The sequence below is a fragment of the Pongo abelii genome, chromosome 10 (genome assembly GCF_028885655.2).
Source record: "Pongo abelii isolate AG06213 chromosome 10, NHGRI_mPonAbe1-v2.0_pri, whole genome shotgun sequence".
Taxonomy (NCBI): Eukaryota; Metazoa; Chordata; class Mammalia; order Primates; family Hominidae; genus Pongo; species Pongo abelii.
Window position 1 is genome coordinate 95778656 of NC_071995.2, and position 72089 is coordinate 95850744.

The 72089-nt window shown below is 40.3% G+C and overlaps 1 long non-coding RNA gene across 3 annotated transcripts; it reads right to left on the reverse strand.

Annotated features, from left to right (window-relative positions):
- Positions 1 to 10586: 10586 nt before the first annotated feature.
- Positions 10587 to 25056, reverse strand: LOC129049200 (uncharacterized). 3 transcript variants are annotated; one of them, XR_008512066.2, is made up of 7 exons: positions 24174 to 25056; positions 23263 to 23683; positions 22648 to 22898; positions 20880 to 20985; positions 18169 to 18473; positions 11704 to 11980; positions 10587 to 11069 (listed from the first exon to the last, which is right to left on the reverse strand). It is a non-coding gene; the product is annotated as an uncharacterized LOC129049200 (long non-coding RNA). The 3 variants fall into 3 exon arrangements; XR_008512065.2 differs by lacking the exon at positions 18169 to 18473 and having other exon boundaries at positions 10587 to 11980; XR_008512067.1 differs by lacking the exons at positions 10587 to 11069; positions 11704 to 11980; positions 18169 to 18473 and adding an exon at positions 18543 to 19035.
- Between the last annotated feature and the right edge of the window lie 47033 nt (positions 25057 to 72089).

Consider the following 72089-nt stretch of genomic DNA (forward strand, 5'->3'; position numbering starts at 1 on the left):
CAATTCAGTCAGCTTGACAAGGAAGTCTTCTCTACTTTAACCTTTACAAGGAAAGCCACTTTGAAACAACAAATCCACTTATTGTTTTTTGTTCCTGCTTTCCTCAGTCCTTCTCAGTTTCTAAAACCAAACTCCTCTGCTCAGCTCATTATGTTCATTTGTTCTATTTTATAGGTGAGGTTTTGTCCAATTCTGGAACACAAAAGCCAATTAAGATCTTTAAATTTCTTGTAATGTTGTCTTTTGACGCTTGGTATTTCTCTTATATTCCAAACTCAAGCATGAGGAAATGAGTCCATTTATACATGCATCAAATGAGGGTTTCATTGAGACTTTCTATATGATGACATCTATATGACCCTGTCTATATGATAAATATCTGTATTGATCTAGGGGAAAGAAAAAGATGTGGTTTATGAGAACCACTTCTTTTACTTCACTAAGAAGCAGAGTTACAGAGAGGGGTGTGTGTGTGTGTGTGTGTGTGTTTGTTGGGAATGGGGGAGGAGGAACAGAGACCAAAGCCTTATAGAGACATTGGCCAGTTTGTCTCTTCATTATAAAAATATTTGTTTTAAGTATTGAAGAAATGATGGTGACAGGGTCTCTGCTGTCATTCTGATTTTATTGAGTTGACAGTGTGAAAAGATAATAAATCTTGAGACCCCAAAATCACTAAGCTAAAGGGAAAAGTCAAGCTGAGAACTGCTTAGGGCAAACTTCCATTCTATTCTGTAATCATCCCTCTGCTCATTGAGATAAATGCATATGTGATTGCTTCCTTTGGAAAGGCTAATCAGAAACTCAAAAGAATTCCATTGTTTGTCTTTTGTCTACCTATGACCTGGAAGCCCCCTCCCCACTTCGAGTTGTCCCCGCTTTCCAGACAGAACCATTGTACATCTTACATACATTGCTTGATGTCTCATGTCTCCATAAAATGTATAAAACCAAGCTATGCCCCTACCACTTTAGGCACATGTTATCAGGACCTCCTGAGTCTGTGTCACACGCACATCCTTAACTTTGGCAAAATAAACTTGCTAAATTGACTGAGACCTGTCTCATATATTTTGAGTTCACGATAGATAGTTTGGAAAATTCTACTTTAGAACATTTATTTAGGTTCTTTCAGTGGAGTTCTCGTACTTGATAAGTAATGGAGGTTCTTACAGGTCTTGGATGTCTTGGAGACCAGGGAAGAGGGGAGAAAGAAGTAAAGGCTAATTTATCTTATGCCTCCTGTATGCAAGGACCCTGCCAGGTGCCTTCACTGCTGTCATCTGAGGGCTTCCACAACTATGCAGGGTAGGTTGGATTCTCCATGTTTTAGTGACAAGACATCCTCAGAAAAGTAATTTAGCTTCTATGAAAGAGGAAGAAAAAGAAAGAGGAACTACCCGCATCCCAAAAGGTATGTCATAATTAACAAGTGCTTTTGAATCTTGGCTGCATGTTAGAGTCACATGGAGAAACTTTAAAAATCCTTGATGTCCAGCTGCACCCAGACCAATTAATTCAGACTCTGAGGGTGGAGCCCACCGTCAGTAGTTTCTAAAGCTTCCCAGATGATTGCAATTGCAGCTAATGTTAATAATGACTGAATTAGTAATATTTAAGGTAAATTACAGTGTATATGCTTGCTTCAAGATTCAGAATCAAGGAATGCTAGGGCAGGAAAGAACCCTGAAGTCACTTAATCTAATTGCTTAATTATACAAAGGAAGATACTATAGGTGAGATAAGTAAGGTGACTGACAAAATTCATATAGGTTAATCAGGACCAGAGCTGGGTGTCCTCCTTTAAATTTGACTTGTTTGACTCCTCAAGAAAGGCTCGAATACAAGAACATCCATAGAGTTAATGCAAGCAGTTGCTTTTGGGGCTTTATTACAAATTGCTCTTGAATTTTCTTTTTTACTTGTGGGAACTATTCCTAAACACACCCCTATGTATTAATACCGTATTTTAGTATTTTAGTATCAGTTTTGATAGGATTTTGGGGGGTCGCTGTTGTTATTGTGATCTTTTCCACCCAAACAAAGAATATCCAGAAGGCTATGGCTAGAAAAGTAATTTAAATTTTATCAAGTTTTTGCATAACTGGTGTATCTTTGCTGTCTCAGACAAGGACTAGGGAATCAGAGGTCAACTTGAAGCTCCTCATTTATATGATAATTACCAGTAAGCGGTGGCCACTGATTCATGATACAAATCATTTGTACCTCTGGGACTTGTATGTTTACTGGGCAGGAAGTATGTGATTATGTCGTACTAATTAGTTTCTAGGTGACAGAGAGAATGTAGCACAATTGAGACTAAGTTTGGTAATTTTGTGCTGTTTAGTTTCTTTATTTACTTGTTATGGCAGAGTTTTTAATTTAATTTTTAATCCATAGGAAGTCTCACAGTGAATACACACCTGAATGACTGGATACTAACCTTCATATTATCACTTTCATAGTTTATAACATGCTTTAATATGCTAATCTTATGTAATCTTAGCACCAGTCCTCTGAGGCACATATGATTATTATTATAAAACTCCCTTTACATGCTAACAAACTGAAGGCAGAGACATTGCAGTAATACTTGAAGATTCTACAGCTAGAAATGTAGCACCTCACTTGAAATTCACATCTCCTATGATTAATAATGATAAGGAATGGTAATGAACCACTGGAAATGATCACAGTTTAGCTTGATTTTCCTGATTTTCTCAACAACTAAGAAAAAGGCTCTGAAGATAGAAGATAGTGGGAAACTGTTGTTTTAGGGGTGGGAAATAAAAATCATGTAGATCTTGGTGGGAGGAGAATAAATTCAGTGAGGTTATGTTTTCACAACAAAGAAAAAGAGCCTTGGTGGAGAAAAAGCTGAATGAAAAACAATGGAATGTTATTTGTAGTCTGGCAGAAAAGAGGTCTGAGGAAAAGAAAGAGGAGGTCGTAAGAGCAGGCTTTAGAACAAAGCCCCACAAAGAACAATAATAAGGAATAGACAGGGAAGGACCGAAGAAAGTGAAAAATATTAAACAAATGTGGTGAAAAAGAAGTCTGTTGTTAAACCAAGGCAAGATAGGAAATTAGAATTAGATGAATCTTAAGTTTGGTTTTTAGTGATTTTTTAAATGTTCCAGCAGTCCAGAAACACTCATTTAAAGAGTAGACAGAATGTCATTATGATCTGAAATGAAACAAGGAGAATGGATAGGAACCACTTCTACCTACAGCATACTGTTCACTGCATTTGTCTTCCAGGCAAATGCTTCCTGAATATGTATGACAGAGCCTTTCTGACAATAATACAGAGAGTTATATTACCTGAAGTATGGGAGAAACACTAGGTAGCATGGAATCCAAAGGCCCTCAGATATGGGTGATGTCGAAAGAATATTATCTCTGAGACAGCATATTTCACTATGCTTATAAAAAGCCTTGGGCAAAATGTAGATATTACAAGAACCCAAGACTATCATTCCATAGGTGAAGTGTTCCATGATCTGATAGGCAAAATGTTGTTGCCATAGAAGAATAAAATTCACAAACTCTAAGAGCATCAAGTTTGATGTAATGCCTTTTTAAATCTCCAAATACTTTTCTGAAGAACATTTTCATAAATTTGCAGTCAAAAAAGAATTTGGGCCAGAGGTATGCTATGTATGGCTACCTGCCTGCTAGGTCCCTATTAAATAACCTTCCATCATCTTAGGCCCTCAGGTGGCCCATCATGAGAAAATCTGAAATAACTAGTGCATTAGTCATGGCTTTCTGGAGAAACAGAACCAATAGGAAGTATGTGTGTGTATATATATTTTATATATATATATTATATATAGAGAGAGAGAGAGAAAGAGAGAGAGAGATAGTGACTATATATAATATATATATAATATATATACACAGAGAGAGAGAGAAAGAGAGGGAGAGAGAGATTTTTTTTAAGGAATTGGCTTATGCAATTACGGAGGCTGGAAGCTCCCACTGCAGAGTGAGCTAGCAGGCTGGAGACTCAGGAAGAGCCAGTGTTGCAATGAAATCTGAGGGCTGTCCAATGGCAGAATTCCCTCTTTCTCAGAAGAGGCCAGTCTTTTGTTCTATTTAGGTCTCTACCTGATTAAATGTGGCCCACTCACATTGTGGCTCATCCAATCCACTTTGTTCAAATTTACCAGTTGTCCTGTAAATCTCATCTAAAACACCCTCAAAGAAATATCCAGAATAATATTTTATCAAATATCTGAGCACTGTGGCCCAGTCAAGCCGACACATAAAATTAACCATCACAACTACACTGGTGAGATTTTTATATTCATTGACTCTTCCACTACCTGAATTCTCTTAGATTAGCTCTATAAGGGTGGTGAGTGTGTGTGCATGCGTGTATGTGTGTGATCACTTTATTCCCAACAGAAAGAGAGACATTGACTGACAAGATAAATCAAAACTAGAGTTTGACTTTTTACTAGTGTGTCTGGAAGCCCTAGAATGAATATGTGGGGTAGGACACAACTTTTGACAACAGATTCCGGTAGCTTTGGATCATGTTATCTGTAGAAATTACTATGTAAATGTGAAGCATAAAGATGTGCATTTCCATTTCAATGGAACAATCTTCAGGTGTGCATAATTATGGAGAGTTATAAAACTCAAAAGATGTTCCAAAGAATGAGACTTGAGTCAAAAGAAGGGTACATTATCACCATTGGTTTATGAAATAATAATAATAATAATGGCTAAGTGCTTTACATGCTTGCTTTTTATCTAATCCTCAAACAGCCATTCTTACAGATGAGGAAACTGAGACACAGAAAAGCTGACTAATTTGCTCAAAGTCAAACATCAGCAAGTGTTGGGAAAGTTTTTGGGTAAGGAGGGACTTTATCAGTGGTGGGTTGTTCTTGAACCCAGTGCCCAAGTCCTCTTAACAGACCTGGTATATGGCCAACCTGCTTTTGCCCAACACCTACAGAGACTGGTTACTGTTTATATCATTTTTGTAAATCAAGAAAGAACTGCACTGAGATGCTTGTTTGTGAGTGATGACCTACATTTCTAAGTCCTCCAGCTACAGTTAGGCCCACCATGCTACTTGACCATCATGTTTCTCATCTCTGGTTGGGGGCTTTCTCCATTGCCTCAATGGCTATTTCGAACCTTCACCGTGCTTCTTAAGGCACCTTACCATCCCTGGTCAATCAAGGATAATGATTACACTGACTGCCTCACTGATAATCTAGGGGCCAGTGGACATGCCCTCTCAAAACTTACCTCCTCTTCATCCCAAAATCATCCCGAATTTTACCCATTATCCTTCTTTTCATCCCTTAGTCACCTAGGACCTTTACTTCAAGCTGATCAGTTCGGGGCAATCCAGGACGCAGTTATGAATTTCATATGGAGATGAGAGGAGAAATTCTTAGTGAATACTTTCTGTTCAAGCTAATTCTTTATTTTTTAATTTTTATTTTATTTTTTATTTTGTTGATAATAGGCCTTGGCCTCCCAAAGTGTTGAGATTATGGGGGTGAGCCATAGTACCCTGCTAAAGTCTTGAACTTTCCAATATAATCTTTTCAAACTTTACCCACCCTATTTTTGAATTTCTTCATTTAAGACTGTTTATCCTATTTTATACTCATCCTTCAGATTTGATGCACAGGTTTTCATTTTATTATAATTTTTGCTTCTTTCCCAATCATAGTGATGACTTGCCTTCCAGAAATTCTTGTTAGAATATCTAGAATAGAATGTTGGCTACATAATAATAGTTAACACTTACTAAATGTTTACCATATGGCAGATACTATTTTAAGTGCTTTACAGGATCCTCCTCATATAAACATACTTAACCTATTTTCTGTCACTAACTCCTTTGAGAATATGGATCTTTCCCCCCAACCCCCAAAAATATTTGCACTCAGAAGCACCCACATACCCTCCATTTTGTTATCTCTTACTGTGAAACAAACCATCGGATCCAAACCCAAAACAACAACAGTGTTTTGTTTTGCTTTTTCTTAATTTCCCATGATTTTGTGGGTTGACAGGTGATTCTTCTGCTTCATCTGGTTTCAGTGGGAACACTGGGGGAGCTGGAAATTCCAAAATGCCCTCGCTTGTATGGCTGGCAGTTGGTGCTGGCTGCTGGCTCTTGGCCAAGGGCTTCATCTATCTTCCTCATGGGCTGCTCCACGTGGCTGCTTGGATTTCCTAACAGTCTAGTGGTCTCAGAGTAGTTGGAATTTTTACATGGCAGCTGGCTTCCCTCAGTGTATAAAATCTTAAGACTTGAGCCAGAACTGGCACAGAGTCACTTTCTCTGAATTCAGACTCACAGGGAGGAATCTACACAAGGGCATGACTATTGGGAGGCGTGGTTCATTGCAGGCCACCAAAGTTACAGCCTACCGAATACACAGGCAATTTAGTATAATTTCAAGAAGTACACACACCCCATCAATCCATTTAAGGATTTTAAGAAGGATATAAACTTTAGGTTAAAAACTCATGACTGAGGATGAAGCTGGGGGAACCCTTTAGCTCAACGAGCCTAGTGTAGAGAAGAACAGGGACCACCCTCGCTGTAAAGGGAATTGCACATGCACAGGTACATTGATGGGACTGTGCATGGCATGTTCCAGGGACAAAGACAGGTCAGTTATCTACAAGACTAGGAATGAGGACTGGAATTGGATTATGTAATATTTTAAGAGGCAGCCTGTGGAGCTTGAACTTCATTCAGTAGGCACTGGGGAGCAATTGCAAGTTTTCTTTTAAAACAGGAGTAACAAATACAAATGCTGAAATAATTCAGGAGAATTACAGGAATTAAGAAATAAGGAGAATGGTGTAGAGGGAATTATGTTAGGGAGCTTTATGAGGTTGTGAAGTTTTAAAGTCAGGACTAACGAAACCACCCTAATAAAGAATGAAAGCATAAAAATTTACTGTAGAAAAGGGTGTTGTAGTGCATCATGCAACAAATATATAACAATATAGGAAGCATTATATACTAGTATCATTTTGTTTGATTGGAGTAACAAAGAGCTCAGTCAGCCTTTATGGCTTTGGTTGATATGAAAAATTAATCAAGCAGGGAATTTTTGGAGTTACTTTCCACCCAGAGTTAATAGAGTTCTTGAGTATGGCTATAAAGGATAATGAGTCTAGAACTAAGACATTCTCATTTGGGTATCTAAGAATAAACAAGAAGCCTATAGGGTCAGAGCCACTCCTGGATGTTAGCAGGTTACTTCGCATTGAGAGAAAGTGTAAAAACTACAGCAAAAATCCTGGAGGGTGGAAAACCACAGTAGTTGTTCAATTTCTGTTTGTTCTCCCACTTGCCCTAAAATGACAGCTGCAATGGTATTTAGAGGATATATATCAGGGCTTGGGTAGGGGGCACATAAAAGCTCATGTTTATTTCAGGGGTGAATCTGCTTCTTGCTTTCTGAAGCCAACTTTGTTGGTTTTCTTTTGCATTAGGCTTTTGACTCCCTTGTGACCTGGAATGGCTCTGCCAAGTGAAGGGATAAATCATTACTGATCTGTGCACCTTGACGTTGGAGGTTCATTAGGTCTACTGGCCAATATTTGAGGGATTGAACAGGATGGACCTGGGAGTGCCATCTAGGGGTATGGAATTAATCAAAGTCAATGAGGCCACAGGGATTTCTCAATACCAGTGGCTTCTCAAACTTAAGAAAAAAAAAGTACATGCTATCTTACCCCCAGAAATGTTTATTTAATTTACCTGGGATGCAGCCTTGGAATGAGAAATTTTTAAAAACCTGACCAGGTGATTCTAATGAGCAGCTGCTACGAAGAACCACTGCTTGATACCCTTTGCTTGTTAGTATTAGGTTCTTACCTATGATGCTAACCAGCCATGGTTTTTGATTTTATAAGTATTAAAATCACTTGGGATAAACTGTGCTCAAGCACCTATTAGGAAATGAAGGATGGCAATAATAAGTACTGTATCTATGACATCCAAAGTTATGGGCATGGGAAATGTAGATAATACTGGAATATTGTCTTAGAGGATTTTTAGCTTTCTGCTTTCCTAACAGGTTTCTGTGGTGGATGCCACATAAAAACCAACCTGGGAAATTCAGTGGCAATAACACTTGATCCAAGAATGAAAGAAAAAGAAGAAAAAAACCCCACAGTTTTTTGATTTTATACTTAATGTGCCCTAGTGTTGGTGGAGTTTACGTCTTGTCCTCTTGCGCATGCATGATCCAGGGAGTTCCAGCTTCTCTTCTCAGTAGTACATTATCACCTCTGGATTTTCATCCTCTCCTTAGCTGTTTATAATTATCACTTCCTTATTGCAATGCGTAGTTTCTGACCTTCAATCTGCTAATTGTACTTTTAAGCTCTGACTCCATTTTGGCTGTTCTGCACTGAATCTGGCCTTTCACCTCTCAAAATCTGTGTTTTCAACACCCCTCAGCTAGCATTGTAATCAACCAATTTCTCTCTCTCTCAATCCCCACCCCTTGATAATCCCATTTCATCTCTTATTTTCTTCCAGCAACCTAAATGCAGTCTCTCAGGCAAAAGTCACATTCAATAACTTTTTGTTTCTATTTCCTATATTAGGGAACACATTTTTTTCTCCTCTCAACAGCAATAGTCTCTATGCTGACATAGCAAGAAGTTTGTTCTCAATATAGGAAGAGCTACAGATAAATGTGTGTGTCTGTATACATAGACATACTGGGAGAGGGAAAGAGAGAAAGGATTTATCAGCTGAAATATGGACAAAGAGAACAGTCTATGCTGGGCTTGAAAACTAGTTGGACAATCTGTCTTGACTTTGGTTGAAAACTTTTTGTACTGAATTGCCCTCTTAGGGTTTGAATCTATTCAAATTGATCTTTTCTATGAGTAGGCACATCATTTTAGAAATGTTTCTGTGAAGATATGCTGTTTTCATGCTTAGGGAAGCACACTGCGTGCTGAGTGAGACCGAAGGAAATGCCAGATTAATTCATTCTTTCCGTGGCAACTTTCTTTTCCCAGGAAAGGACTGCTTTAATAAGGCAGGTGGCTGTGTGTGCCATGGCGTGCCTGCCTCTGTAGGAAGCTTGGTAATCCTCTCCCAGGAAAACACAGCCCTGGTGTTTGTTGTGTGAGGCTCTTGAATGTAATATTAGTTTACAGTCCCACTCCTGGCCATATTATATAAACAGTGGGAGAAAAATGACAATGGAAATTATGGCAGAGAATGCTTTATTTAAGCCTTTCAAAATGGACATTGTTGCGCATGGCTGTGGGTCTGTTGTCAGCGCCCTGCCTGAATGAGTGAATGGCTGCTGTTTGCAGCCAAAAGCAGGCGACGGTGGGGCCTTTTCAAACGATCAGTGCGACAATGTTATCAAGCGGCTGAGTCCCTGCTTCTCGTCAGTAAGCCATCATTATTCCTCATGAGCCAACTGCAGGAGAGGGCCACTGTGACAAATACGCTATGTTGCATTTTAATGTGTGCCAATCAGCTTAATTCAAGCTCTGACATTCCTCTCAGGTACTGCTCTTTTCCACCACAGCTGCCTGCATGCATCCTTCAGTTACAGTTCCGGAAGTTTCTATAAGCGTAAATAGGCACTGTAAGCAGCCACCTCCAAATAAATAAAAAGGAACTCAGTCTGTGGGATGGTTGAGCTTTTTCCAATTAAGCTTTATGATATATTTCAAAGTACTGTAAACATTGGTGGCTGAACAATTCTCACGTTCACTGATGTATTTGGAGATCCAATACTGAGACATCTATCCAGCCATAATGAAATTCCATTGTCAGAGTTCGCCAAAGAGTCTATTGGTTTTTGGAGACTTTCAGGTCCTTTGAAGGCTTAATTTTGTTCTTTAGGGAGGGATGTAAAATGTGGTTGTGATATTTGCCATCACTTGACATTTTTAGGCGTGGGTTTGGAGCCTCCAGAGATTGGTTATTTCCTCAGAGTCCTCATAACTTAATCTAAGATGGCCACTGCATAGTGGTGTGATCTCTCTGGGTCCCAGCAACCTGCCTTCCTGGGAGAAGATATGTCTGGGTCAGTGATCATAGCAACATTTCTGTCCAAAGCATGACTGTTCTATGGGGGGAATGCAGAAGAATTTCATTAAAATGTCTGAGCCTGATAGTCACTATATTTTTAAAAGTCTGAATGTATACTTCAAAACAAGGCTGTAAGAAACACACAGACTCTGGTAATAGACTCTTATCTTCAGGTAGTGTCACTGATACATCTGGACTTTATAGAGAAACAATTCACCTTGAATTTCCTAAACGAGATAGGACTTCCTTGGGATATTCTAGGCAGTCTTATGTCAAAAGACTTTTAGCTTGTGCTCTACTGGGATGTCCCTTTAGCCCAGGGTTTTCAAATGGTGTGATGAACTACAAAGAAGAGAGAATAATACAGACAACATAGTGAATATTTCTTAAGAATAGCTTTATTGCCGGGCGTGGTGGCTCACACCTGTAATCCCAGCACTTTGGGAGGCCGAGGAGGGCGAATCACGAGGTCAGGAGATCGAGACCATCCTGGCTAACACAGTGAAACCCCGTCTCTAATAAAAATACAAAAAATTAGCCTGGCGCGGTGGCGGGCGCCTGTAGTCCCAGCTACTCAGGAGGCTGAGGCAGGAGAATGGCGTGAACCCAGGAGGTGGAGCTTGCAGTGAGCCGAGATAGCACCACTGCAGTCCGGCCTGGGTGAAAGAGTGAGACTCCGTCTCAAAAAAAAACAAAAAGCTTTATTGAAATTAAAGGTATGTTTTTTAATTTTGAAATTATTATTTTTCTGTTGAGGTTGAATTGTTCTTTCTCTATAAAATAATGATGATAGCATACAGTGATTTTGTTTTTTAGTTTAATGTCCTAGCTTGACAAAATAAAGTTTACTGTCTGTGGCAGTATATTCATTCACCTACCTATTTTTGTTTTTGAATTTCCATTTTTCCTGGTTCTTAACATCCACAAGTCTAGCAGCTACTGTTTCACCAAATGAATCATAAATTCTTAAGAGATTTAAAATGTCTACAGGCTCTTTCAACTGCCAAATAAAAACAAAACAAAACAGTGAGCCAATTAGGTAGTAATACAAGATGTAAACCTATAAAAGAGTCAGATTATTTTTCTTAATTAGCAATCTCTATTTACTGGTTTTTGAATCCCTTCAGTCTTCTCTCTTATTAAGTATCTAGCTAATAGATTTTACCAATTAATATGCATCAAATACAATTCTCACACTTAGGCATGAAATGCTCACCATAGTATTGTATGTAGCTTTAGCAACTCTTAAAATATGTGGGCTTTGACAGAGATATCTGACATAGACCTTAATTCCAAGCCTATTTTAGATTTTAATATTTGAATGCTAGGGCCAAGGTTTTAAACAAAGTTATAATGAGTTTTTTTTAATGATGGTTGTCTATACTTTTAAACTTCTACCAGATGTCACACAAGACATTTTTAATTTCTCCAGCATTATTGCATGAGCTTCCATGGTGAGTGACAGCCCACAATGAACATCTGAATTACAAGGTTAATTCTTTTGATGGTTACATCTTAATGTTAGCTATTGAAAGTCTCATAAAAATACTTCTTTAACATTCTGTGTTTGTTATCCATTGCTGTGTAACAAATAACTACAATGTAGTGGCTGGAGACAATACATATCATCTCACAGTTTCTTTGGGTCAGAAACTTTGCTGGCTTTGCTAGGTCCTCTGCTTCAGGATCTCTCACAGAGCTGCCATCCAGGTTGTCAGTCAGGGCTGGGTCTCATCTGAAGACTCAACAGGAGAAGGATCTGCTTCCAAGTTCATTTGTTTGTTGACAGAACTCCATGTCCACAGGCCTATGGGACTGAGGGCCTCAGCTCCTAGCTTACTGTTGGCTGAAGGCCACCCCAGTTCTTTGCCATGTGGGCCTCTTCAAAATGGCCACTCGCTTTCTCAAAGCCTGCAAGGAGAGAAGACAAAAAAGAGTCAGGAAGCAAGACAGAGTTCCAATCATGTGCAACATAACGATGGAAGTGACATCCCACCCCAATGCCATAGTCTGCTGGTTAGAGGCAGATCACCAGTCCTGTCAACATTCAAGGGACTAGGAGTAAACAAAGGCACGGATATCAAAAGGCAGGGATAATTGGGGGCAGCCTTAGAGTCTGTGTGCTACACATACCCCTAGACTTTGGGAATTTGAAACCTCAAAGTCAAACTTAGTTCTTCACTTCCATCCCTTCTTAGAGAAAAGAAGCCTTTAAGATCATTTGAGGAAAGGTAGTCTGAAATGGTGAAACATTGGAATTGTAGAATAGTATAAAGATGTAATTATGCTGCTTATTTTAGAGAATGTCTTAAAACTAATGCAAATAAAATATTATCAAGGAAAAGTCCTATGTGGCTTTCTTTAGTAACTGCATTATATCCATTTATAATCATCATTTTGTTTTCATTCTAGGCAATAATTGAGGAAGCATGTCTTGTGTTTCCAGTACATGATAAATGTGGTAGGGAATGTAAATTAAGATTAAGACAAGGCTTGTTCTCTTAAGAGGTTTATATGTAGAAGCAAGGGTGGCAAGAGAAGTACAAAACATACACAATTGTAACAGGGAACAAAATAAAATTACACAATGAAGTTCTAACTACATTTAATAACACCCTTAACTGTTACAGGAAAGAGAGAGAGAGAGCAATGTTGGGTGAAGTTACTAAAAGCCTCAGGGGAAGTAGGACTTGAAAGATGAGTGAGGGTAGGATGAGAAGTGAAAAAGAAAGGAGAATATAAACAGAAAATAAAAGAAGAGGAAGAGCCTGGAACTCATAGAAAAGACTGAAGAGGCTGTCTTCAGTGAAGGGAATGGAGAGCAATAAAAAGTAACACTACAGGCTAGACAGTGCAGTGGCTCATGCCTGTAATCCCAGCACTTTGGGAGGCCGAGGCAGGCAGATCACTTGAGGTCGGGAGTTCAAAACCAGCCTAGCCAACATAGTGAAACCCTGTCTCTACTAAAAACACAAAACATTAGCCAGGCGTGGTAGTATGTGTCTGTAGTCCTAGCTACTTGGGAGGCTGATGTAGGAGAATTGCTTGAACCTGGGAGGTGGAGGATGCAGTAAGCTGAGATCACACCACTGCACTCCAGCCTGGGTGACAGAGTGAGACTCTGTCTTGGAAAAAAAAAAAGTAACATTAGATGGATATGGCTTTCGGAGGGTATTGAATGCTGGGCTGAAGATAGTGACTTGATGGGCAATGGAGAACCATTCTCGATTCTTCAGCAAAGGATAAATGTATTTGGGAAGATCTGTTTAGTGGGTATGTGCATGTTAGATAATAAAAAGAGGGCTTAGAAAAGAGTAGCTTGGAGTGACAAAAATCTAGGTTAGGCTGGTAATAGTGGAAATGATACATTGGAAAATATTTATGATGAAGAATCAACGCTGTGGAGAAACTGACTGGATATACTAATAGCAGCAGAGTGTAGGCTCACCCCTTTCTCTCCATTTGAAATGGACAGCAACAAGGTGCCTATTGGTCTAGGTGGGATTCCCATCGATCAGTTGGCTGCACTACCTAGTTGGTATCTCTTGGCTTTAAATATTTAATTCTTGGAATATTTGTTTGTTAATAAAGGCCTCAAAAGTTTAACAGCCTCTAAGAGCTGTTGAGATTTTAGGTATTACAAAAGGGGTCAGAAGGGACCTTTATATATCCCTGAAATCAGCCAGATATGTGATCACATGTAGCTGTAAGTATGCTTTCTAAGGTGCTCCACAAGAGTTCCATAATATTTAACAGGTTTTTTGAAAACAAAACAAAAAAACAAAATTGTATGTATGCTGTGAAAAGGTCCATGGTCAAATAAGTTTTGGGTTAAAAATTTAAAAACTCAAGTTCCAATGTTAGTGAACCACCAAGTGGAGTGTGGGAGGAGCTATAATCAAAAGCATTTTCCAAACTGTTGTACTCTTTTGATGATGAAATCGTGTGTGTGTGTGTGTGTGTGTGTGTGTATTATGCATGCACACCATCTTTAGAACTAGTGTCCTCCCCAATACACTTGGGCAAATACCAGTGTTAACAAGCAACACGTTTTCATTACAGGTCATAGCATATCAGGAACTCATTATTTTGGCTTGTGGATCATCAGTTTTCTTGTCATAACTGTATTTGGTATTTTATAAAACTGCATTTCAAAGCTATTTCCTTTTCAGCAGTACCTGTGTCAGACATTGGGCAAGAAAAAAATGAGAAACACAAATCAGCTCTCTTGCTTGATGTTTCTTGTGTTTTAAGAAAAGGGCATAGGAAGGGAATAATCCAAACTAAGGCTGCTACCTGCCTGGGATATCAAGCTGTCCAACTTCCAAAGTATCTTTGCTTTCTTCCACCTTCCCATACTCAATGGGCAGACCTGGGATTAAATATTGCTTTGATAATTCTCCACTTGTGGGTTCCTGGATAAGTAACTTAACCTCTCAACTCCTTCTATCTTTTTCTATTTTTTTCTCTCCATTAATGTATACTTTTCTACTTTGTGAACTTTGCTTTTTAGAAGACAGGTTCCTTAGAAAGAGCAAATAACCCTGTAAGCCCATAATTTGGAATAATTAGGTATTTATAGCCTTACTAAATTTGGATTCCAGATTATGTTATTAGTTCTATGATGCTATCTATGAGAAACCATTATAAGAAGGGGTCGTTGGTAAATAGATTGATGTTAGCCTAAAGTGCTCAATGGACCTGCTTTAAACATATTTTCATCTGCTTTTGTCATTCAAAATGTACTATTTTGTTTTGCAAGGTCGGTGTCATAGTAAAACATGCTTTTTATGCCTGCATCATGTCATGTTTGTGCTTCATTGCAAGATTTGCAAGGTTTCTAACATGATTTAGGTCATTTAAGTTTTCTGTATGTGTCTAGTTACATACACATACAGAGAGAGAGAAAGAGAGAGAGGAGAAACCGCTACTGGTAGAATACCAAAATATTTGTGACTTATGGTTCTAATTTCTATGTCCTAAGCAAAAACTCAATGAATGCTATATAACAAAATGTATAGCAAAATATAGCTAAAATTAAATTCTCCCTGCAAAACCTACATAATGTGTGTTACCATAGTCATTGGAATTAATTTATTTTCATCATTTGGATGTTCCATAAATCTTTAAAAAAAAAGTAGAGCTCATAAGTTGTGTTCCTATAATAGTTTTGCTTGGGATGTAAGCATTCAGAGGTCATCTACATATATATTGTAGTTAAAACCATGACAAGAATGAAGTTGCCCAAGGAGAGTGTGTACTTGCATATTGAACATAAGTTCTAGAAATGTAAGTTTTCTATGACATTCCTAGTTCAAGATTTTTTACTTAGCCAGATTTATTAACATCCATGAGAGAGCAAACCTGACACAATGAAATCTGAGCTCAAGAGATGATAGCTTTCATTATCATAATTTATTGAGCACCTTCTATATGCAAGGTGATGAGAATGCAACCGAGAACAAAGGCACTAGATACAATAGCACTGGTCTAGGTCAGAGAACAAGACAGGAATGCTGTTTCCTCAAAGACACACACACACCAGATTCTTACTCATCTTTAAAATGCTGACTTTCAAGGCATCTAGCTGCCCTAGGAACTAAGGTTGACTCTACAGGGCTATGTCTTGCCATGTTAGAAATTCTTTAATTATAAACCACTGAAAGGACAGTGTACTTTATCCATTTCTTTTTGAGTGCCCTTTCCTCTCCCAGTTCCTCATGATTGTGGAATTAGCTGCTAATGAGAATTAGCTGCCTATTAAAATTCTCTAGTTTAAGGTTTCTCTGTCCATCCCATTCTGAGCCTTTTAATACTGGTTAAGATGCACCTTAACTTTTACATTTCCAATTGATGGAGTTCAAATTCTATCATTTTATCATACAGCCTGGGTGAAATCTTCACTGACCTCGCACCCACCACAGATGGAGCCAGCCACTCTCTCCCCTGTTCTCTGCCTCTGTTATACCCCTATCACACAAATGGCATTTCATTGTTTAGATGTTGAACTCACAGAACACAGAAGCTGTACATTAATCATCTCTATGTTGCTATCACCTAGCACAGAGTCTAGATCATAAATATTAGTTGAATTGAACTGAACAGGCACCAAAAAATAACACTGCCACGGATCACAGATAGGAATGCGTTTCTGGTCAGCCTTTACCGTGTCTCCAGGGAACCATATTCACAGCTGGGGAGGAAACCAGGTAAGTGAAGCCGCATTCAAGAAATTCCAGTGAGTGTAGCCATGACTATTAGAAGAGAGAACATTCTTTTCTTTCTTCTTTTGGTAAACACTTATGAGAAAACCTTAATAGGCAACAATTTCCAAGGGTTCAACAAAGGTAGGACATTTTAAATACATTTAGTGGCTTGTAAATATTTATTTTTAAAGGACATGAAGACAAAAGTGGAATCTGAATGTGTATGCTGAGGAAGAGGAGAATTTGCCATTCTGACAACCTGCTATAGCTTATAACAATATTTGAAATATTTCGTTGCTAATTAGCCAATTTGATATTTGGCTGCTGCCTTAGGGATTTTACAATGACCTGTCAACAATTTAACACTAGGCCAATTAGGTAAAGACTTCAGCTTCCTGGAAATGCCTAAGTATGTGATAGAAGGAAACAATGGCATCATACTTAGGTAATTAGAGGTTAACCAATCCCACAGAGGGGATCTGCCACTGCTCAGTGTGCATTTACACCCTTCCCTATCTTGCTGGGGGTGATGGTGGAAGAAGGGGAGGAGAGGGGAATGGAAGGGGTGGGCTTAGTTCTTTCTTCTCCCCCTACCCACTCCCACAGCCACTCATGCTGCCATTCCAAACTGCATGCAGTCCAGTTTCTTCCTTGGCTTCTCAAAAAGTCTACTTGTACTTGAGTTTAGTAACTTTATCAAAGAGTCAGGGAATGGGATAGGGAATAAATAAAAGGTTCAGTCATAGGGGATGAGTCTTAGTCTGTTCAGAAAACTATAACAAAATGCCATAATCTGGGTTTCTTATAAACAACAAAAATTTATTTCTCACAGTTATGGAGACTGGGAAGTCCAAGAACAAGACACTAATAAATTTAGCATCTGCTAGAGGCCTCTTTCCTAGTTCACAGATGGAGCCTTCTTGCTGTGTCCTCAGGTGGTGGCTCTCTGGAACTTCTTTGATAAGGGCACTAATCTCATTCATGAGGGCTCCACCCCCATGATCTAATCACCTACAGAAACCCCATCTCCTAATCCCATCACCTTGGGAGTTAGGATTTCCAAATACAAATTTTGGGTGACATGAACATTCAGATCATAGCAAAGTGTGAATATCTGCCTTCTTGTTACCACCCCCTGCCACTTGTCACCCTCTGTTACATCTCCAGTACCACTAAATAGTTCCCTTTCCCTCGTAAAGAAAAGTTCTATCAACATTCAGAACTCATATCTACTCTAAGGTAGCTCATCAAAGTCTCTTCCCAACAAAGATAAGGGTTTTCTGGAAATGAGTTCTAGAACCAGCAGCTGTATTTTTTCCCATATTGTTATTCCTATAGTATTTTTTAAATAAGTTTGTGTTGGTCTACTTTAAAAGTTATACCTTGGATTTTCTTGCACTTGTAGGTGGTTTGGGGTGGGGCTGAGGCAAGGGGAGCCTGGATTACAAAAGTTCTGCAATCAGCATTGCTCTGAGCTACATACTACTCATTGAAGTGTCTTTTTTTTTTTTTTTTTTTTTCCATATTCTTGACAAACCATTTGTGAGCACCACTAGCTGGTGTGTGTCAGTCAGGGCTCAACCAGAGTAGCAGAACCAGTATATATATATATATATATATATATATATATCTTATATATATTTAATAAATCTCCTCATATATATATTAAGAGATTTATTTTAAGGAATTGGCTTACATGAATGTGGGGGCTGGCTAAGCAATCTGAAATCTGTGAAGCTGAAACTCACAGGTATGGGCCAAAGCTTTTATCCACAGACAGACTATCTTCTCTTTTTGGGACAAGCTTCAGCCCTGCTTTTTGAGTCTTCCCACTGATTGAATCAGTCCTACCCATAATATACAAACATAAATCCTGAATTTTTTTAGACTTACCAAATTCAACTGGTTGTGGACTGAATTACATCTGCAAAAGGTCATCACAGAAACAGCTGGATTATCATCTGATTGATCATCTGGGGTCTATAGCCTAGCCAAGTTAACATATCAAAGTCATTGCAGATGGGTGAGTTGAATAAAATCTTTACCAAAGATGATGCTTAGAATGCATTCCAACAAAAGGTTTAATATTTAATGACAGAAAAGGAAATATCATACATACCTAAAAACTTCCTCCCTACTGTATTAAACTCTCTACCAAAGCATTTTCTGAAGGAAACACTTGAAGGTATTGATGACAACTGTATAAATAAAAGAGTTATTCTGATTAGTATTGAGAGATATAATGCTCATTTTATTTATTACATTTGGAGAGCTCTAAATAAGTTTGTAATTATGGCCTGAAAAAGAAAAAAGTGTTAATTTCCTTTTAAATTGACAACTAAGATTTTTTCATAATAGTGAACTCATTAGGCCAAAACATGCATTCATTTTGGGGTTATTTAAATGAATTAATTCATTCAACAGATATATAATTGAAACATAGTATACAGAAGATATTGTGCTAGATTCTGGCAATAAAATATTGAATAAAACCAAGACTGCCCCTCCCCTCAAGAGTTTTATGATTTAGTCATGCAAAAAATACATTAATCAAATATTGACACGAAAAAATTATCACAAACTGTGATAGTTCATGATAGTATAGTTGCAATGAGTCTATGTTCAATGATTCTTGATTTTTTCTGTGTGTTAGAAAGCTTACCTGAGGAGCTGGGATTTAAAGAATGAGCAGAAGATACTTGAGTAAAGAAGACGAAGAGATTTCCAGGCAATGGAAGACACTTACCAAGGCCAGGGAGGCTGGAACACAGAAAGTGACAGGGAACGTGGCAAAAGACTATGCTAAAGCAGTTGGCAGGAGCTAGCACTCTGAAAACAACATTAAGAACTCTCTTTGGTCTTTATCCTAAGAGCAATGGAAGGTATTAAAGGATTTTAAGGTTTTGAGCAAAGGAGTGACACAATCAATAGACAGCTGCTAGTAGGACTTTGCATGATAGTTCTACTTTAGCCACTAAGGCAGGGATAGCCAAAATTCAGCACCCAAGTCAGTGACTCTTTGTGCCTTGTCCATGGCAGATATCACTAATCAATCATGGTCGTTTTTTTTTTCCCTGACTGAACCAGACTTGACAGTCTCAGAACTTTTCTGACAGTCAATACCTATCTGACCTGGCACTTAAGACAAACTCTGTATCACCATTTTTTTTTTACTTTTCTCAATGAATTACAATATTGCTTGAAACGCAGTTGCCAGGTAGAATTCAGGACACCCAATTAAATTTTAATTCAAATGAACAAATAATTTTTTTAGTATAAGCATGTCTCATGTAATATTTGAAACATAAATTAAAAATTATTTGTTGTCTAGGTAAATTCATATTTAACTGGTTATTTTCTAGACCTGGCAACACTAGTTTGGGGGAATTTATTGAAGTATCAAAGGTCAAAAAAGCCCACAGCACAGCATCATGATAAAGACATGTCAGTGTATAAGAAGAACCAAACAACTCACAACAAACTACCTTGATAAAGGTAAAAATAAACTAATACTAATTTTAAATTCAAAAGGAATAATAGTAGCTATTCAAATCATGACCAACTCAAGAAAATTTCTGATACAATGAAAATAAATCACCCCTCCAGAATTCTGTGGGATGTCCGGTAATCTGCAAGTGCTCATATGTAATAGAAGTTTTTCATCCCTGCCAAGCACTGTGAGGTAGACTTCGTAGAAGAATATTGAATTATATTTCTCAATAAATTCTAGGAGCTTCTTAGTTTTAGTTCATGAATACCAAATTTTAGTAACCATTAACAATTGGTTTAGTAATTTGCTAGAAAATAAACCTTGGCTGTTTATATAAACTAAAGCCTATAGATTTATGGATAATTCACCCAAAAGAACCAAAGCAGGGAGTTGCAATTATAGATCAGTCTGAGGGTCACTAAGTGGCCCCATGTAGCCCACACTTTGAAAATTACTCATTCTGGCAGACACAGTATCTTTTTCTGGCCTTTGAATGCTGAACTAGGTGGTAGATATTACAATGTCTTGATTTATAAATGTATGTAAACCTTATGTAACAGAAACAATAATTTAAGTCTTCTAATTTTATCACCAGGCCTTGGGAAAAATATGGGTTGGTAAAATATTCCAAGGCACTTGAACCTATTGGGTCCGAAATATAAAGGCACATTATCTGTTGTATCTCTAATTAATTCTAATATCTCAGTGCCTTGAAGCTGGCTAGAATTAGCATTACTTTTCTTCTGAAAGAATTTATATTACAAGCTTAACTACCATCTTTCTTCACGGGATTTGTCCTGGATTGACCATATTCATATTATATTCAAGATGGATGTTGTTCTAGCTCCTTTGTGGGCTTGCCCAGATCCTTTTCAATAAGGGTCCTGTAATTAAGGTTGGGAGGTGTGGTTGTTGACTGAGCACCCTGCAGATTGCTCATTAACATGCCATCTGAATAATTTAATAACCTTTTTAATTAATCTAAAATTGGCATGTCCCTCTTCAGGCTACAGTGCAGCTTTTGCAAATGTTGGTCTCTTGGTAGTTCTCAATTTAGCTTATTATTTGAAATCTAAATCTGCCCAGGCTAATAAGCATGACCAATTCCTCTTACCAAAACCACGTAGGAATCTCCATCTGCACTTCACTAAAGGATGAGAGGAACAGATGTCTTCGGGTGGTATTCTTGTTCTTGGCTTTTAAAAGAAGTTCCTCTCAGTCTAGAAATGAAAGAAAATAATTTACAGAGTGACTGAAAGCTTACTTTTTGCTTTCACCTTCTTTTTAAAAAAGTATTATTATTTACTTTCAAGTTTGATGCTTTAGAACCTTTATTCTCAATTTGTTGTTCACACTTTGGTGCTAGACATAATTTGAAAAAATTTAATAGTTTTTAATAATTTGATATCGTGTACCTTCATATTCCTAAAGAAAATGGCTATCCTCGTGGATTTAAAATCTATTATATTTTGGGCAAGGTTGAGCTTGTACTTATTTATTTACTTATTTAACTTGTAAAGATAGGACTAAGGAATATTTACTCTTTAAAGCTTGAAAAAGATGTGTGCATGTATGTGTGCACGTGTGTGTATGAGTGTGTGTGTGTGTGTATTTCACCTGGCCACAGTCTTCAACACTTGAACAACTTTCCCCAGTAAACACAGATGGCCCCTAGTTGTTTCTAGAGACCCAAAAAAGAATGCTTCCCATAGGTCTCCTCTCTGGCCTGTCAGTTGCATTCATTATGCTCTATGCACTTTCTTTTTTTCCACTTTCAGACTTACTTGCTTCTGCCTGAGACAAAAGCTCCCAGCTGCCATTGCTGAGAATCCTAACCATTCATCCTTACAACAAACATTAGTTGAGTACTAATATATGCAGGCACTATGCTAGGAATTCATGAAAATCCGGTGTCTTTGCCTAGCCTGTTATCTCCATACATTTGCCAAAAGGCTTTTCTTGGGGTAGGGTAGTGGAGCTTCAGTCCATACAGGGAGGTAGAATGCCCTCTTTCCAATCTGATGGTCCCCATTGATACCAGAACTTTAAAGCAGGCTGGCACTTGCTGTCACACTCATAAAAATCTCTTAAAAATAGCCCCCACTCCTTGCAAAACAAAGGAAGTTTTGAAATACATGTTTTCCAAGTTATACTCCCTCCATCCAGGGCTCTGAGATTTTAGCATGAAAGTTGCCTCCCTTTAAGCTTTGGGCATCCTCCTGGGCAGCCACCTACGTGAGAAGAAAACTTATCTCAAGAGCATTGCCTGGAAATGGAAGCTTAACCCTGTGATATGGAAGTGGGAGGTCCCATATCAATTAACTTGAATATAAAATATTTTGCATGTCGAAGTGCCAAGTTCTATCAGAGTTTGCCCTGGTCTAGTCATGCACTGTTACATTTCACTCAATAGGATCAACAATTGAGAAGGTGGCTGTGACGATTTGCTTGGAACCTTCCACCATCTCCCACAGACCTTGAAAAGCAAGTCAGGCGATACCCCAATGGTATAACCCAATACAGCACTGGGACCTCCATGTGCTGAAAGAGAGAAATAGCCAACCCAATCCTGGCCCTCTGGTGTTGGCCATTTCACTCTTTCAGCACATGGAAGTCCCAGCCACCATAATGCCCTCGGTTCCTGCTCCCAAGTACAAATGTAGATGCACTTCACAGAAGGTGAATGAAGACCAAGCCCAGCTATTGGTGGACTGGGTGGTGGAGCTTACTGCTACCTAGAAACGGAAGGTTGGAGCCTGATTCCACTTGAACCCTACTGAAGCTTGGATTATCTGTTTTATATTATGTGAGATTATTTTCTTGGTGCTTGAAAACCCTGAAGAAGAAACTGCCACTCTTACAAATATATCAAATGGACTCACAGGCCAACAGATTGCCTGTGTTTCACATCAGCTCCAAGTGAAGAACCACATTTCTTTTAGCCACACTCCACATGCTCATTGCCACTTCCATGCATGTCTCATTAATATGAATGAGGGGCTCCATCCCACCATCAGGCTTCTTGTAAAACGTTGCTGTGAAGTGGTTCTCCTTTCCAGTGAATTCCTCTGTTCTGTCTGTGAATGGAGAGTGAGCCATGTAACTGACAGCAGAAAGCGCTAAAGGGTGTGTTCTGTAAAAAAGATAAAGAGAAGAGATCCTTTTGGCATATCTTTTTAATTGGAAGGAAAGGTATGCTTTTGAGTGACCGTATTTGCTAGCTATTTCTAAATATAGCAGCTTTAAAAAGCCAGAGAGGCAACAGGTATATGGAAAAACATATGGATGTTGAATCTTCAGTACCTAAGATGTGTCCTTGGATGAAATATTTAACCTCTCTAATTCACAGCAGCTCCATCTATAACAATAAGAGCATTGGTCTGTTGAAGAATTAATTATGATAAAGTGCATGATTCATAAGAAATATAGTTCTCTTCTTCCTTCATCCTTAAAAGGCTAGAAAGAGAAGGAAAGAAAACCCACTACAAAGGGCTTACCATTGATCTCCATGACTCCTGCACAAGAATTTGTGCATAGAAATGTTTGCTAAATTGTGCACGGTGAGAAGATCTGTGCTTTTTCTCCTTCAATCTCTTCCTCACTGCCCCCTCTCAGAAACTTATTGATTAAAGTCTACTTCTTGGCATGGAGGAGGAGACAGGAGGGGCCACACTTGGCAGAATGTCAAGCTGACTTCTGTGCCCCTGTTTTTGTCGGCAGAAGCTCCGCTTGGGCAAGCTCCACTCTGCGGAGTGTTTTTCTGTCATTTTTAAAAGGAGAACAGCAAAGATGCAAATTGCCGAGCCTGCTCCAGGAGACGGGCACACAAAGAGGCAATTCAGGCAGACAAGCGTGCAGGGAGGGCGGGTGGCAGAGGAGCGGGGAGCATGCGGAGGCGGCGTGACTCTGGACACTGGCCTGTAAGGAGGGGGGCAGAGGCAGGGCGCATTCTTCAGGTCCTTTCTTCCACTCTTTTTTAGCAGATTTATTGGACTTGTTAAGAACTAAGGAAACCCTGTGAGGCTCAGTGGCCTCTGAGCCTGGGAGGTCGTTCGCAATTTCAGACTCCAGGCATCTTGGGGCTCTTCCCCTCCTAGGATCCCCTGAGAACGCTGGAGATGGGCTCCATAGAAATGCAGAGACAAATAACATCTTTGCATAAGGTGGTAGGAATATGACACTGTACATTACACAGGCAGGTGAAAGTCAGTCTCCTGGTGGCCGAGACAGCCACTCCCCAACCCTGCCATTCCCTCCTCTGTCCCTCCCCATTCCCACCCCAGACTTCTTTTTCAGCTGTTGGCCCCCTCCTGAACGTGGACTATGCCTCCTGAAAGAAATTCCCACCCAAGCTGCTCGGATTAAAAACACAATTCCTGCCCTGGCCTGTTTTTCCCCTTCAACTGACCTCAAGTGCATGTCCTCTGGTGGGTGGGTTTTGATTCTAGCAGAGGCAGGGCACTGTGGTGGCTGGAGACCTGGGACCCAGTCCTAGCCCTAATTGGCATTGTCACTCTGGGCTCTCCCCCTCTGGGCCTCAGTTGCCTCTTCTGTAAAATGAGGGGGTTGGGCGAGGGGGGTCTTCAGAGCCCCGTCCTGCTGTTACAGCCTCAAACTCAGTGGCTCTAATTGCCTCATTAGAACACCAGGGAATGCCTTTCTAGTAATTGTCTTCCGGGCTCCTGACTCACCCACTCCCTACTGGGCGCTGCCTCCGAGGAAACAAAAGCAGCTGCTCTCTCCTCTGGGCTTTCCTCCGCGTCCGCGAGCCCTTCTTGACAGCATATGTGCACAGGCATTCTCTGTCCGTCTTCCCTACTCTGTCTGAGGCCTATTTCTGAGGGCCAGGGAGGGCAGGTGGTGCCTCTTTTAAGCCCGACTCCTTTCTTTTCTGATTCTTTTGCTAGCGTAGCTGGCCTGTATCCCAGGTGAGATTAAAGTTTCATTTGTGACTTGCCACCCGACTCCTGGATTTGGTGAGAGCGCTTTACAAGCAACCATGTGTGTTGTGGCTGTGATCAAAGCGCTCAGAATCCAGGGAAAGGCTGAGATGGCTCCGGAGCAAATAGCAGTGAGTGGATGGAGAAGGTTAATCTCACATAACTGTCCCTGAAGAAATACACATTCAGGGATTCAACAGCTGCCCTTTAGAGATGGCCTCTTTGCTATGAGCCAGGAGATTTCATTTCCTGTGTATTAAGAAGCAGGCACAAATAGAGTTGATAATGCAGTTTAAAAATTAGCTAAATGAGCTGTCTCTTACGAAACTCTTAATATGTTTAGGAGTGTGCTGTTCTTCTCAGGAGTCAGGAAACAATTTCTCTGCAGTCATCCAGGCATGCGCAACGCTGGCCAGACAAGAGATCAGACGTGTGGAAGGGGCCTGGTAGAAAACTCAGGTCTAGTTAGAAACCAAAGAATAAAGTCTGGAGGAATCCAGAATATCAGAGGTCTAAACACAGAGACACTGAGTCTAGGGAGACAGCCACAGAGGGAAGGGTCAAGCACAATTGGGGAGGTCTTGGCAGGTGGCAAATAGTGACCAGCAAGGCAGAGACTGTGGCCCCAGCAGACAGGAGACACTATAGTGATCTCTGATCCTGGAGAAGAGCAACTGCTGTCTACCCTTCTCAACTTCCCTGTGGGAGGTGGGTGGTCATGGTTGGTGGGTTTGTATTGAAAGCCAGAGCTTTGTGGATAATAGCTGTTCCTGATTTATTCAATAGACTTTGTTCAGCCCTGTCATGTGAGGTTGAAGAGCATGGGTTCTGGCACTAGATGGAAGGGTTCAAATCCCAGATCTGCCAATTTACTAGCCGTTACCCTGTTCCTCAGTTTCCTCATCTGGAAATAATAATAGCAACTGCCTCCAATGGTGATTGAGAGGGTTAAAAGTGCCTGGAGTATTCCTAATAGATGGGAAGATTCAATAATTGTCAAATACCATTAATTTATTTGACATTTATTTATTGAGATATGGAATAAGAGCCAGAGGACAGAAAGATTCTTAACATACTTTAGCAGGCCTGAGAATCACCTGGAGGACTTGTTCAAATACAGATTGCTGGGGCCCAGCCCCAGAGTTTCTTATATACTGGATGTGGGATGAGGTCTGTGGAACATACTTTGAGGACCACTGCTGTATATCCTATACACAAGACCTGTTCACAAAAGAGGCCATTATTTATTTAACAAACACCTAACTAGCACGTACCATGTGCCAGACTTTGTACATCTACCCAATATATAGTGACAGGAATATTGACTCATTTACTTCTTAGAGCAACCCTATGAGGCAGTTCCTATTATGCCCACTTGATAGAAGAGAAAACTGAGGCACAGAGAGATAAACAACTTGCCGAAACACTCTCAGGTGGTAAGTGACTGTGTTACAAAAAAAAAAAAAAAAAAAACAAAAAAAAAAAACAACTAAGTAAGTGCCACAATAGATGCAAAGATGCAAACCCTTTGATGGGAAGCACAGAGATTTCAGGGTTTCCAGGCAGTGTCAGTCTCCTGGGGTTTGGATTTGAACAGCTAACCACTGCACACTGGCTTAGTCAGAACCCCCTGTTGTAGGTTCAGTGAAGGGAGCAGAGACTCTGGAGCCTAAACAGATTAGAGTACCAGTGCTTCCCTGTGTGAGCTGTGTGCCTTAAGCAGGAGGATTCAGCTTTCTGTGCCGTGTCCTTCCACTAAAAGAAGAAGAAAAATGGATGAAAATAATAACTTTTCACTACCAGGGGTTTTGCCAGGAACAAAATGAGGTAGCTCAGATTAAGTCCTTGAAAGAGAACAGATGCTTATGGAAGGAAGGTTAGTCTTTTTCATGTTTTTCTCAACTCACTGGCCCCTCATCTTCTGTGCCATCACTGAAGGCTTTTGGTTGATGGTGATAAGTATTAATTTCACCCAGATTATCTTCTCCTCCACCTGATTTCAGTGTCGCTATATCAGTTTAAAGCATCTTACGATGTTAGAATTCAAAAATACCTTAGATCATTTATTGCTGACTGTGTATCCAGGTCACCTGGGATAAAAAAAAAATACTATTTTTTTGGCATCCTGTGGTAGATTGGATTATTCTTCAAAAATATTCACTCCTTTCTGCTAACTTCCTTGGGAAGAACACACTTCCTCCCTCTAATATTAGCCTAGGCATTGTTTTGGCCAACTGGATGTTAACAGACATAATGTAGTAGAGGCATGCAATGAGCTCGTGAATTAAAGCTGGCTCTTTTGCACCTCCGCTGTTGCCATGAGAAGATGTGCCCAATCTAGCATGTTGGTCCCTGCAGTAGGATAAGATACATATATATTCAAGCTGAGCTACTCCTGCAGAACCCAGCTCTCATCACACAACTTCCAGCTGACCCCTAGATGTGGTTGAGCCAACCAAGACCAGCAAAGCTATCTGGCCCAGGCAAGGTGAGTGGATGTCTGCAAGTCCACACAGACTTCTGACCTGAATACTTGTGGATGTATGTCACTGAGATATTGTGGCTTTTCATTAAGGGCTTGACCTTGGCTCCAACCCTAGATGTTCTGAGTAACAGGTTGGAAGCCCAGAAATCAGTGTCTCTAAAAGTTCCCCCAGGTGCTTCTAATATTCAGCTAGATTTGGAAACCACTGATCTCATTGAAAGCCCTCCTTTTTTAGAGGGAGAATCTTAGCTCCAGAGAAGGAAATTGACTTGCCCAAAGTCTACAATACCTGGCAGGGTTAGTATTAGAATCCCTGATTTTTAGATTAGTTCTCTTTCTACTATGTTACACTCTTCCAGTAACAAAAATTAACATGGAAGAAGAAGTTTTTCATGTTCCCATAACTTAGATGCTTTGGGTAGGAGCATTTCAACCCCATACTGACACCAACCCTTTGAAACCCATTGATGAAAGGAAATGCGTGACAGAAAAAGTATATTGACTTTGGTTGTAATTGTGTTTACTATGCCAAACGATTCAGCTCAAGTGAAAATGTGGTCACTAGATCATGTGCTTTAGAGGGAATTTAAAGTACAGTATTCTTTTCAACTTGGGAAAGTTTATGCTATTTCTAGGCAATTATTTCCTGTAGGAATGAAAATATGTGTTACTCTTTCATCCTCTTCCTCTTGCCGCAGTTTCTCCTCATTAGTGGTCTCCTTCCTCTGGAGCTGCAGTAATACCCTCAAAGTACTGAATCTATTATAGCTGAAGTTCGTTTTATAGACCTGACAGAAATACAGATTGGGAAGCTGAAATGTCTATCTCGATTCAGACTCAGATTCAGACTAATATTTGTTGAGCACCTGCTATGTGCCTAGCTCTATGCAAACTGCTTTCACATACATTATTTTATTAAATGTCCAGGAATTGCAAGGAGTGGGTGGTTATATGCAGACTGTGTGGAAGGAAAAGACAAGAAAAGAGACACCAGTGGCTTGAGGCTGTTATTGCAGACTCCTCTTGTGACATTTCTCTATTTGCCAACACTCCCTTGTTTAATCTCCCCCATCTGTTAAGTAGTGAAGACTCGGCTCTTTCCCATATCAGCCCTCTAGCCTAAACATCACCTTTTCCCACTCTGTTTACTATCCCAGAGACTACTTAGGTAAATAAAGCCAGACAAGGTGTTAAATATTTCCTGGCTGAACCAGGCAGAAATAGGGACTCTTTCATGGTCTAAGGCTCTTACTGCTTCCTCTGTGGGTCATTACCCTGTCCTCCTAACTCTTCTTGCTACCTGTTTCTCCCCTGCATAATCTCTCTTACCCAATTCAACTTTAAAAATGCCATATCCCCAGGACTGCAACTCTTGAGGGTAGTCATTCACTGTCCATCCTTTATTAAATTTCCAGACTCCCACCAAACTCCCCCACTGTGCCCTGAACCATGCCTTCCATCACTCCTGTCTTATTTTTCTTTCCTGACTGGAACTATAAACACACACACACGTGTGTGCACACAGCCCCACACACCCACACATGCCATAGTAATCTCTGCTTTCATGCCTTTCCTCATGCTTTCTTCCTTACCTCCACATTTAGATGGGTGTGAGCAATAGGGAATCATGGGGAGCATGACAAACTGGAGATGGCACACCAAGTCTAAAGGGCATGGCCACCTCGAGGCCCTGTGATTGGACACCGCCATGCCACAGTGTGGTCCAGTCTTGACATATCTTCTGCATTTTTAGATGCTAGAAATCCAGATTTTATATAAACTCTCTAGATGTTTAAGGATGTGGAAGAAAAAACAAAAGCCAAGAAAAACTTTGTGCATCAAATAAGACAAATCCTGCTGTGTACCTTTTGCTATTCAAATCCTACCAAACTTAGAGTCCAGCTTAGGCCTTGTGTCTCCTGAAGCCTTCCTTGATTAACATGACTGCTGTGCTCTTCCCTAATTCCTCCAAAAAGAGATAGCTGGTTGGTTATAAGCACAGGGTCTAGAAGCAGAGCACCTGGAAGCAAAACCACCTACTTGCTGTGTGGCCTTAGGCAAGATAATTAATCTCTCTGAGCTCAATATCCTTATCTCCAAAAGAGTGAATAGCTATAATATCTGTTTCACAGACATGTATTAAAGATGAAAAGGGATTAGGGATATAAAATACTCAGCATGATGTCTGACACATAGTAAGCTCCCCAGTGAAAGTTAGCTATATTTATTTATGTTCTGTAACCATAGGCATCATCACAAAGTGGTTAAAAGAGAGGGTTCTGGAGTCTGTATTCCAAGGTTAAAAACCTAGCTTCACCATTTTACAGCTTTTGATTTAGGGCAAGTTACTTAACCTCTCTGTGCCTTAGTTATATCATCTGTAAAATGTGGACAGTAAGACCTACTGAGTTATTATGAGGACTAAGTAAATATTTGTAAGTCCTAGAATAGTGTCTGGCACATATTACCTTGTAAGTATTAAAGTAAACAAAATGTATTCGGTTGGTGCAAAAGTTATTGCAATTTTTGCCTTAAAAATGCTATTATGACATCATACATTGCTCTGAAATTGCTTCCTGTGTATCAGTTTTGTGTATACCAGTGGCCCATACACTAAAACTTTCAGAGCAAATTTGGCCCTTTGCTTGTTTTCGTAAATAAAGTTTTATTGAGACAGATACACCTATTTATTTAGGTATTGTCTATGGCTGTTTTTGCGCTTCAGTGGTAGAGCAGTGTGACAAAGACTGGTCTGCAAAGCCTAAAAATGTCCTATATGGCCCATAACAGAAAAGGTTTGCTGACCCCTGGTCCATATGACTAGAGTGTGGCTTTTCAGAGGTAGAGATGTGAAATAGTCTGTTTATATTCCTCAAGGTACCTACGAGATGGATGAATAAAAATGAAAATTATAAAATGGTCCATATGACTAGAGTGTGGCTTTTCAGAGGTAGAGATGTGAAATAGTCTATTTATATTCCTCAAGGTACCTACGAGATAGATGAATAAAAATGAAAATTATAAAATCTTATAGTTGGTAATAACCTTGAAGTCATTTGGTCAACATTTCTGCCCAAAGCAAGAATATGTTCAGCAGTATCTCTCACGGGTTAATAGGTGTATAGGTTTGCTATTGTCAAACTGGCGAAAACTCAGTGGTTTAAACAATATTCTCATGTGTGAGTTCAGAGGTTTGCTAGGTGGCTCTGGTTCACACGTCTCTTATGCTCTTATTGGGACCTGTGGGCTAATCAAGGCTTTTTCTTCCCATGGAGATGACAGAAATACAAGGGGGCACATCCAGCCATGCAAGCACAATTCAAGTCCAAGCAGAAGTTGCATTATATCTACCAGATTCCAACTGGCCAAAGAAAGTCACATAATTAGGCTCAACTTCAAGAAGCAGGGAAGTAACTATTCACTATGAGGTCATGGCTGGAAGGCAAATGCAGTGTTGGGAAAAGAACTGGGGTCAATTATGCATTCTGCCATGTTAGATCATGGCAGAATGACCTAGTCAATTAATTCAATCATGGAGGACACCATCTTGACTTTATTTCTAGCATTTTAGCTGCATCCATGTTTCTTGTAGAGCATAGCAGCATGTTTTCTTGGAGTGTCAGGGACACATCTTAGCTCAAATACTTTTTCTCATCATTTGCTGTACCTGACAGCCACATGTGATAGCTACCATTCATGGAACACCTACTAATTTTCAGGTACTGTACTTGGTGTTTTATATAATATATTGCTTTTAAAGCTTGCAAAAAGCCTTCAAGGTAGGTATTATTAATCCTACTTCTACCTGAGAAAAGTGAAAATCAGAGAGGTGAAGTTACTTACCCAAAGTTACACCACTAAAAAGTGAGAGTCTGAATTCTAAGTCTGTTCAACTCCAAAGCCATCACACCATGTTGTCAATGTCACAGATTGGTGAGGATTTTATAAAGGGAAGGATGGTTGTGTGTGGAATATGGAAAGACAAGCTACAATTTATCAAGAGAAGAGCACTCCAACATCACGTGTTCCCCTCTGTAGTCTCAGAGCCTGAGTACCCTATCCTGTGCCCAGTAGATGCTTAATTAAAAGTTCAGATCTCTGAAGGATTACTTCTGTTTTGGAAAATGCCATGCCTCTTGAGTCATTTTCATTCAGCTCAAGTTGCTTTTTTTTTTTTTTTTTTTTTTTTTTTTTGAGACAGTCTCACTCTGTCACCCAGGCTGGGGTGCAGCGGTGTGATCTCAGCTCACGGCAACCTCCACCTCCTTGGTTCAAGTGATTCTCCTGCCTTCGCCTCCTGAATAGCTGGGATTACAGGTATGCACTGCCACACCCGGTTAATTTTTGTATTTTTAGTAGAGATGGGGTTTCACCATGTTGGCCAGGCTGGTCTCAAACTCCTGGCCTCAAGCGATCTGCCCTCCTCAGCCTCCCAGAATGCTGGGATTACAGGCGTGAGCCACCATGCCCGGCCGAGTTGCAATTCTGTTCTTTCTAACCTTGTGCCAGTTATCAATGTATTGGCTGTCAGCTCCAAAATCAGCCTTCTATTCCTCTTCTGACATCATGGACTGGGGCGCTATTTCTCCTTTTCAGAGAGCACGATGTTAACCTTAGCCAGTAGAGGGCGCTGGAGGGAACCTGCAGGAGGAGGGGGCTTCTGGTTCTGGTGCACGTCCTTTTCCTTCTTGCTGCTTGCTGATGCATGGCCCATCAGCAGTGGCATGAGGGTGGGAGCAGGGTTTGGGAGTTGGGGGTGCATATGTAGTTCAGCTCTGTCCCACCCATGTGTGTCCAGAGTGTGCAGTTCATTGGCCACCTTGCAGCCCTGGCCTGGGCCTGGTAACCACCTTGCCGTGGCCCTCCCAATGTAACTTTGTCCACTTAAGACTCATGTTGGGATGCCCCACCTACCTCTGTGTGCCTGCCCCCAGCATCAACTCACCTGCTCCCTGGAGGGTTGTGTCCCGCTTGCTTCACAACTGTGATCCAACTCTGGCCCTGGGAACCCAGCAAACTTCTCAACCATTCATGTTCTCTAGTGAGGTCCAATCCTGCAGTGGGTACCCTCCCTCAGCCCTAGGGTACCCTTCAGAGTGCTCCTTACATCTTTGTATTTACTCTCTTATCAGTAGTTTAATAATTTTTATATTAAACTTTCTCTGTTTAAATTACTGTGCAATTACTATCTCCTAATTAAACCCAGGCTGTTACATACCTTGAATCTAAACTTCCTCTTTGGTAACTCAGATATTCTGGTTATGTTGTTTTCTCTAGATCTATATACATTATATTTGTTTCCTTTCCTATTAACATGCTATTTGGTGCTTAAGAAGTACTTATTGGGATGACTTGAGATCACATACAGCCTGGATAGATGTGTTTGCAAAGCCTTTTTACTTAAAGAAATTATGTGGGTTGTGAACTAGACTGTTGCTTCTCAACATGCAATATGTGCTAAAGGATCCTTTTTAAAATCTAATTTCTAAATTTGTCGTAACCAATGGCTTTGTAATCATAATAAAGTGCTAGAAAATGGAATTTTAAAATGACATAGAACAGCAGCTCATTTTTTTTAGTATTAGACTCCACAAACATATAGTTACTCTATCAAACTGCTATAAAAGTTCCTTAATGTTTACCCTCAGTTTCGGTACTTGTGTTGCTGTGGGCTGGTAACACAGTCTGTGGACCACACTTTCAATAGCACTCATCAGGGCTGTTCCACCAATGCCAGGAGTCATACTGTGTTCTACTCCCTGATTCTCACATCTAATCCTCTTGTTACACCTTGCTTGCCTATGGAGGGTGGCTTTATGACTTCAGGGAGACAGTGACAGGAGTCTCATCCATCCTCGGGTCTGTCCACACACCTTCTCCATCCAGCACATGCTCCTTCTCAGCATTACTTCCATGAGTCCATCCTAACCTATTGTAATGTGGGTTTCTTTCTCATACCCACAGTCCCTCTTCCATAGATCAGATAGTAGCGGTGGCAATGAAGTGTCCCCATATTTCCCTGGGCTCCAGGCCACTGAATTCAAAAATAGATACAGGACCACTCTCCCTCCCTGCTCCCCACCCACTATGTTTGCAGCTGATAAGAGCTAGAAGCTGAGGGTTATTTGCATATGTAACTTGTCTTGATAGCATGGATTGCACCTACCGGTAGAGCCAAAAGCCATGTGTCAGAGCTTGAATTCAGCCAATCAGGCAGGAAAATACAAATGAACTAGCTGTGAGGTCCAGCAAAAACACCATAATTGTAGCTTTGAATGTTGAAATAGAGGTGAGCTACAGTTCCTAATCTCTCTGTCCTTTTATTCTGATGTGGGCATAGCATCCTCCTGTCTCTTAATTATTATCATTATACCAGTCTATCTAAAACTATATTTGTAAAATCCACGGTAATTTCACTGAGTTTATTTTCTCTGGGTTTGCATCCTGCCTTCCCAGCTCAGTTTGTCAGCCAAAGATTTATTCTGTATTCAGTAGAGCTTCCATCCCATTGTTGGTGTTCACTAGATTGTAATAGAAATGCCATGCCACCGAATTGTGAAGTGAAGGTGTATTACATTGATACTGCCCCAATTTTACAGATGCTGCTCAGTGCCAAAGAGCTTTAATAAAATGCCCAAGGTCACAGAGCAAATCCATTGTAGAATCAGGGGTGGAACCAGCTGTTGTGAATTTTGAGCCCACATCTCTTTTCAGGATATCAGGCTGCCTCTCAGAGCCACAAGAGATACTCTTATCAATGTTGTTTTGTGGGTGTCCAGCTTACTGCAGTCGATACTGCCAAATGAAATCTTCAAATGCCAGAAGTATGCTGTCAGACACTCTTCACCTTTATGAACTTCAGCGTTATAAGCAGCAGCAGCACAGACACAGCCAGGAAATCTATAGCCACAGTTAATGCCGATTGTTAAAAGTGTGTCTGCTTGGAAATTGTTTTTGCCTGACAATGATTGATGCTAACATTCATTAAAACAACAGTGACAAAAATAACAAAAACCACAACCCACCGGAAGCAATATCTAAGCTACCAGAAAGGTGGTCCATGGCTTCTATAGGGAACCTGGAAATCATGTCCCAATTAAACCAACTAATTTAATACAAAATGATAGTCGTGTTGAATATGCTGTTTCCAAACACTTCTTCCTTCCTCCTTCCTTTTTTCTTCCTCTTTTCCCCAGAATATTGTGATCACTTGCCCCTCACTCTACCCTCCAGTCATTGATGTTGGGTCAAGGCCTGTTGAAGTAGGAGTATGGAGACGTGGATGAAAAATAATGTAATGTAAATTGAGAGCATGCATTCTAACATTTAAAATATACTAACTACTCAGGGCAAATACTGTGATGGAGTTTTAGCTACCTTCACCCTAATTCTTACACTATTCTTACAAGGTAAATTTTATAGATGAGGAAACCAAATCTCAGAGAAGGTAACTTGCTTATGATCTAGATGGTATGTGATTGGATTTCAAACTTGGGTCTTTCTGGCTCTAAATCTTATCCTTTTTCTGCCCTACTCCTCACTTTCCCTTTAAGAAATGGTAAGTTACATTAATTAGTAGTAGCAGCTTATTTATTTATCTTTAACACCAACTATTGGTGTTTGGTTGGGGTTGCAATAACAATCAATGTGAATTGGCCAAAATGTGAGCAAACCCTGGGTATTGAAAGCAGAAAAAGTTAAAATAGTTAAAAGTCAGTATTCTGACTCTGCTGTATAGGTTTTGTTTTTAGATTACCAATTGCTAATCATAAAGTCAAAGAAAAATAAGAAAGGAATCCTAACTTTCCTGGCATTTTAAGTCATTTGTTTTTCAATGACTTTAAAGCTTGACTGTTGACATGAGAAGGAATTTGAGCTGGGGATGCTTTCTTGGTGAGATTGAGAAGCTTTTCTTGTTCTGCCCTCATCCCCTGTTCACCTCTCAATTCCATGGTGCATGAAACCCCAAATCTGTTCACTTTTTTGACTAAATTAGATGGAGCAAAACAGATTTGGGAATTCATCTTGTTCATGGGCTTAGTGGATATCTTTGTCTGGGGATAATTTAATATAATGTAGAAACGGTAATAATTATAAGGATATCTTGAATATGTTTGATTTCTTTATTTCTATGAGATCATGGCATTACAAAGGCTTACTCGTAGAATATATCAACACAATTCTTTTAGAATCAGTAGGCAGCAGTTAATGACTTCATTTTGCAGATGGCAAGACTGAGGCATATGGCCACATTAAAAGACCTGCCTGGGAAAATGTAGTCAATGATGGGGAACATAAGCCAAGAGCTGGAACTTCTTAATTCTTCATTTGATGTCAACTTAACAATACATTAGACTAGCAGATATCACTGACATTCTCTTCATTGCAACCATTTTAATTTCATAACAAATTTCTGGCTGAAATCTATAGAAGTATCATTGAAACAATGTTTCTATAGTGGAATTCTAACAGTGAGTGAGGTATATTCTGCTCCATCAGCAATGAATATGTGAGAAAGAATATTCGAAATGAAGCCAAACAGAGCTTTAGCTTCTGTGAGGACACTAGGGAAATATAAGACATGATCCTACCTTAAAAATATTCAGGGTCTGATTTGAGAAAATAATTGCACTCTCGTGAAGTAATCACAACACAAAGTATGTGGTGCTGACAAAAATAGCAAGCGGGATCAAGGAAACATAGAGATTGCCTAGGAGGTGGAGTGTCCATGGAAACAATAGTTGTTGAAGCTTGGGTGGAAACATTTCAGCAAGGACAAAAAGAGAGAAAGGAAGAACATCCCATTCAACATTTGTGTTGTACTTTTCAGTTGGGAAAGTACCTTCATGTTCATCATGGGACCGATCCCTGTAAGAACTCTGTAGGATATATGATGATTATTCTGCATTTACCGATGAGGAGTCTGAAGCTCAGAGAGGTTAAGTAGGCTTTCTAAGATGACACGGCTTGGTGCCAGATTCTTGGAGGGTCATAAAGCCAGGCAGAGAGGAATTCGTGTTCTGCTTAGACCAGGAGTAAAATATGATGACAATGAAATCCAGGAGGGTTGGAGAGATAGCAAACAGAGAGATGAGCCAGGGATCTCCCCCAGCCACCAAAGCACCTGTTCTACTTCTGTCATGTATGCATTATACTTGTTTGTTCTAACCTGTCCATTCTGGTCTGTCTGTCCCCTGACTCCGAGCTCCTGGCAGAACTTCACCTTTGATATCAGTCAAGTCCAACATAATGCTCATCTTACAGGAGGTGCTAACAATATTTTGAATGAGTGAATGAAGTAGCCATGGCTTTGATCTTGGCACGGAGTAATGATAATCTGGTGACCACAATGGAATCAGAGCCGTAAAGGTGAACCCAAGGGAACCAGTAAAGAAGTAATAGGATTATAAAGAAGGAGCCCGTAGGGACATTTAAAGACCTCCTAATATTCTATTTCTTAACCTGGATGGGTAGATACATCATTACTGTTCATTAAATGGGACCTACACATTCATACATTTTATATTTCAAAAATAAAATGCAAAAAACTGAAAATAGAAAATATAAGTAATATTTGGTGAGAAGTTTGATATGAAAGATAAGGGAAAACAAAATAACCTCAAGTTTATTGGTTTGTGTATTACTCTGTTTTCACACTGCTGATAAAGACATACCTGAAACCAGGAAGGAAAAAAGGTTTAATTGGACTTACAGTTCCACATGGCTGGGGAGGCCTCAGAATCATGGCAAGAGATGAAAGGCACCTCTTACATCATGGCAGGCAAGAGAAAATGAGGAAGAAGAAAAAGTGGAAACTCCTGATAAATGCATCAGATCTCATGAGACTTAATCACTATCATGAGAATAGCATGGGAAAGATCGGCTCCTGCTGGATCCCTCCCACAACACAAAGGAAGGCTCCTTGCTACTTATGCAAATTTCTGCAGCCAGCTGGAATTTCTCCCCAGAAAAATGGGTTTTTTTCTATCGAATAGTCAGGCTGCAAATTTTCCAAACTTTTATGCTCTGCTTCCCTTATAAAACTGAATGCCTTTCACAGTACCCAAGTCACCTCTTGAATGCTTTGTTGCTTAGAAATTTCTTCCACCAGATACCCTAAATCATCTCTCTCAAGTTCAAAGTTCCACAAATCTCTAAGGCAGGGGCAAAATGCCACCGGTCTCTTTGCTAAAACGTAACAAAAGTCACCTTTACTCCAGTTCCCCACAAGTTCCTCATCTCCATCTGAGACCACCTCAGCCTGGACCTTATTGTCCATATCACTGTCAGCATTTTGGGCAAAGCCGTTCAACAAGTCTCAGGAAGTTCCAAACTTTCCCACATTTTTCTGTCTTCTTCTGAGCCCTTCAAATTGTTCCAACCTCTGCCTGTTCCCCACTTCCAAAGTCTCTTCCACATTTTTACGTATCTATTTAGTAGCACCCCACTCTACTGATACCAATTTACTGTATTAGTCTGTTTTCAGTGCTGTTGATAAATATGTACTTGAAACCGGGCATAAAAAGAGGTTTAATTGGACTGATAGTTCCACATGGCTGGGGAGGCCTCAGAATCATGGCAGGGGGCAAAAGGCACTTCTTCTTCTTCTTTTTTGTTTTCATTTGAGCCAAAGTCCGGCTCTGTTGCCCATGCCGGAGTGCAGTGGCGCAATCTCGGCTCATTGCAACCTCTGCCTCCTGAGTTCAAGCTATTCTCGTGCCTCAGCCTTCTGAGTAGCTATGACTACAGGCATGCACCACCACGCCTGGCTAATTTTTGTATTTTTAGTAGAGAGGGGATTTCACCGTGTTGGCTAGGCTGGTCTCAAACTCCTGTCCTCAAGTGATCCGCCAACCTGGGCCTCCCAAAGTGTTGGAATTACAGGCGTGAGCCACAGCACCCAGCCAAGGCACTTCTTACTCACGACAGCAAGAGAAAATGAGGAAGAAGCAAAACTGGAACCCCCTGATAAACACATCAGGTCTCGTGAGACTTAATCACTATCACAAGATTAGCATGGGAAAGACTGGCCCCCTGATTCAATTACCTCCCCTTGGGTCCCTCCCACAACATGTGGGAGTTCTGGGAGATACCATTCAAGTTGAGATTTGGATGGGGACATGGCCAAACCATATCAGCTTCACACACTTAAAGAATACTGCCCTGCCAGAAATGGGGTACTCAGAGGCAGAGGCAACAAGGTCAGTTTTAGGCAGGAGCTGTGCACCTGCAAGTCAAATGTTGGAGCCACTTCTTCATCCTGGGAATTCTCTTATTCCCTTTGCTTCTAGGCCCCACTCCCTGAGGATTTGACTGTCTTCTTTTAAATATTAGCATCTGCTTGATGTTAGAAGGGTTGCTTCTCTCTCAAGACAGATTTGGTAGTTGAATGATCTTTTTAGACTCTCTCTTCATTAACGTTTCCCCAAATAAACTCATAGAGACTTTTATTTAGAAATTTTATTGCTGACATCTGTAGAAGTATAGTTAAGGGTGAGCAAGATAAGTGCTTGAGGAGTTAAATGTTTGCAGAAATCTTACAAACCTCTGTGAGTAACAGTCCCAAAGTAGAGTTTCTGTCTCCTCTTCCTAGATAGTTCTCAAAAGTTTCTCTTAGTTGGTCCTGGGAGACTTTCTTAGATTATTCTAAGTGATAGTCTAAGCTCTTCCTATATACAACTAATCCTGATTATGTGCTTATGATGTGCCAAGCACTATTCTAAACCCAATACCCATATTATCTCATTTACACCTCAACAAACAGCCCTAGAGGTATATACTATTATTATCCCCATTTTACAGATAAGGATATTGAGGCATAGAAAATGTAAACACTGAGCTCCTAGTAACACAGGTAATTGGTGGCAAAGTTGAGATTTGAGGCCAGGTAGCCTGATTTCAGAGCCTGTGCCTACTTGTCTTTTAGTGTGTATGCTGCTCGGACGTAGCCCAGGAAGGGCTGAGGCAAGAAGCTTCTAGAAGTTTGCTGGAATCTGTGGTTCCTTTCTGAGTCATTCATTACAAGACAGACAACTTGGGCTCAGGTTGTTATGCCTGCCCTTACACATTCCTCTCCTAGGCTGTTGTGCGGCAGTATCAAATATGCCTCCCTGTCCTCTCCTCTAGCTGGCCCCTAGAAATTCAGCTCTTGTCCCAGGTTCACTCACTCTCTCTCTCTCATGGGAAATCCCTTCAATATTCAGTTTCCCCAGATTTTTCTCCTGGGTTTTAAAATCATTCTGCATAGGCTTGCAATTGTCTCTCCTTCATCCTTCATTCACTTATTCATTCAACAAAATGTTCAACAAGTTGTTATGTGCCAGGTAAGATGCTAAGACTCCAGAGAATACACAGATAAATAATTCATCACCCACATCCTCCAAGGTATTCATAATCTTACAGGATATATAGGCATAAAAACAAATTCAATTCACTGCAGTAAATGCTAGGGAGGAGGTATGTGCAAACAGTGATGGGAACATATTTGGAGGTTAACCATGTTAGGGAGTCAATGAAAGTTTGCAGCAGAGTTTACTTTGGATGGGTAGAACATTTCTGGACTCATCAGGATAAAGGCAGATCATTCCAAAGAGAGAAAAGAGCACATGCATAATATACAATGGCAGATAACCATGAGTGTAAAGATTTAACTCAGTGATTCATTTACTCATCCACAAATATTTATCGTATACTTTATGCAAAGCCTCGTGCTAGGTGTTCATGAGGCCACATAAATGTAGAGCTCCTTGCCTTCATGGAACTTTCTATCAAATAATTATTCTCAATGAGGGAAGGCACTGGCACCCTAGTAGGTATTTGGAAATGTGAGGGTGGTTGTCACAATAACAATAGGCATTTAGTGTCTAGATATTAGGGATGCTAAACATCCTGCAAGAAACTTGGAATTTCCACACATTCAAGAACTACCCTTTCCCAAATGCCAAGAGTACCCCTGTTGATGAATGTTGTTGAGGAATGCTGTGAATAGCAGAAATTGCACACACATGCATGCACATACAAACATATGCAGGCACATATGTGTATACATGCACATATGGGCATATATGTCCACACACATGTACAAATACAGATGTGCCCACAGGATGAACTGGGATTCCCAATTTAGTCAGCCAAGGATAGAGAATGTACCAGAAGCAAATGCAGCAAATCTTGAGTTGGTTTTGATTTCCCCTTTTTCCACTATAGTGTGTGTTGCTGAAGAGACACAGTTTGCATGGGTATGAACACATTCTCTAGCGGCATAAGTTACCATTCTGTGACACCTGATGACAATAAACTGCCACCTTCCTTTAAAAAAAATTATAAAAATTGGTTCTCCTGGGTCTTGAAGAAATCCCTCAGCTTCTGCAAGGCCACATGCTAATGAAGGAGAAAACAGAGACAATACCCACATTTCCCTGCAATCTCTGTCTCCCTTGAGCTATTCTGTATCCTGAAAAACCCATTTTCCTGCACAACCCTAGGAGAAACTAGAAAGGCAGGTTGGGCAAAATTTTGAAACTCCTTGGATTCAATGCTGAGGATTTCAAACTTTACCTTGAGAGCAATGGGGAGCCATTGAAGGCTTCTAATTAGAGGAGAAAGGTTTTCAAAACTAAAAAGTGGGTATCTTAGAGAAGACTTTTGGAATTTATATTTTTAGAAAAGTGAATCATTCTGGCTGGGTTGAAGAGGCGGGATGAGAGAAAGGGAAAGACTGCAAGTAGGGAGACTAACGAGAAGACTATTACATTCTTCTGAGCATGAGATGATGAGGGCTTGAATTTTTGTTTAAGCAGTAGTTATGAGAATGGATTTGAAATAAATGTAGGAGAAAAGGGAAGTAGACTCGGCTGATGATCAGCAGGTGAGAGAGAGAGAGGAGTTGAAGTTTATGGGGAAGTGAAAGTTGTGCCAGGCTCTGTTCATAAGTTAATTCAGTTCTCACAACACTAAGATGTACATATTATCCCCATTTGTAGATGAGGAAACAAACTCAGAGTAATTAAATAACTGACACTTTAACTCAATAATATGTGTCATGTGCCTCACTTCTGCTAGGTGTTGAGCTTACAAAGATGGGGTAAAAAGTGGGGGTCATCCCACATTTGTTTCTTATTTTCATTGCTTGGTTCCTGGACTCATATATTCTACTTATTAAAGCCACAGAACCATATAATGGCCATTGATTTAGAATGTTGTATTAGTTCCCTATTGCTGCTGTAAGCAATTATCACAACACAAGTGTGGCTTAGAGCACAATTTTATTATATCGCTGTTCTGGAGATGAAAAGTTTGAAATGAGTCTCACTGGGATAAAATCAAGGTGTCAGCAGGGATTTGTTCTTTTCAAGGCATGAGGGAAGATCTATTTCTTTGACTTTCCAGCATCTACAGGCCACCTCTATGTCTTGGGTTATAGCCCCTTCCTCCATCTTCAAAGCCAGCAGTGTAGCATCTTTCAGTCTCTCTGACTCTCCTCCCTGCTCTGTCATTCATTTCTTTATCTGCCTCTCCTACCTCTCCCTCCTTCACTCATAAGGACCCTGTGATTACATTGAGCCCACCTGGATAATCCAGAGTGCTTTTCCCTTTCCAAAGTCCCTTTTGCCATATAGGGTAAATTATTCATAGGTTCCGTGGATTTGGGTATAGACATCTTGGGGGTAGGAAGGTCCTGATTCTGTCTACAAGAGATGTATCCTATGTTCTGGAGAATAGCCCATATCCTTGCAGGATGACACGCTAAGCTGTTTTCTTAGCTGTGCCTTCCAAGGGCCTTTCCATAGCTTTATCAGACTGGCAGCTTTTGGTGGGTGGGATGTAATAGGGAAATGATTCCCATGGTTTCATGCTGACTGATGAAAGAGGCCAGCTCATGTCAATTGGCCAAGTTGGTTGTTTGATAAATGCCTTTTACATCGTGGATGTTCCCATAGGTCTATTTACATGAATTCTTCCAATAACTTCTTGTCCCTGATTTTCAGATCTTTGTACTTCCAGGGCCGACCAGCCAAGCTATTCACAACTGTCCAAGAGTCTACACATTCTTTTACCTTGAACCATTTCTTAGTCCTCAAAAAGCAGACAGCCAGGTATACCATTCAAAGTTTCATCCGATGAGAGGATTTTCTCTCATTGCTGTTTTTCAGGGCTGCAGAAGTCCATTTTGGTTTGCATTTACACACTGAACCAATTCATTTGGAAACTGAGCTTGTGTGTTTTGCTCTGTCATCAGCTGAATATAAGGACCCCACCATGGGACCATAGGTATGAGCTGAGGGGGAGGTGATGGTGCAACAGTGGTGACATGGGGGTCTGGGTCATGTGCTTGTGCAGCATACTTGTGCCCTATGACCCTGCTTGTGCCTCACTGCAGATGTATTATTTCAATCTTATCATGAATTGTTATTGGGCGTGTCCAAACTTATTATTCAGGGTATGTATGCCAGTGCCAGCTCCTGATGGGAGTTCTTGCTTCCTGGTCACATGATTCCTATGCTCAGACACTCAGTCTCCAGGGCCTAGGAATTGTTTTCTGGACAGTATATGCTAGCATGCTAGGAATTGTTTTCTGAATACTATATGATATAGTTTGGCTGTGTCCGCATCCAAATCTCACCTTGCATTGTAATAATCCCCATGTGTCAAGGGTGGGGCCAAGTGGAGATAATTGAATCATGGGGGCAATTTCCGCCATACTGTTCTCATGATAGTCAATAATTCTCATGAGATCAGATAGTTTTATAAATGGGGGTTCCCCTGCACAAGCTCTATCTTGCCTCTTGCTATGTAAGACATGACTTGCTTCCCCTTCGCTTTCCGCCATGATTGTGAGGCCTCCTCAGCCATGTGGAACTGTGAGTCAATTAAACCTCTTTCCTTTATAAATTACCCAGTCCCAGGTAAGTCTTAATTAGCAGCATGAGAAAAAGACTAATACAGTATATAATTATCCGATGCAGATGTCATGGCTTTGCTTAAGAATCCTAAGGGGTCTACACTGTAGATCTCTTATTGGGCCTTTTGCCCTATGCTCCATGTGAAGAGTTTAAGCCAACTAAAAAGTTAGAGGAAATAGTTTCCACAAGACTGTTCTCACTTTTGACACCAACTGGATGTTCGAGGGGTTTCCAAAACTACCCTCAGTTTTGATAATTCAGTAGAGGAACTCACAGAACATGCTGAAAGTGATTACACTCATAGTTATGGTTCATTACAGGGAAAGAATACCGATTAAAATCAGCCAAGGAAAAAAGTACAAAGAGCAGAATCTGGGGAAGTACCAAATGTGGACCTTCTGTTATCCTTACCCTGTGGAGTCAGGACACATTGCTTTCCTGACATTGGTGTGTGACAATGCCCACAGGCCATTGCCAATCAAGGAAGCTCACCCAACCTCAATGTTCAGAGTTTTTATTGGGCTCCATTATTTTTGGCATGATTGATTGATTTTAATCTCCAGGCCAACTGATACCATGTGACTCAAAGTCCCCACTCTAATTCACATTGTTCGTCTTCCTGGCATAGCCAGCCTCAACCCTAAAGTGTCATTAGCCCCATCTGAAACCACATTGTTACTGTCTGGCCAGCCCAAAGTTGCCATACAAACAGAGATTATCTCTCAGGAGCCATGGACAAAGGCCAGAGCTTATTTTGTGCAAGGTTAAATTCTTTGTTGCATACCACACATGTTGGTTTTTTTTTTCCTTTCACAAATATCTCTATTACCACAGGAACTGGCAGATTGTAAGGCCCAAGATTGTAAGGCCCAAGATTGTAAGGCAGGACTGCTTCCCCTGCAACCTGGACCTGCTCTGGCAGCTTGCTGTGTCACTTAGTGAATGGACTGGAACAGAATATCCAAGTGTAGAATATGCTGCCTCAGGAACCCAAAGATGTGTATGAGATGTTTTGCTCCCTTCCTCATGCTGTAGGTGTGAGATGCCTTAATTCTCCCTTTATTCTGGAGGGAGGTGTTCTGGTATGTCCCAGGCTACTGGGCCCCTAAAATCTTCACTAAGTCAGGGGGCCCTTGAATCCTCATGGAGTTACTAATGCCTCTAGTCAACTTGCCACATACTACTCGTCATATCTGATTAACAAAATGTCATTGATATAGCCGCCCAATAATGTTCTGAAGAATGTCTAGATGGTCTAGGTCGTTTCATGTGATATCATAACAAAGGGATGGGGAATTTACATAAATCTGAGATAACATCATAAATGTATACTTTTTTTTTTTGTCCTATGTGAATTGAAATGCATTGATCCAGATGTCCCCATCCTAGGTTTTAGGTTTCATGCCTTCCCAATTAAAGGTCTCTGACTTTGGCATAGCAGACTTGCTGAGGTTAAGAATTTAACCTTCACTGGAGCATTTGTATCCTTATACTTAAGTCCTGGTCTGATTATCAGCTTTTTCTGCCCTCTGGCTTTTTGCGCTGCCAAGTAGGCCTTCTGGCTTTCATAAGTCACCTTAAATTGGAGATAAGCCATCCTTAGACCTTCATTGTCTTTCTCCATTGCACTGATGTCATGCAATAGGAGTCACTCAATTCCATAGTCCTTCTAATGGCCATTTCCCCAGCACCTCTCAAGCTCTTTAGATGTTTTATCTGCCAGTGAATTTTCTTTTACTACTATCCCACCATGTTTCACCAACAATTAAAAGTTTAAAAATTGTACCACTGAAGCCTGCCACGGAATATCTGTACTTTATTTACCAGAAGTGTTGGTATTTTTCTTGCCAGGCTGACACTCAGGTGGTCCACCTTCAAAATCCCATTTTGGATTTGGCTTCCTAGGCCAACTCTTAATACGAACTCTCTGAGGTCTAATTCCCCAAGAAACACACTGTGAGGCAGAGAATTTCTTGCTAGCATTCTATTGATAAGAATTCTCAGGAATCCTACCTGTAAAGGAGTGAGGGAAATAGGATTGGAGAAGGGGAGATGAACTGTGGTGAGGCTGTGTTACAACAGAAGCCTTGGCCAATCCTTTATGGAGCTCTGGTGTTGGATGGCCCCTCTGGGTTGTTCTCATTTGAGGCAACAGATCTGACCCTTTATAGCTCACACCATCCTGTTATTAGATGCAGGCTGCCCTGGGGTTGGGACATACCCTTGTGGGTGGCACCTCTCTTTGGCTGAGGGCAATAAAGGGTTTCAGCTATAAGCTGTCAGCAGTCTACATCTTGGCTTCTGGGAGAATGAGCACCTCAGTCCTGAATGAGAAGTCTTTGAGGTGAACCACAGCACCCTCTATACTTAGCTATATGATCAGTAACATTCTAGATGTGAAGTTTCTATCTGGATCTCAGAGTACCATGTGTAGCTGACCAATGTTAGACAGGTTTCTCTGTAAGAGAGAAATCTTTGCTTTGTCAAGCCCTTTAGATTTTGGCATTCATTTATGGTCTTAGTATATTCTGGCCTTTTCTAGGCAATATATCATATATGGTAGCTATTATTATTAACATTTTTATTATTATTTCTAACCAATATATTCTATATGATAGTTGTTATGATTTTCAAATGGCACACAGAGAAGTTAAGTGACTTGATTAGCATTACAAAATAACCAACAAAACCAGGATTCAAGCTCAGGTCTGCATGACTGGGGAGCTCTGCATTCTTTTTTGCAATATCACATTCTCTAATGTATTGGAGTACTTCATTAAAATGTACTCTACTCTGTGAAAATTGAAGATGTCCTTGAGATGGGTTATGCACTTTATCTTATCAGCCAATATTACCTGTAAATGTGTTTATCCATACTTTTCTGAAAACAATTGAGAACAGTGTTGATAGAGTAGAAGGAATAAGACATGACAAGGCCTAATAATCAAGGGAAATGGAAAATAATCACGTTGTGGAGCATAAAAGGACAACAAGAGGAGAGGAGAGGAGCAGCCAGAGCCCGACATAGCAGAGGAGAGTCATCTACTCTTTCTTTGGTCCTGGACTTGTGATCAAGTAGAGAGGTATTTTTGTGATCTCAGGGTAGGCAAGGAATTCTTAAACAAAACCCCTAATCACAAACCCTAATACTGATGGATTTGATGACGTAAAAATCAAAGGTTTCTGTTCAACACAGGGCATATAGACAATGTTAACAGTGGAAATAGAAATCTGTATGTTCATTATCAATAAGAGGTTATTATCTGGAATTAAAGAAGATCATTGTAAATCAGCAATAAAAAATAAGAAAAATGGGAAATAGAGATAAATAGGAAAAAGAGTAAACCTGGTTGTTTAATAAACAAATATATAACAAAAATACTCAATCTCAGTAATCAGAAAAACACAAATTAAAGCAACATTGAGATATCACTTTATATGCAACAGATGGACAAAAATTAGAAAGTCAAATCATATCAACTGTTGGCAAAGATGTAGGGATGCAGGCATCCTTCATGTGCTGCAGAGTGAAGTATAATCAGAACAGCTGTTCTGGAGGGAATATGGCTTGTGTAATACAATTAAGCATGTGCACATCTCATAACCTAGAAATCCAGCTCCTGAGAATAGACCTCTGACAAGCTGGCTCAGACCTATAGCAGGCACTTAGGAAGATATTCATTGCAATGGTGTTTGTGGAATACTAAGAACAGGGTCAACCCTGTGATGTGTTTGTTGTCAGGGGAATCAATAAGTAAAACCAAGGTAAACACAACTGACAACATTAATGTTCTTACCTCTCTCTGTGTGTCTCTCTACACACGAGTGTGTGCACTCACAGACACACGGCCATGGAAAGTGAAATGGAAGAATATACATTGAATTCTTTAGAGTAGAAGTGAAGGAAGATGTGGGTGATTAACTAAACTTTATGCATTTGAGATCTTTAAAAAGAGAAAAAAAGAAGCTAATAAAAGATTAGCTATAAAATTGGTTTATATCAGTGGTTTTTGTTATTAATCCATGAACTAATAATTCTTATTATTTAGTGTTACATAGAGAATTTCTTCTGATTCCCACTTTTATCAGTCAGGATTCTCTAGAGGGACAGAACTAATAGGATATTATGTATATATGAAAGGGAGTTTATTAAGGAGAATTGACTCACACGATCACAAGGTAAAGTCCTACGATAGGCGGTCTACAAGTTGAGAGAAAGGAAGCCAGTGGTGGATCAGCCCGAGTCTCAAAACCTCAAAAGTAGGGAAGCCAACAGTGCAGGCTTCAGTCTGTGGCCAAAGGCCCGAGAGCTCCTGGCAAACCACTAGTGTAAGTCCAAGAGTCCAAAAGCTGAAGAACTTGGAGTCTGATGTTCAAGGGCGGGAAGCATTCAGCACAGGAGAAAGATGGAAGCCAGAAGACTCAGCAAGTCTGCTCTTCCATCTTTTCCTGCCTGTTTTATTCTAGTTGTGCTGGCAGCTGATTAGATGGTACCCACCCAGATTGAGGGTGGGTCTGCCTCTCCCAGTCCACTGACTCAAATGTTAATCTCCTTTGGCAACACCCTCACAGACACACTCAGAAATAATACTTGGCATCCTTCAAACCAATCAAGTTGACACTCAGTATTAACTATCATACCACTCATAATTCCATCCAGCCTTTGGGGACTGTCTTTGACCAAGACTTTAATTAGCACTTTCTTAAGTGTTTTGCTCACCTGCTGACCCTCATGGCAGACCTATGAGGAACAGACTTCGTTTTATAGTTGAAGGGAAGAGGCTCAGAGAGGTTGAGCTATGGCAGAGTGTCAGTGGATTTGGAATTAAGGTGGATCCAACTCCGACAATTGCCTTCTTTCCTCATCACCCGGTTTACCTCAAGTCTGCAGAATGTTGAACAAAAGCAGTTGTAATTTTTAGAGCTTTAGAGTGCTTATGTTGCTGATAGAAAAAAAAGCTGAAATTTTTATTTATTTATTTATTTTTATTTTAGATACATTTCAACCTTCCACTGAGACTGGAGTCTTTTCAGGCTTAAATATCCAATGAACCACACCTGACAAAGTTCAGACTTGATGTGAGGAAAATGACTTTCTCTTTGAAAAGTGCTACGGTTGGCCTTTCAGCTTCTTCAGCTGATTTCCCTTCTTAGGAGCTCTCTGTTAAGAATCAACTTGCTGGCATAGAGAAATATGATCTTTATAATCTCCTCAGCGTCTAGTGCTGTTGTCTGTGTCTCCTTTTTATATCCTTTGTACCTTCCTCAAAACACAGATAGAATCAAACTTGGCTAGTGATTATCCGATACTGTTACAGGGACAACAGCTATCTGTCTAGTGCTTTACAGTTTGCAAAACGTTCCACTCACATTATGTCACTGCATCCTTGAAACAGTCCCAGAGGTTTCATTCTCTCCATTATGCCGAAGAAGAAATGAGAATTCTAAGACATCATTTGTTTCACCTGAGGAGTGCAGCATGAAAATTGAATCTCATTCTAAATCCCATGCTCTTTTCTTTAACCATATCTCCTCTCATAAAAGCCCCAAAATAGTCTTTATCATTTCCAAAGCCCATTCCCATACTTTCACCCATATCAGTGCTTGCACAGTTGACCCTTAAACAACACAGGTTTGAACTGCTCGGATCCAATTATATGCAGATGTTTTTCAACCAAATGCAGTGTTTGCAGGATGCAAACCCTGCGTATATGGAGGGCTGAACTTTTGTACATGCAGGTTGACCGTGGAACTTGAGTATGCACAGATTTTGTTGTGGGAGTTGAGGGTATGTGTCCTGGAACCAATCCCCTGTGCATGTTGAGGATGACTGCACAGATTGGATGACATGCCCAGCATTAGACCATTAACTGGGGTGGAAGGGTGGGATCTGAAGCTGGGGGCTGTGTCTTCATGTCCCCACCACTACAGAAAATTATACTCCTCCAGTTTTATGAGTGGTCTCTCTAATGTGAATCAGAGATTGTGCCAATAAAATAATGCTTCAAGGTGATGAAGGGCACCACCGCTTCTGTGAGACTCTGAGGGTGAGGCAGACTTTTCAAAAGAGAAAATAACCTGTTGTAAGTTACTCAGTAGAGCCAGAGCTGCCAGGCTCAGCCTCTTTCTCAGTGACCCTTAAGCTGAAGAAGAAGAGTCCACCAGGGAATAAGTCATGAGCTCTAAGACAGAGGAGCCTTAATGAAGGTTCTCACAGAGCCTGATAAGACAATTGAGATGCGAAAGATGGTCCAAGGGATCTGAATGAGTCAGGAGAGGATTAGTCAGTGGTGCTTCCTATCAGCTGCCCTTAGTTCTCCACCTCCCTCTGGGCCTGCCTGCCTGCCTTCCCTTCCACATTTTTGTTGTCCATTAGCACTTCCAAGGAGGGTGCTGGAGGCAATGAATACTAGAGCTGCTGATTCACTGCTTGGATGAGTGTAGATTTGGGGGTGTCTAGGAGTTCTTCCTCAGGCCTCTCAAAGTCAATACCCCTATATCCCCAGAATAGCTCTCCAGACCCTGGGAAAGAGTATGTTGCAAATCAGCCTCTGATTAGTGAGTTAAAACTGAATCTTCCCAGAAAAGATCCAGCCTTTAAAGTGAGTGACCAAGAGTTGATCTTTCTTGGAATCAGAGGTAAGATGGAAAGTTATGTAGAAGAGAATTAGTCACCAATGATGCCCTAATGATAGGCTGGGTGGCCTGAGAGGCAAAACACAGAGAAACTATGTTTTTCACCTGTTCATGCTGTTCCTAACCCTGGTCTCTTATTTTATTTATAAATGCATATAGGTCACAGGGCGACTTGGTAGATGGAGTTTTGATAACTTAGGGCCTCTGCTGTCAACCCTGGTGGCTAAACAACACGGAGCTCATATTCTGCTTACATTCTCATGGCATTATCTCTGTAAGTTACAAGACAAGTCTGCCATATCACTACAGTATAAACCAATTAGCAGATCAGTCTCACAGATGGAACCACTGCAGTGTCCCTGGAATCTGTCCTCTCCTCCCTGTTTCAACAGCTGCCACACTAATTCAGATCCTTCTAACCAGGCTACACGCACCAGCTCTTACATGTCCCCCTGCCCCCTGCCTCTTTCCCTTGCATCCACCCGACCCAAGGCGTTCAGATTGTCTTTCCAAGGCATGGCTTTCTATGTGCCACTTATGGGCGATGACTCTTTCAGGAATCCAAATAGCTGCATCTCTGCCTCCTCTGGGCTTTCAGAATATTTTGTTTTTACTGTGTTACATAAAGACTTTCATCTTGCATCCTTTTCAAGCTGTTTTATAAAAATAAGTGAGCATGTGGATCTCTCCCCTTAGATAATGAGCTGCCCCTTGGGCAAGTCCAGCCTTCTGAATCTTGTGTGCTCCACAACCCCAGCTGGGTGCAAGGCCCATAGGAGGGACCCAACATATGGCTGCTGAATCCAAATATTTTGTGTGGATGCAAGTTTTGTGTATATCTAAACACACGTCCTGTAACTTCTCCTAGAGTCAGGTGTGGCAAACTACAGCCAACCAGCAACCAACTATAACCAAAAACAACTGCCTGTCTTTGTAAATAAAGTTTTATTGTAACACAGCCATGTTCATTCATTTACATATTGCCCATGGCTTCTTTTGTACTACACCAGTGGTCCCCAACCTTTTTGGCACTGGGGACGGGTCTTGTGGAAGACAATTTTTCCATGGACTGGGGTGGGGTAAGGGGGTGGGAGGATGGCTCAGGGATGAAACTGTTCCACCTCAGATCATCAGGCATTAGATGCTCATAAGGAGTGGGCAACCTAGATCCCTCACATGTGCAGTTCACAACAGGGTTTGTGCTCCTATGAGAATCTAATGCAGCCACTGATCTGACAGGAGCCAGAACTCAGGCAGTAATGCTCACTCACTTGCCACTCATCTCCTGCCGTGCTGCCTGGTTCCTAACAGGCCATGGGCCAACAGCAGTCCATGGCCCAGGGGTTGAGGACCCCTGTACTACACAATAGAATTGAGTAGTTGCAAAAGAGATTGGCCTGCAAAATTGAAAATTTTTACTATTGGAACTTTATAGAATCTAAAGTATAAGTACTCTGATGGCAGGGATTGCATTTTGTTTATTTTTCTAGTCTACTTAGGAAGCACAATACACACTTATTGAATAAATTAACTGGTGAATTAATATTTGGTGAAGAACTATAATTCAAAAATTTATCTTGTTTTAGATAAACTATGCTGGTTAACTACCTGATAAGGGATCTATTCTTTCCATTCATTCATTCAATGATTATTTATTGAGCATCTACTATGTGTCAGATGCTATCCTTGGTGTTGAGACAAATGGTGAGCAAAACTGACACGGTCCCTACTCTTATGGAGTTTAAGTCTTTGGTGGGGACATACATCATTCAAATGTCAAGTGTATAGTATTCATTGTAGTAGGGGGAGAGAGGTATATGGGCTGCTGAGAGCCTATTCCATTGGGATTAGCTCCAGTAGGGAGGTCAGAGAAGGCTTCTCTGAGAAAGTGGCTTTGGAGGGATGTGTATGGGTTAGTTTGGCCAAGAGTTAAGGGAAGAATGTTCCATGATGAAGGAGTGGCATGTGGAAGGCCCTGTGGCAGAAGGGAGTCTGGTGAATATGAGGAATGGCAGAGCAGGGTGGTGAAAGCCCAGAGAAAGGGCACATGATATGGCTGGAGGAGAAGACAGTGGTCTGGTTGAGAGCCATCAAGGAATTCTTTCTTCACCTTTGGAACAAAGGACCACTGAAGGGTGAACAGGGAAGTGCTGCTAGTGGAAGTGGGGTGGGAAGAGGTGAATTTTAAGACAATTGTATTTTACAAAGATTATACTTTCTTTAGATGCAGATTTTTTGGTGACAGCTGCTTTCAATGATTGATCGCATATTTCTTAATAAATCAAACTCAGGAAAATAACAGTTATGTTCATCTCAATATTGTGATAGTAATACCTTGCATTTGTTTAGCTTTAAAAAAAGAACCTCCATTTTCACATTTAGTGCTATCTTTTATTAAGTATTGCACATATGGTACCACAAGCTAGAACATTCTAGCACAATCTACGGTGTCACCCTCCTGGTGAACTGCACACAAGAGCACATTAATGGAAGCCTTTGGGCATTGGTTTTAGTTCCGGGGCTAATGTTTCTGGATCTTTTCAGACTGAAATCTCCCAGCCCAGGCTAGCTGCTTAAAGAAAGAATGGGCTTAAAGACTTTGGCATTAAACCCTCCAGTAATGGCAACTTGCTTCTGCATTTTGTTCCCAGAGTTAGAAAACTAGTGATTTTTCCTAGCTCTAGTAATTTCCTTTGTGCTAATTGTTCTGTATCTAGGCACTCTTTTCCCTCCCTGGCCTTTCTTTTTTCTTTATTGCCTTTTACCTTTACTTAGTCATTAAAATTTCTTTCTGCTGTCTTGCCATTCTTTTTCCTAAAAATTTCCCTTTACTTCTCAGCTGCAGGAGATGCCTGCCTTGCTTTTCTGGGAAGGGCTGGGAGATGGCTCATGAGACATAAGGTTGGGGGCACAGCTGCTAGAAGCACAGGATAAGCCAGGACAGAAAATCAGGACAGAGACCCCAGTCTTTGTTTGTTTGTTTGTTTTCCCTTTAATTGAACCAGGGTGGCTAGATACTTGGGCATGCCATATAAAATCATGAGAAACTACATTGGTAAACTGGGTCTCCTGAGAGTCAGCAGTAGGAGATCTGAGAGTGCTGCTGGAATCAGGAAACCACTTGGCCAATGTGTGCCTTTTTGAAGCAGCTGGATAATTATGAGGAATGTCATGGTTTTCTCTTTGGTGTCATCCTATTTCACATCATTTATTTTTTATTTGATGAAGACATTTGAATGAAACTGTAGCCATTATTCAGAAATACAGGGGTGTCATTCATTTCTGAATCCAATTGTCTTTGCAATACTCACTTCAACTCAGACTTGAGCTGAGTCTAACTTAGAATCTATTTTAGCATTTTAATTGCAATTAAATATGAAAGTTGAAAATGATGTCAATAAAATGTTGTAAAAACATCTTTTCTGTTTGAAAGATTCCCTTTGGGATTAAACTATCTCTCTGGAGGGTTTTTTTTCCTGTTTTTTTTTTTTTTCATTATTTATAAGTGTATTTGATGCTGAAATTTGATCACCAGATCTATACTTCTATTCTCTTTTCTTCTCAGGCATATTTTTGTCTCATTATATTTTTTCTTTGAAATTTATTTACTCATTTATCATTCTTTGGTTCACCAGGTTCTTTTTCACTCTAGCCATGATTTCATTAATCTTTTGGTCCAGAATGAAATAGTTGGCCGTAGAGGGAAAAAGGAGAAAAAAACAGATTCAATTTGGGAGCTACCCTGATGATCAAAGAAGAGATGAGATCTGTGAACCATGAAAGATAAGAACTCAAAGAGGTCTGATATTCATGACTTTGCTCTACACTAAGTGTCCAGAATGTCGTAGTTAGTAAAATTACAGTAGACATCATCCTGTTCTGATCAAAACAAAACAAAAAATAGACGGAAGGAAACGCTATTCTGTAAACTGGATTACAAGGTTTTGACTAAGTCTAAAACTATTTAAGAGACTCAGATTTTTCTATCTTTCTCTAAGCAGAGCTAATCTTGAATTGATTACATTTCCAGTGTTTCTCAGTGTTAGTGAAATAAAAACAAATTTGCAATTTATTTTCATTTAAGATCCCATCTAATAAAAGGCAGTTTTTGGTTACATAAAAATATAACTCTACCTATTTGGTTTTGGAATGCCCTGTGGACAGAATACGTTGTTCCATTCTTTATTTCAGGAGTGATAATGCCAATTAGCTATGTACTATTAAGTAAACCACGGATGAAGTGCTGCAACCCTACCCCAGCCAGTGGGATAGAAAGTGAGACAAAGAGCTTTTCCCACCTTCAAGTTGGTTGGGATCAGCTGTTTGAATTATCTCACAGAGGAGTTAGAGTAACTGACTGATTCACAAGGTAAAAAAAAAAAAAAAAATAGTAGCGAATCCTTGGAGGATGCCATATGCTCTGTGCATTCTGGCAAGCTGCTGACAGCATACAATTACAGACCTGAGATGCGGCACCACCCCAAAATCCAGTGGACAGGAATCTCTCCAGGCTTTTTAATCACTAATGGGGGCATACTCCTTCATTTCTGATATTTATCAGAAAGTGAATTAGTTAAAATGCAAATTCTTTCTGCCTGAAGAAGTCTGCATGTGGACTGAATTAATAAAACACGATTTAAAAAACACTGTGTTGAATCCTTCTCTCCTCTCTGCTATCACGGCCTAGAGATTCTAACCTCATTCTAAAGTCTGGGCCCTTTAAACCTAACCTATTTGACTGCAGCCCAAGTCTGAAATGAAGTTGTTGTTCCAGAAACTTCTTTATAAATATTCATCTCAAAAGGCAAGGGCGACAGTGTTGTAACAGGACATTTTTGCATACAAAGCAAGTGTATGAGGCCTGTATTGTTAAAGGCATTTTCACTTCCTTTTCTGTGTGCAGGAAATCCTCACGCCTGTAATTACTAGCTAGTAACATTGCTCCTGCAACGTGGAGCAGTTGGCCTATTGTACATGCAGTGATGGATGTGTACCATGTGCCGGCAGAAGAAGCATCTCCTTTAACAGCCATGGTTTGCTGCATATTTATTATGTATTATTATAGTCTTCATTGTAAGCTAGCCCAGAGTGAAGACTGCAGTGTGATTTCCATTGTAATTTCTTATTTTCATTCATTCAGCTTTGGGAAATGAAGTGAATTCGTTCATGAGGGCATTAAAGAACCCTTTTGTTGTACCGTGGCTATTCACCTGTCTTTATCTGACCCACGGAGCATAACTAGAAAGGCGCTAATATATATTTCTGAAAAATTGGGAGACAAATTCATGAGTCAATGATATTTTGTCATGGCTTTTGCATTTTATTCACTCTCTCTCTCTCTTTTTTTTTTTTTTCCTGCTGATAGTTCTCACTATTAGCATGGAAATTTGTAGCACAACACAGCATCTCATCGAATGCTCACTCAGGATCTGGTCTGCCTGCTAGTGATTGGACAAAATAACAGGCTAAAGAAAGGAGAACTTAGAAAGGCCGGGCCGAAGTGGGTGGGGGCTTTTCTGGCCATTCGTAACAAAACTCTTCTTATTTGATCGTTGCTTCAGATACTCTCTTTATCTCTTTAGGATTTTTGTCCATTGCTATTAATTTCATGTTTCAGAAAATTTAAGTTGGTTATAAGGCTGTTGAACCTGAGAAGAAGAATGCACAGCAAACAGTGAGGTACTGGATGGGTGAATAGAAAGTGGTAACATAACCAGGAAAACATTTAATAACACTCAGATGGCCGGGCACAGTGGCTCATGCCTGTAATCTCAGAACTTTGGGAGGCTGAGGCAGGCGGATCACCTGAAGTCAGGAGTTCAAGACCAGCCTGGCCAACATGGTGAAACCCTGACTCTACTAAAAATACAAAAATTAGCTGGGCTTGGTGGCACATGCCTGTAATCCCAGCTACTCAAGAGGCTGAAGCAGGAGAATTGCTTGAACCCTGGAGGCAGAGGTTGCAGTGAGCTGAGATTGTGTCATTGCACTCCAGCCTGGCAACAGAGTGAGACTGCATCTCAAACCAACAAGCAAACAAACACACTGAGATAAGGGCAGACAAAACATAATGGAATGACACAGGACATGATTAAAATATGAACAGAATAACAACATTATTAATTTGAATTCTAGCCAATTGGAATGTGGCTTTTTGAGCTCTCAGATGAGGCTTTGGTCCTCTATATCTGACCATGGTGCAGGGTTGCTGGGCTTCTGGAATTCAGGCTTTGGTGGAAAGTAGTGGTTCTCAAAGTGTGATCCCTAGACCACTGACAGCAACATCCCCTGAGAACCAGTTAGAACTACGAATTATTAGACCCCACTTCAAGTTTCCTGAATCAGAAACTCTGGGGGTGGAACCTGCAATATGTGTTTTAACAAGTCTTCCAAGCGAATTTGATACAGAACGATTGCTTCCAAAAAGCTTGAGAACCACTGGCCTAGGGCTTAGACACCAACATTTCAATCTTAAGATGTTAAGAGCTACTTAGAATTTAGTGCCCTTAACTTGAATTCTTGTTTATGATTTAAATGTTTTGTTACCAGCAATTGGTCAAACCAAAGGTGCAGAACCTCAAATACCAGTGTTCTTTTGGTTGTACTATCAGGCAAATGGGTGACTGACTTCTAGATCAACAGCCAGATGGCTACTACCTAATATGATTGTGATTTTGATGGCCATATTATCACTAGGAGAAGATGACAATTTTTTTCCCCTAGTTTTCTAAGGGAATTATCTGTTGGTTACTCAAGTATTGTTCACTAGACAACCAGTAGACTCTTCCTTAGGATACCAGTTTCTTTTTGTCTCGCTTTGTCACCCAGGCTGGAGTGCAGTGGCACCATCATGGTTCACTGCAGCCTCAACCTCCTGGGATCAAGTGATCCTCCCACCTCAGCCTCCTGAGTAGCTGGGACTACAGGCACACACCACCATACCTGGCTAATTTTTAAAAAAAGTTTGTAGAGACAAGGTCTCGCTATATTGCTCAGGCTGTTCTCAAACTCCTGGCCTCAAGTGATGGCCTCCCAAAATGCTGGGATTACAGGCAGGAGCCACCATGCCTGGCCATTTTCCTTTTCTGTGTGTATATGCAAGTGGAATACCAATAAACACTGACTTTCTGATTTTTTTTTACCCAGTATATGTATGTAGAGAGCAAGTGTGTAATGTCTCAAAGAATGTATGACATTATTGGTTATTTTGTACAATTACCACAGAGCACAAAATTTAGGTAAAACTGCTTCCTCCTTCAGTTATTTAGCATTTATTAAAATTTGGTAGTCTAGTGTACCTGTTATTAGTGACCTCTGCTGTCCAGAAGCAGTACTACAACCATACAAATAGATAACGGGAATTTGATATTGTCCTACCTTGCAAGAAGGAATGGACTTATTGAAGTTATATAGAAAGAAAAATGGCATGGCTTACTGAAACATTATTTGGCCCTATGCAAAGAAAAATTCATTGCAGTGATACCTGATCTGTCTTGAGAAAAATTATATTGTTTTTCCTCCATTGTCAAATTACCAAATGTCACCTTTGATGGCACTCCTCAATAGGATAGAGAACTTTTTAGAATTAGGAAGTCAGCATGATATTCTAGCTACCAGGATAGTTCTCAGTCTTTAACATGTGACATTATTACCTATCACTAGTTTGTCTCTGATCATCTGAAATTAATACCTTATAATTCTTAAAATAAAATAAAAAATTATTTTATCTACCTTCAAGTATCTTACCATGAATGGTGATATAGGGGGAACAAAGGTTCTTGATATCCAGTAGGTGATCAATATTTGTTCAATGAATATCTAAGTATTACAAAGTTAAGATGCTATATTGTAGCATCTAAGACAATCTTGATTGCTTCTCTAAAATGCAGGATCTGACTGGGAATTAAAGGACTGTCATTCAAATAATGATATTTCCTTTTTTCTTGATGTGTAAGCTTTGCCAGTGAGTTAAGAACTGTAGGGTATTAACTATTATATGTTCCTTGGCTAATATTTTATAAACTAAGCCATGGAATGCTACTGCTATGCTAATAAATTTAGAAATATTTATTGAATACCTTTAAGGTACTTAACTGTATAGTATGGTAGGACAAAGATGAGCTTTGGAATCAAGCAAACCTTAGCACTGATACACGGCTCTTTTACTTATTTGCAGTCACAGGCAAGGAACTTAACTACTCTGAACCTCAGCTTCCACATCTGTAAAATGGAATAAATAATACCTACTGTTACAGAAAACTTCCAAAACAGGAAATAAGGCAGAAAGAAGATAAAGTTATCTTTTAATGCTGTGCTAATAAAATTTTCGACAAAGCCACTTCAAAGTCATCTGACTATTTAGGGAAATGTAAATTTACATAATTGATTAGGTTCCATATATTTTACAATTCTGTAAAACTGCTGAGATGTGACAATACATATTTCTGTCCGGTGGAGAAAATAGCTCCTCTTAAATAAAATTTATAAAAGGCCATTCATTGGTTTGGGCTGAGCTCTGTACTAGGCCCAACAAATCAAACCAAAATGGTGTCACTCATGCTGGAGTTCCCTGCTGACATGCCGAAACTAAGACCCTTATCTGACCTTCCCAGAAATCAGGAGAGAGAGACAGAGAGAAAAAAAAGAGAGAGAGTGCGCATGCGCAAGATAGATACTAGCCAAATCTCCCAACAGGCCAGTTTTAGCCAACACGATAAGGAAATCTCCTCTACTTTAACCTTTACAGGAAAAATAACTTTGAAATGACCTATCTGATTGGTTTTTCCTATTTCTGCTTTCCTCAGCCCTTTTCTATCTATAAAACCAGCCTTCTCTGCTGGGCTCACTGGAATACTTATTTTACTTTATAGAATGAGATGTTGCCTGACTCTAGAATTGTAAATAAAAGCCAATTCAGATCTTCAAGTTAAATTTGTTTTAATTATTGTCTTTTGATTTCCCCCAAATTATGGATTTATTGCCTTGTAGGACATTAACTAATTTTGCAACTAACTTAGCAATAATTGCTCAGCATTCTTTTTTTCCCTCTCCCATACCTGGTGCCCTATCGTTCTTGTTTTTCCTAATTCTTTTGAACTGAGTTTGTCATCCTGCTAGTTTTCTTAATAATGAGTTATGTAAAATTCAATACACGCTCACCATATATTTGTATAAGAAGAAGAATATTTTGAATATTTTGAAAATTATGCTTTGACGTACTACCTTCAAGAGTTTTTGTCCAAAGTGAATGAGAACACATCTGGGAAACCTCTTAGCTCAGTGGCTGGCACAGAATATGTTCATTTATTTTGCTATTTCCTAAGTTAAAGATGTTTACACATGGTTCTTGCCCATGAAGAAGTAAAGCTCTAGCTAGGAAAACACAATGATAACCTGATGGGGTTCAGATCATCCTACCCCAAAATATGGCACCCTGGCATTTGAGAAAATGGTAGAAGTAGGAAGGTCAATCTCCTGTTCCCCTGATCTTTCCCTTCTGAAGAAGGTCATAAGACCCTCATTCAAGAGGTACTCTTTCTACTACAGAGGAAAAGAATATCCTTATCCTCAAAGACGCAGATATGCTTCACAGAATCTGAATAAAAAGGCTGGGTGCAGTGGCTCACGCCTATAATCCCAACACTTTGGGAGGCCAAAGCAGGCAGATCACTCGAGTTCAGGAGTTCGATATGAGCCTACCCAACATGGTTAAACCCTGTCTCTACAAAAGTACAAAGATTAGCTGGGTGTGAGGCAGGAGAATCGCTTGAACATGGGAGGCGGATGCCACAGTGAGGCGAGATTGCACCACTGCACTCCAGCTTGGACGACAGAATGAGATTGTCACAAAAAAAAAAAAAAAAAAGAATTGGAATAAAAAGTCCTTGCTAAGTCTCCCCCAGTTTGCTGCCATGTCATACCTGCTTTGTCCAATCATACTTCCCCACGACTGTTCACTCTTCATCAAACCTAGCATGGAAATATACAGGTTGCCCTGTTTTGGGGGTCTTTATTTCTGAAGGCTCCCATATTATGTAAACTTATGTTAAATACATTTGTATGCTTTTTCTGCTGTTAATCCGTCTTTTGTTATTGGTGTCTCAGCCACGAACATAACGTTGGGTGATGTTAAAATAAAAACTTTAGGAATTAGATTTAATGGAGTTTTAAGTGAGCAAAGAAAAATTTGAGAATTGGGCAGCCCCAGACCAGAATAGGTTCAGAGTGACTCCAGGGCTGCCACATGATCAGATCACATTTATGGACCGAAAAAGGAAAGTGATGTACAGAACACAGAAGTGAGGTGCAGAAACAGCTGGATGGGTTACAGTTAGGTATATGCCTTATTTGAACCTGGCTTGAATAGGTGGCTGCCCGTGATTGACTGAAGTTTGGCTGCTGTGATTGGCTGAGACTCAGTGTTACAAGAATAGGTTACAGGCTATTTATATGTCATGGTAGGTCACAGTTCACTATGTACAGATAAACCTTCAGTCTGAACTTAAAATATGTGTGGAAGCAGCTTTAGGACAAACTTAATTTAATGGTGAGAAAATAAATCTTTTCTTCCCTACACACCTAAGAGGTAATGGGAGAATGTTGATAGACGGGGCTAAGAAAGGCCCACTCTGAAGGCAGAGTTCAGAGAACAGAGAGATCAGGGCTGCAGAAAGTTATTAGCGAAGAACACTGCATGCACTTGGATTTGATGAGGCTGATTCCTATGGGCTCAGGAGCATGCATTTTAAATAAATATCCCTGGTGATGTGGGTTATAATAGTTTAGGGGCACGATAACATGGCAGAGAATAGAGAGGCTAAGGTGCCTCCCAAACTAACATTTCAAAAGTAAGGATACTTGGTGACAGACGGGATATTAGGGTTGAAGGAGAACAAAACCTGGAGTCAAACAGACTCCAGCTGTTTGAATACAGAGGACGAATACAAGGTGTGAATCTTGGATCAAAATATCCAGTGTGCAAGAAACTTACATTTTTTTTTTCTGTAACTAAACATATTTTTTATTCAAAGTTGTCTGTCTGCCAGGATGCAAAAGCCTGATCTCTGACAATAAGAGAGATCCTAGGGCTTTCTTAGGCTAGTCATGTAGCTACAACTTGTTGTGTGTTTGTTCTGGGTGTACTCACTAAGGTCCAAGGAGCCTACAGAGACCCAAAGCATTAGTGGGAGGAGGTGGCTGGACTTTGATTGGTGCCATTATCTGCCAGGACTGGCATCTGCTGAGTTGATGAAAACCTACCAGAAAGTTGGTTTTCATTTTGGGTCTCCTTAACCACTAGGGGTCTACAAACATTTCAGGGGCTGGTGAGCGATTTTCAATGTTTTGCAAGGTTTCCTTACCAGGTGTCAACCTCCCATTCTTTTCCGCCAACTGAATCCTTTTTCTCCCAACAATCCAGACTCTATCCTAGAGTTCTTAACTCAGGTCTTCCTACAAAGACTCAGGGAGTCTGAGTTTGGTTTTCCTTTGAAATGTAGATGTATCTTCTGTCAGTCCTTTGAGAGATCAGAGACCTAAGATCAGCATCTCTGAGTGGCTTCGTTTTCCTTTTCTGCATTTAAAAGTGAAGGCTTCACCTGGGGCTGGTGCAAATGGCTTAGGCGGGGGTAGAGTGTGCTTTAGTGGATGCAGTTTTTCTTTTCTTTTCACTTTCCCAGCCCTCCAATGTAAAAGATTTTAAAAAAATCATTAGAAGTAAGTGGAATAGAATGGGGAAAGTAAAGCAAAATGCCTTACCCTGGGGCCAGGAGAATTCTTGGGGGAAGAACAGGTTCTAGTAACATTTTGAATAAAAAGAATCCAGGCTACTAGTATTTCAACCTTTTCCCCCATCACTCCTTCCTAACCCTTATCTCCATAAGTGTCTACTTTGCTGTACAATCAGAGGTTCTATTCCCACTTTGTTTCTAGTCCTTGTCCAGCTGGAAGAGGAGGCATTATTCTTTATCCAGAGCCTATTAATAGAGAGCACTGTGTAAGAAAGTGGGCCCCCTGAGGGCCTTATAGCTGTGGTAAGTGGGACAGATGGAGGGACCTCCTTCCTCTGTCAACTGAAGAATCACGAGGTTCATAAATGTGGTTTATGGTTTATGATGTGTTTATAAGGCTTATTTCTTATAAAGGGTTGGAGATTGCAGGATGACCATACTGCAGGCTGGGAAGTGTAGCCTCAGGCAGAAACCAGAAGGAGGCATTTCAAGGGAGAGAAGAGTGAGACAGGAATTTATGCTGAATGGATTGACAAAGGAAACACATCCAACAGGTTATAGGAGAAGCTATTAACATTCACAAAAGATGCACACTTACATGTATAGTAAGCAAACATGTATGTTACATATGTCCCATGTTCACTTTGTGGTGTAAACTTAACATTTAAATGCATTAAAATTAGAATAGATATAAAGTGAAGTAGAGGACATAGAGGCATCCTGTGTCCTGCGTCTGTAATGAGTCCAGAATGAGTCCATGGTGGATGGTCTCTTATCAAAAAAGAATGCTGGTCAGTTGTTTTGAAACCACAGAAAGGGAGGGGAGGCTGGCTGGGCTGGTTGCTGTTTAACTCTTAGGAAAGAAAGTTCAATATCAGTTAGCAAGTAAGTGGGTATAACAAATAAGGTATATCTAATCTCCCATCTCATCATGGCTGGGAACTCAGTTTTTAAAATTTCTCCAGAGTCTCCTTGGCCATGAGAACTGATTAGTTGATTGGGATGCCTAAGATTTTATTTTTATTCCTCACCCCACCTTTGATGGACCTCTCTGACTTGATTGTGATAAGAGGATCCTTGATCCAATTTTATGTAAAGAGAAATGTTGCGAGCCTCCCAAGTTGGGATTCTGGATGTATTTTTCTGTGGCAACTTTGAAGCTTGGCAGATGTAACTTCCCCCTGAAATGCCCTTTCCCACCTTAATTATCTGGAATATTCCTAAGGCCTCTCTGTGAGCCTTCTCTGCTATGTGTCAGGGTGTCCACCTACCCCTTCCCAGTAGAGACCATCCCTACTGACTTTACAACATCTTCACACCTTGAGAACACTCTGATCAAGGCTTTATTTCTCTTATTGCAAATCTTCATTTATTTCAAGATATGTTTATTGAGTCCCCATAGAGAGATAGTGAGAGTATTAGAAGCTTCTGGCTTCACAGTCAGACTCCCTGAGTTTGGGTCTCAGTTTTGCCTCTTATTACTTGTATGATCTTAAGCAAGTTGCTTAATTCGTCTGTTTCATCCTCTGTAAAATGAATCGAACCCAGAGGATTACTATGTATTAAATGATTTAATATGTGTAAAGTATGTGTGAAGTTCTTAACATGTAATGCTATTTAATAAATGCTAATTATTTCCCTGTGTCAAATATTTTGTTTGAAATTGTGTGCTTTTTGAAAAACTATGTCTTATTCTTTGCTCACACCACCAATTCCTAATACAGCAATCTATCTATCTATCTATCTATCTATCTATCTATCTATCTATCTATCATCTATCTATCTCTGGTGAATAAGTGAATCAGTGACAAACATTTACGTGTTATAAGTAAAGTTTTGGTGCCGCAAAAGAAATAGCACTTGAATATAAAATTTTGTTTTTAATTCTCAGCAAGGCAATGTACTTCTATAGAAGGGTGTGCCCTTACAGATGGAGCAATGGTGAGCGCACACTTGGACAAGGGAGGGGAAGGGGTTTTTATCCCTGACGCACGTGTGGCCCCTGCTGCTGTGTCATTCCCCTATTGGCTAGGGTTAGACCGCACAGGCTAAACTAACTCTGATTGGCTAATTTAAAGAGAGTGATGGGGTGAGTGGTTTGGGAGGAAAATTGGTTATGGCAGAGTAGGAAATCAGAATGAGTCAGGGTGGAGAATGAGCAGGTAATCAGAATGAGTCAGGATGGAGCAGGTAATTGGAATGAGCCAGGGTGGAGTAGGTAATCAAAAAAGGTTGCTTTACGAGGAAGTTAAGTTTAAAAGTAGAAGGCAAAGAATTGAACATACTGACATATTGATTCTTTGAAGAGAAATTTAGAACTCATATCTAACATACATATCATAATCCCCCAGTCTCCTAAAACAATCGTTTCATGGTTTACACATTCATTCTATGATCACTGCTTTTAAGACAAATGAGATAACTGATTGGAGCTATTTTTCGCAAAATGCTTGTCTTACAGACCCATCAGTATTAAATATCGTAAGTTAGTAGTTTCTTATTAATGCATCAACAATATCATCATTATCATTATCAATGCTATTGAGAACTTACTATAGGAAAGAGGGTGGCTCATGGCCGCCACCCTTATAGCAAAAGACAGATTAACAAGATGAAAGCACAACAAATTTACCTAACCAAATTTTTACATGACATGGGAAACTCCAGAAATGAAGAACCAAAGACCCAGGGAAAACTGTGTATTTTTATGAAAAGTCATGTAGGGGAGTGACTGGAGGACAAAAGGACATGATCTAATGGTAATAAACTGGGGAGAACTCTGCAAGGTCTGTTTGCGCAGATACTTCTTGGCATCTTTGCACCTTCATTTCTTTCCTCTAGGTGTTTGGCAGGACATCTGCCACATAAGGGTCTAAAAACCTAACTTCAGGGAATAGAGAATTTCTCTATGGCTGTGTTTCAAGAGAGAAAGGTGAGAGAGTCAGAGAATGACCCTTCTGCTTTTGTGGTTTTTCTCAGTTTCCTTAGGCTTAAATGCCAGAATGCCAAGGTGTCATACTTTGAAATAGTGTTCCCTGCACCCCATCATTACTATATGCCAAGCACTATGCCAAGCCCTTTATGAAAAGTATCTCATTTAATCCCCACAACAACCCCAGGAAGCACTTATACTTCTCAGGCCCACCATACAGATAAAGAAGAGTAGAGTAACTAACTTGAACCCAGTCACACAGCCAGGGAAGGCCAGGTCACAGTTCAGATTCACATGCCTGACTTCCAAGACAGTATTCTTAATTGCTTCACTCAACTAACTGTCTGCAGGTAAATACTATTACATTGTTTGCCCATTTAAGTTGTTGGCATCAAGCCACCAGTGACTGCAGAAAGGTAGGGGAGAAAGAGCAGAAAGAGTGAGCTCCTTGAATTGCCTTGAAATTTTCATGGAGTAGAATATTAAAAAGTGTTTCACTACCAGTGGGTAGGTGGCACAGGATTTGCAGGGACATTTGGGCTCAAGTCCTTATTCTACTATCTCTAAATATGTGGCTTTGATCCAAGCTATTTAACCTCTTGAGCATTGACTTTGATGGGATTCAGGACATGTGACCTCAAAATATGGCACGTTGGCACTTGAGAAAACAGCAGAAGTCGGAAGATCACTCCCTGAACTTCTCCTGCCCTTCTTCCTGAAGCATGTCATAAGACTCTTTTTCAAAGAGTATCTTCCATATGCCAGGAAAAAAACACCAAAATCCCCCCAAAAACCATCTTTATCTGTGAAAACACAAGGACACAGAGAAGAATCTGAACAAACAGGACGTGTTGAGTTCTCCCAGTTTATCACCATTCTCATACCCCTTTTCTTCAACCATATTTCTCCACAACTATCCATTTCTTCATTTCTACATCTCATCAACCTGCATAAAAATACGCAGGTTTTCCTGTTTTTCTGGGTCTTCATTTTTGAAGGCTCCCATGTCATGTCAAGTTCATTAAATAAATTTGGATGCTCTTCTCTTGTTAATTTGCTGTTGTTGTTGTTGTTGTTGTTGTTTTGTGGTTTTTGTTTTTGCCACAGGAGCTCAGCCAGGAACCTAGAGATGGAAAAGAAGATATTTCTTTTCCCCTACAACTTTTTCTTCTGTAAAATGGGAGTGACAAGAAGCTACCCCTCAGGGTTGTATTGAGACACCATTCAAATGAAAGTATGGTAAAGGGCTATCTGCAAAGACTTGTTTGCAGAGCTGTTTTGTATTCTATTTTTACTTTCCATTTCTACTTCATTAAAAATTAACTATTGCTGGGAATCACTAGGAGGGAGGACCTTTGAACGCGTTCATCATTTGTTGCTGCGGACACCTACAGAATCCAACCCAAGGAATTTCGCATATTTGAGGCATCATGGGATCCAAATAACCTTTGATATCATGGAAGCTTCCTCCATAATGCCATTTGGTTTACATTTAATTTTAAAATTAGAGTGCTGTCACTGAGTTTATGGAAAAAGAACAACATTGAACTAAAAGCCAGGAGATCTGTAATCTTATCCTAGCCCAGTCAGTCATTATTTCGTTGGCAGACAAATCATTTAGCTACTTTGGGTTTCCATTCTTTAATCCAAAAGTGGAGTCCTATTTCTTTTAGTGAAGCTCATGGTTGCTGGGGGGAATAAAATGAGATTATATGTGCAAGGGTTTTTGAAGCAGAAAAAAAAGCACTATGTAAATTAATGTAAGGTTGGAAATATTCCTTGCTGTTCAACCAAGATTAAAACCATGTATTCACTTATTCCTGTGACAAGTCTTTCAATATCTACAATGTAAACATCATACTAGACATTAGAAGGGCACAATTCCAATTGCAATTTACTGCATGGTAAAGAGTGGGGGGGGATAGGTACACAAAAAGTATGAAATTAGGCAGACTGGTACAATGTCTTCTGAAGGTGTGAGGCACAAGGTGTGGAGAGGGAGAAATCAAGGAAGGCCCAAATGGCCTTAGGGCTGAATCTGAAAGGTGAATAAGATTTCTACGCTTGGAGGTGAGAGAAGCAGAAGAGAAAGGACTTGAATTAAGGAAGAAATTGCATGGCCAGACCATGGATATAGCAGGGGTAATTTCCCTGGCCTGGAATCACTGGTGAAACAGCTAGTCATAGAAGAAGGGGACGATGGTTAGGAAATTGATGATGTGAATAACTTCTTTTTCTAGTCCAGAGATTTTGAGCAGTGTTTTGAAATGTACTTATCCCTTCTGCTCCTTATCAGTGGACAGATACGTGCTACTGAAGGGCTAATCAGCTACACCTTTTTGGCTTTGAGGTCCTTATGTGCCATACCTAGGCCATGATGCCACTAAAAGGAATCTTCGTGGGTGATTTTGTCCCCCAGAAATGGTGTTTACTGTTATTAGATGTCAGCATTTATAAACAGTATTAGTGCAAGTGGGCTCAAAAGAAATGATTATGGGAGATTTTGTGTTACGAAGGTAAAGAAGGAGAAGCACATCAAAAGGATAGATCCCTTAATATTCTGGGAAGGATTTATTTGCTCATTTCTTTCCCCATCTATTGCCTTAAAAATGAGAACTTAATGGGGGACAAGAGGAAGTATAAATATGTCCATTTGGCTGGTTATAACAAGAGGGAGATAACAAGGAGTGCCAGGAATCTCAGTGGGCCTAGTCATCTAGGCGAAGTGGCTGTAACTTGGACGCAGATGATTATTGCCACTCAGAAATGCAGTCTTAGTTACCAGATGTGGGAGTGTGCTTACAAAAATGGCTGCAATTGCTCATACCTCCCAATATCCACTCCCTTTTGCAGTGAGACTTTGTAGCTCCTCTCATCAAGTGGTGAAATCTGCTTCTCCATCTTTTAAACCCAGACTGGCCTTGTGAATTACTTTGAAAATATACTGAAGTGGAAGTGACAAGATTCACTTGTGTGAAGTTCATGTATGCTTCCTCTTACTCTCTTGGCACCCTGACCAACTGCCATCTGAACAAGCCCAGGCCACCCCTACTGGAGGATGAAAGACCATATGGACCAGAGTTGAATGAGCTCAGTTTTAGTCTAGAGATGGGACGGTGCCCAGCCAAGATCATCAAAGCCACCTACCCAACCTGCAGCTGACATAGAAAGAAGCCCAGCCAAGCCTGGAAAAACCACCCAGCTAAGCCCAGCCCAAATTGCCAATCAGAAGAATTTTAAGCTAAATAAATTGTTCAAGCCAAACAAAACATGTCAGCAAACTGAACCCAGCATTCAGGCTACCCATTTGTATCTGTGGTCTACCCTTGCATATTCTCCCCAAACTGTCTATAGATGTGGTTAGAATCTAGTTAGACTAACAGCTTGCCATTCTTTCTTTCTCTTGGGAAATGATCACTTTCTAGCTATTTAATAATCACCCCTCTTATTCTTCTACTTCCATTGCACTGGGCTTTCCCTCTTTGTTTCCTAATCTGAGATCATCTCCAGTTATTGAATCCCTAATTCCCACTCTAACGCAGGACTTGTCCTCCAAATCCAGCTCCCTGCGGTTCCTCTTCCCATCCGCCTCTGAGGCTGAGCATTTAGGAGCCATAGATATCATCATCTTATAAATTACAACTGAGATGAAAAGTACATAGATGAATAGGGTTATCATCATTGGAATGCTCCTCTTAACAAACCCAGGAATCTTTTTGCATGGTGATAGGGCACCAGTAAAATGTGCATCAGTTATGAAATTGTTCTTGATAACCACTTTAGATAAAATGGCTGTTGTCATTCAGACAATTCAGACAATTTAGACATTTCGTACTGTATCTTCCTGTATCTTTTCTTCCTTATGCTTTCTCTCCGGTTCTCTTGGCTATCAAGCCCTTATTAGTTGTGTATGAGTTGCATAGACTCATGTACCTTTTCCTAGTTTAACATTACATCATTTTTATATGTTCTGCTAAAAAAAAAAAAAAAAAAAAAAAAAAAAAAAACCCTTTGTCCATATAGTCTTTGTTTGGTTTTGTAAAAAATATCCCAGCATCTCTGACAGAATAGTTTCTAAGTAAAGGTGATGTGTATGTTTGTGCGTGTTTGTGTGTGTGTGTGTGTGTGTGAATGTACAGAATAAAATAAAGTCTCAGTTTTAGATGTCCCCTTATTGGCTTTCTGGGCCGTGTTTCTGTGGAAAATTACATTTTATATTGAATTTGAGAGTGAGTGTACTTGTGTTCCAAAGCTCATGACACTCTTCAAGTAGTGTCTCCTGTTGATTTGTAGGACAAACGATTAAATATTTGAATTTCTTTTTAAAGGCACATTACCTCAACATGGTATGACAGTATTCTCTCTTCTTTGGTGACTGACTAAAATAAAATTCAGATTGTAGCTGAAGAAATATTAAGGTTGTGTTAGCTGATTACTTGCATATTGAGACATGGCTCAAATTAGAAATTATATGACAGCAGTCCTGATTCTCATTAATGTGGCAGACCTGTTCCCAGGATGCATTTGCAGAGATGTCATGATGGTGGAAGACAACTCACTCTCTGTTACTCATATTTTGATCTTTATTAACAAAGAGTTGTTCACGCTAAAAGATTGGTTTATTTACTTCCCCAAACCCAAGTTTTTGTATTTGAGTTTTGCTCTTTTCTCTCTGTCTCTTTTTTTTTTTTTTGTGACGGAGTCTCGCTCTGTCGCCCAGGCTAGAGTGCAGCGGCACGATCTCGGCTCACTGCAACCTCCGCCTCCCAGGTTCAAGCAATTCTCTTGCCTCAGCCTCCTGAGTAGCTGGGATTATAGGCACTCGCCACCATACCCAGCTTATTTTCATATTTTTAGTAGAGACAGGGTTTCACCATGTTGGCCAGGCTTCTCTCGAACTCCTGACCTCAGTTGATCCACCCACCTCGGCCTCCCAAAGCGCTGGGATTACAGGTGCAGCAACCATGCCTGGCCTCTTTTCTCTTTTTTAAGGATTTCCTTTCAGTTTTGTGAACCTAAAAATAAATAAATAAATAAAAGCATTGCCTGCAGTGTGTAAGGCTTTCCCCTAGTGCTTTCCAAAGACAATATCACTGTCATCATCTGTGTTTAACTCACTCATCCTCAGCTAAAAAGCTCCTCTCCTCTCCCAGTAGAGGAAAAGTGCCATGTTCTTGGGCTAGGTCAGAAAGGAGAGGTATAAACATTAGATACTAGAAAAGCTCAGATGAATGTTTGCCATGTGATTTTAAAGAGAGCAGCCCTTTCCTTTTAAGTTAGATCTTAGAGGAAAAAAAAATATCCTGCACTGCATACAGATATAACTGAAAAAGGGCCACACAAGCAGGTGAATATGCACGGCGTGAGGCCTGTGAAATGGTGGCCTGCGATTTTGTTGAAGCTTATGTTTAGGGTGAGGGAGACGATGGCAGGCTGACTTTAGTGTGAGCTGGAACATGGATTTTTCTAGATCTTTTTTCCAAGGCTTTTCCATTAGTGGGATCAGCCCTGTTTCCAACAGTTCTGGGGAAATGGGAGAGTTATTTGGGCTGCGTGCTTTATTGACTAGAGACCAAATGGGGCCACAGATGTCATAATTTCCCTATTATCACTTTGCTGAGTGCTTCCTGGCCTCCCTTCATTATCTTGCTCCACATTCGCAGTTGTAAGTAGCTTCTTTATAGGATCCAAATGATGTTGACTCCCTTTGGCAGTGCTTGTGCTTGTGGGTACCCAGTGGGAGGACGCACAGGAGCACGGCTTCTCTGGGCTTCCAAAGTGGTTAACATGGAACATTCTGCTCACCTCTCTTCCCAGCTTGAGGAACATTTCCTTCCTCATAATAGTAAGGCAACTATCTCAGTCGTTTGCTTTCCCTAGGCCAGAAGAGAAAGGCATAAACACTGGAAAGTGGAAGGCACCGAGACGGCTGTGTGTGTCCTAACAGGAAAGGTTATTACAGACAACATGTAGCCCTTGGGTGGGAGGGAAATGCAACCCAGGATGGCTTTCCAGGTGCATGGGGGTGGCAGGGCCGTGTGGCCCAGCAGAGCAGGTCAGGCAATCGGTTTTGTGTTTATACTCTGAGTTTGAGTCATTACTGGCAGGCTTTTCTTCTCTGAGACTTATTAAACAGGGACTTAGAAAGTTGTTCTTTCATAAAGGAGGCTTTACCTGGCACCGGAGGCAGAAAATTCAAAACAGGGATTTCTGACAGAATCCTTGATAACCATGGTACAGATTTCATTATTTTCTTCATGGCATGTATGGCTAAGTTCTCTGGAAACTAATGAGGGTGATCCTAGCTTTTTTTATTTTTCCTCTGTTCATTGCTGGTGATGTGAGTTGTGTGTATCTGTGAGCAATCTTTTGCTCTAAATGGTATAATTTCTGCACTCTTACCACAAAGGCCACATGAAATTCAGGACCTAGAACAGTGCCAGGCTGACAGTCAAGCCTCAAAAATAAATAGCTCCTGAATGTGTAGAAGGGGAAAAGAAGTATATTTTCCTCACTCATCACTAGGTTCATGGCTAAGGCTCCTATAACAAAAAACATATTAAGAAGAGAAAAGCACATACATTTACTTAGGTTTTACATGACACAGAAGCCTTCAGAGTCACAACCCAAACAAATGTCTTTCTCTTGCTAATCTAAATTTGGACAGGAAGGGACAAAGAGAAATCTTTACCTTCCTCTCTTCACCAAACACTGGAGACAGAGATCCAGGAGATCTGACCTTGGAAAGAATTCTTACCTCTCATCGGCTTTTTGTCAGTTATTTTAGGATTTATCTGCATGCTCCAAAATGAGTGTAGTCTTAGCTGTCTCTTCATGGTTGCCAGAAACTGTAGGGGAGGAAGGATTTTCTTCAACTAATTTGGGGTCCATGGCTGGGTCTGGAAATAAAACTGACAAAGACAGATGAACAGGAGAAAGACATACACATATTTAATAAGCTTTATATGACATGGGGGCCTTCATAAGGAAATGACTCAAAGAAACAGGTAAACTTAAGTATTTTTATTCTTAGGTTTGATGAAGAGGTAAACTGTAATGGAGAAATGTCACTGGAGAAAAAATAAGTATGATTTAATGGTAATAAAATGGGGAGAACTTAGCAAGGCCTGTTTGTTCTGCTGCTTCTCTCTGTTCCCTGTGTCTTCAGAGAGGCAGACATTCCTTTCCTCTGGGTATAGGGAGGGCATTTCTCCCATGAGGTTTTATGACCTGCTTTGGGTAGAAGACCAGAAATTCTTTTGAGATTTTACAACCTGTTTCAGAAGAGAAAGGAGAGAGTAAGCCAGAGAGACCTTCCTGCTTCTGCAGTTCTCTCAAATTCCTTCATCTTAAAATACTCAGTATGCCAAGGTGCCGTGTCTTAGCGTAGCCTGCCTTGAGCCCTGTCAAATGGATGAGTGAATAAACCTGACTCCACCATGCGCCAGTTGGATAAGTCCCAAGTTCCTCGTCCTTCTGAGCGTGGATCAGCCTAGCAACTTTGTGAGCATTAAGTGAGATCCCGTATTTAGAAGCCCCTAAGGGGCTCTAGCTTGTAGCAGTTAATCATTTAAAGTTGTGTGTGTATGAATATGTGCTTTTCTTTTGCTTTCTTTTCCTTCCTCCTGGGTTTGTTATAAGCTGCTAAGGGAGTAACGGGTGCAAATGTTCTGAAACGTCTATGCAAATACACTGTGGCT